The following is a 68083-nucleotide window of genomic DNA, read 5'->3' as shown; positions in this document are numbered from 1 at the left end:
CTTTTGTTTATGTAAATGTAACCTTCTAGTCTTTTATGAATGTGTAAGAAAGAAGTTTTAAAAACAAAAATGGAATTGTACTGCCAAATGTGTATGTTTTAAATAACTATTTGCTCTCAGAGTGTCTTCCAAAGCAAAATGTGATTATATTTCCAAAGACCTACTGGAGGATAGGCCCCACTAAAAGAAGGCAGTCAGACAGGAAAGGGTACACAAGATACAGCCTAAGGAGAGCCAATGTGGGGGAGGGGGACGAGAACCCTTGAGATTGTGCTGAAGGCAGATCCAGGATGATCACTGTACATCAGGACGAGAGGGCAAGCTGTTCCAACTGGGGCAGGTTAAAAAATTTGTGACCAAGGAAGAGCAGGGCTCCCTATTCGAACCAACTCACCCTGTCCCCCAGAGGGAACAGGTGGGCATAATGAAAGCCAATAGCCCCATCACTTTAGCTCCCCAAGGATGAAGAGAACGGCCAGGACTGAATGTTTAGATAATAAAGAAGTGTCTTCCCAACAAGAGTGATTACTCTAACACCTGGTACCTCCCTTTTAACCAATATTATGGCAAGAGCCTTCTGATTCCAGTTGACTACAGTGTAAAGAAGACACAAATCTGCTTGAATAAGAGGAACTCCTTATCTACATATAAAGCAAAGAATATCTCTGGACGTTCTCTTTTAGTGATTCCCACTGTCTACAGGGTAGAGCTCTGACCTCTCAGTCCAGCATGAAGTCCCCTCAACCCGAATCTAACCCACCTTCCTAACCTGAGCTCCAGGTACTGCCACGCTTGGAATCTCTACGACAGCCAGATTAGTATAATTGTAATCACTGGACATATCTTGCCCCTTTCCTCCCTCTACATAACCAATCTCTAGACTCCCCAGCTCTGTCCATTTCCTCCAGCTACTTAGAGTCTACCCACCCATCAAGTTCCTATTCACACTCCATCTCTTTCATGAGGGCCTAACCACCTAACCACATGGCACAAGCATTTCTTTCCCTGAGTAAGGAAGGCTTTATATCCGTCGTGGAGCCTGCTACTCAGGAAGCCTATGGCTTGTTTTACGACCCCCTTCACCATCACCTCCCCTCTCCCCACCACCACTTATATAGAAAGTATTTCATAGGCACTTAATTTTTTCATTCAACATATATTATTTGTTTCTATGTGCTTGGTGCATGGCAATCTTAAGATATGAAAAACACTATCTCTATTGTCAAGGAGATAAAAATCTATCAGGAGGTGATAGACAACTATGATATAAGTGCAATAATAGAATTGTGTCCAGAGAAAAATAAGAAGGAAGTGATCACTTCCATGGGAAAGACAGAGGGGGTTAGGAACCAGAAACGTTGAGGCAATAAATACAGGCACGAATCACCACACATCAGCCCTCTATTTGGCAGCACCAACAATAGTCTCCCAGAGAGCACAGGACAGGTCAGACTGCAGTGTTCTTAATAGCACCCATGCCTTGTAGCAAAGGGCTCCTATAGTGATGCTATTTTATGAGTCATTCATTCAAAAAATACTGTCTGACACACCACTTGTCAGGCCATGCTGTGGCGGCATCCCACATAAAGTGGAGGAAGATGGGCACAGGTGTTAGCCCAGGGCCAGTCTTCCTCAGCAAAAAGAGGAGGATTGGCATGGATGTTAGCTCAGGGCTGATCCTCCTCACAAAAAATAAAAATAAAAAAAAATACTGTCTGAGAACCTACCAAATGCCAGGGGCTGCTCCACTGTTCAGCTGGGGATATAGCAAAGTAACATTAACAAACATGTAAATAAATAAATAAATAAATAAATAAATAAATAAATAAATGTAAGAATTCTGTATAGTGATAAGGGCTGGAAAGAAAATAAAACAGGATAATGGGATAGAGTCATGGAGAAAAGTCTTTGATCTCTATCCATTATTCTGCCAATGACAGGCAAGATACCCCACATACAATCCAATGGGCCAAGACTGCTTTTAGTCAATAAGTATCACAAAATGGCACCAAAAGGAAGATTCTAATAATAGACCATGCTATCTCAAGTGGACCCCCAGTCTCCAGCTTTGAGCCAAAAATGATACTCAGAATGGAGCTGTAGAAGAGCATAGCTATTCCACTCAGGTCTTAGTTATTGTCACTCATTTGCAACACATCTTAGACTGCCAGTTTGTTTTGCAATCACTTTATTTCACCTTTGGATAATGTTCTCATTTCCCAGGTTAGAAAACTTATGCACTGGGGAAGAGTGAGTATCTTTTTGAGATGCCCTGCAAATAAGAGTAGATTCAGCAGTTAAATTTCCAGTCCTCAGGGCTTTCAATTAGTGGTTGGGCCTGAAAAGGACATCAAATTTCTCCTCCACCTCTCTAAATGTTTGTATTTCTCTCTTCTCCCATTAATGGCTAAGAAAACCTATAACTGAACAGAATAGCTTGAAATCAACCTCAAATCACTAATTCCAATTTTCAATGCCAATTGTTTATAACCCTTCTTCCCCACTACATGTTGCTCCCCCTCATCCAAAATCAGCTTCAACCGAAACTGATTGGGGGATATTATGTGACGGTAAGGGCCATTTCCTTTACTTTTTTGGTATCCCCTATAGTGCTTAACATAAGGCTGGCACATAGTTCACCTTCAATCTTCCTTTAGTTCGGTTCTGTTTAGCTTTATTGTCTTGAATTTCTTACTTTGTAGGTTGTTTCATCTGGAAAATGCATCACTGTAACTTGTGGAGGGGAGGGAGTATGGAAAAGATGTTTAGGCAAGGAAGAACTTCTTTTGTAATTCAGAGTCCTTCCCAGTCTTTCTCGGAAAAACAGCAGCATCAAAATAATCTCATTATCCTTTCTCTCTTTTGTCTGTGGGACAACCCTTCCCGGCTTGTCCAAGTTACTGAAGTGAACATTGCAGGAGAGCTCCTTGAGGAACGTGGTCATTTCATATTTATCTTTATACTTCCAGCCTCTGGTTCAAGGTAAATCACAGATCACAAATGTTTATTAAATGAACGACAAAAAATTTTAAAGGAGGGACTCAATCAGCACTCAAAACGTCTGTTGAGGTAATTTCCTGTGTGCCCAAGAAGAAACAATCCTCAAGAACCGGCAGCAAAGAACATCCACGAAGATCTTAGTTCCAAGAGGCTGCCACTGTCTCCAAATGAAGTGCCTACGACCACGCTGGTCTTTGCTGACACTGCCTTGGAGCTCTAGCAATCCGCTGAACCCACTTAACTCTACCTTCAAGCACTTCTTCCCACCTTTTCTTCCAACTCATAGCCTCTTGCCCAAAGCCCCAAGCAAGTTTATGAAATAAGGCTTCTAAGCAATGCTCCGATACTCCGTGAAGCAGATAAGGTAGAAACAGAAGTCGGCAAAAAATATGCCAATGCCTTTTTCTTTTTTTCTCAGCCCTTTCTTAAAAAGGGGGATCTGGGCAGCACCAAGCCCTCACTCTGCCTCTCGGTGAAGGTGATCCCTACCCCTTGGCTCCACTGGGGTCTTATTCAGCCTGGAAGCCTTAAAACAACCTGGGCCTCTTCAAAAAATGCCATTGGTGGTGTGGGAAAGCAGGAAGCACTTTCGCATCACTACACTGAGCGGGTCACCCACCCCAGCATCAACCGAGCTGCCACTCGGCGGAGAGCGGCTGGCCAAGCCGAAGACGGAGCGGAGCCGTGCGTCCGCTGCTCCCTGGGCCACCGCCCAAGTGCAGACAGCGGAAGAGGCGGCGGGCGAGCGGGCGAGCCCTTCCCTGCAAGACTGGCTCATCTGCGGGAACTCCGCCCGTAGCGCCCGCCTCGCCGGAGCGCAGATCAGGGATCTACGGGAGGGGAGTGGGCGGCCCCAGGGCCCTTCCAGGCCTACCTTCCCCGACTCCCTGGGCTCCATGGCCCCGCTTTCGGTGGCCCGTGCCGACCCCGCCACTGCCTCCAGGCCCCTCCCCCCGCGGCCTGGCCAGAGGATGCCGCCGCCGCGACCACCTTAGGGATCGGGTGCCCTGGCGGGGAGGTCGCCCCGGCCGGGAAAGAGCGTGGCCAGGAACTAGATCTCCCACGTCGGGGGACGGTAGCGCTCGCGGAGCCGGGAGAGGCGCACAGCTGGGACTAGCGTCGTGCCGAGCGAGACGCTTTACGACAGCCGCCTAGCCCGAGGTGAAGGGGCATCACGGGAAGCGTAGTCTGGCCTCGGTAGGCGGCTCTCAAAGCTGCTATTGGCTCCCCGAATGCTGGGTCCTGATTGGACGCCGAGCGGCTCGATCCTTGCCTTTCCTTTCTCCCTCCCGGGTGATGGTTACTGGGTAACGTCCCCTCAACGCTCTCCCAGACCCTGCAGTAGGGCAAAGCGCTCTAATTAGGCTATGAGATTCCCTGTTCTTGCGTCAGTTGCCTCGCAATTTTAGGGCCAATGTTCACCTTGAAGGTTCCAGACTTTATTGAATCAAGGAGAGCAATACTTTTCTTACTTTCATTCAAAAAGCATCATTGGTTGCCTACCATGTGCCAGGCACTGTGCAAGGTTTGGGAATGTAACAAAATTGAATGTAACAAAACCCTTGCCTTCAAGGAATTCATGGTCTATTGGGGAAACAGATGAGAAACAGATAATTACAAAATGAAGAGACAAAGTGCAATGAAAGAGGTAAGCAGAAGACCCTAATAAAGCATGCTGTCACCTTAGAGTGCGGTGATGGGAAGATATGGTGGTTAGTCAAGGATTTCCTGAGGAAGTGGTGCCTGAGCTGAATTAAAACAAGAGGTAGGAGTTAGCCAAGTAAAGGAGGTGCTACGGACAGAATTGTACCCCTCCCCCCAATTCATATGTTGAAGCCCTAACCCCAGTGTGATGGTATTTAGACATGAGGCCTTTGGGAAGTAGTTAGGTTTAGAGGAGGATAGCAGAGTGGAGCTCTCATGATGGGATTATAAGAAGAAACACCAGAGAGCTTGCCCTCTCCGTCCTGTGAGGAAATAGTGAGAAGGCAGCTGTCTGTAAGCCAGGAAGAGAGTCCTCACCAGAACCCCACTGTGCTGGCACCTTGATCTCAAATTTTCAGCCTCCGGAACTGTGAGAAAATAAATCTTTGTTGTTTAAGCCACCTGGTCTATTTTGCTATGGCAGCCCAAGCTGACTCAGACAGACAATTGGGCATAAGAAAGAGCATGAGCAAAGCTAGAGAGATAAGCAAATGGTATGTGCACGGACAGTGTGTAAGACAGGAATTTATGGAAAACGACGCTGGAGAGATACACGGGGGCTGGATGTGGAAGACATTGTATGCTACCTTAAGGAGTTTGAAATGCGTTTTAAGCTGGTGAATGGTGTAGGCAAATTTGCACTTTAGTTGGATCAGTCCTATTGCAGAGTAGAGGGTGAATTTAAGGGGGAAAAGACTAGAAGAGAGAAGACCAAATGCTATAAATATATACTTTCTCTCCTCTCTTATCTCATCTTCTTTAAAAGATATAAAATTATATAAAGTAATGATTATAACAATGTATTGTTTAGTTTGTAATATATACGGATGTAATGTGTATAATAATAATAATACAAATAATACTCAATGTATTTTTACATGTGTACCATGTAGCCCCCACCCAGATGAGATATAGAAAATTTCCAGCACTCCAGAAAGCTCCTTGTGGCCCTCCCAGTATGTATGCATAGAGGTAGAACTACAGAAAGTAAAGAACTGAAATTAACTTTAGGAGAGAGGGAGGCAGGTGTGGTTGGGAAGGGACACTGGGAGGTTTCTGGGGTGAGAACAGTGTTCTATTTCTAGACCTGAGTGGTGGTCACCCAGATGTTTGTTTTACAATTATTCATTAAATTGTGCATTTGTGTATTATGCACTTTTATGTATCTGTGTTCTGTCACAAATCAAAATTTTAAATAAAAAATAAAGCATATATAGTTTATATTTTAAAATTTTATTAAGACATTGCCATTCTGGTTGTTAAATATTTTGGTTATCATCCCTGGGTAGGTCCCAAATAACCATTTTCTATTATACGACCCTGCTCTCCTGGCCCTGGTTGAATAGAGCTAAACTCAGCAGGGTCGATAAGAAAACCTTCTTTAGGAATGTGAGAAAGATTCAATCCTTCTTCCTATATGACCTTGTATTAGGCGGCTCAGGTTCCCATAACAACATACCATAGACCATGTGGGTTAAACAAGAGACATTCACTTTCTTACAGTTTTGGAGGCCAAAAGTCCAAGATCAGGGTGCCCGTACGGTTGGTTTCTGGTGAGATCTCTCTTCCTGGCTTATAGGCAGCTGCCAACTCACTGTGTGCTCTTGGGGTGTGGGCAAAGAGAGCAAGCTCTCTAGTGTCTCTTCTTACAAGGACACTAACCCCATCAGGGCCCACCCTTATGACCTCATTTAACCTTAATTACCTCTTTATAGGCCCTATTTCCAAATACAGTGACGCTGGGGTTTAAGGCCTCCACATATGAATTTAGGGGGATACAATTCAGTCCACAGCCTTGTGCGCTTTGAGCAGCCCCCTTCTGCCAGGTCCACTCACTGGCAGGGGAGTCTGCATTTCTGAGAAAGAAGAATGAAACAGACACACATGAAATGAGGAGAAGATGGAGAGAGGACTCCAGATGGCCTTCCAATTCCTAGCTCCCAGGCATAGCCATATCACTATCTTGGAGAGCTATATTTCTGCCCAGGAGTTATCTCTGCATTCTTATAACAAATTCTCCTTTTTGGGTAAAAAAGTTGGAGGAGAAGTAGTTGAGATAACTAAGACAGATATTCTTTTTGATAAGTTTATCCATGAAAAGGCCCAGAAAAATGGGCAATATCTAGAAGAAAATGTGTGGTCAGGCAGGGGGCTAAGATGTGAGACACAAGGTCATGTTTCTGTGTTGATAGGAAGGGAACTGATGATTCTGCAAAGATGGGATGAAGCAAGGGCCCAAGTCCTTGACAAGGGAAGATGACGTAGGATTGGAGTACAAAGGACCCTTTCCAGGTGTGTGGACACTTCTAGATGATACCAGGAGGGAAGGAGGAGAAGATGGAGTAGATGTAAGTTTGTTAGTAGATTTACTGAGAGAATTCCCATCTGATGATGTCTCTATGAGACAAGGTCATCTCATGAAAATGAAGTGGGGGGAAGAGGAGAAGGTGTGTGTAGCCGTCTCAGAGAATGGTAAATAGGGCTTATGGGGAAACATAGTAAGTAGGATGGCCAACTTGAATTAAAGGCCAATTTGAGGTTTGTGATCACACACTTAAGGTAAAAACAGCCCATCTGCAAAATTCTGTCCAGAAGCAGAAACTTGGGCAGATATTTGGGTTGGAGTATGGGTATGGGTATGAAAATGGGTATGAAGGAGGGGACAGAGAAGCAGGCGAGTTAATGGTGTTTGCACTGGAGAATTATACTGATAGAAGGTGACTCTCAATTCTAGCTAGCTGCGCATTAGGAATACCCATGGAGATTTCAAAGAGCCTGATTTCGTGGTCCAGGATGGAGCCCGGGCATTGGTTTTAGATGATTCTAACGTGCAGTTGGTGTTGAGAATCACCAAGAGGACCATGAATCTCAGCTGAATCCTGAGGGGAGATAGCAAGGGGCTAACGAAAAGTATGAACCTGGTGGGCTCAATGAATTTGACATCACAAAAACAGCAATAAATGATAGCAGTGGGGTCTAGGGCAAGTAAGCTGGAATGATAGGAAGTCATGATTGGTAAGTAAATAATAGAAAGTGTTTGAAAATGGTCGAGTTGTGGGAGTGGATTCTCAAGGTGGAAATGAAGGAGAAGGTCATTGTCGGTGAAGGGATGAGAATATAAGACCAGAATCTTGAATTGACTCTCCACATGGACACTGGAAACACTGAAAGTTCATGGAAAGGAGTATGACCCATGAGCTGAAGTCTTCTCTGGATGATGGGAAGAGACCAAGGTGGCAGTTAGGAGCAGAGAGGGTGGTATAGCTGGGTGGCACAAGCTACACAGGAAGAGATCTCTTTGCGGGAGAAAGAGGGAGAACTGGCCAGCAGAAACCATGAACATGAGCATCACAGAAGCCAAGGATCTCTCTTCCTGGCCCTGAGGTGGGATGACGGAGAAATACCAGCTTCCAGGTGAATGGGGACTTCAGGGAATAGATAACCTAGTTTCAGAATTACATGGTGGTGGGAGAAACATTTGGAAGTGTCGACAATAGAGCTGAGTCTACTGATGACACAGCAGGAGTTTCAGAGGGCACGGTGGGGGACTGGAAGGAGAGGAGGTGTGGGGGACTGGGTCAGAGCAGGGGATTTACAAGCAGGATGGGAATGAGATGTGATGTTGAGAGACCATTCTGAACACCAATGAAGTAAACAGAGTGTGGAACGTGAGGAGCTAGTCTCTTGAAATACAGTGGGCCTCTCCTTTCAGTTGTTGTCCCAAATACTTAGCTTGGCAATGTGGCTTCTGGCCGGCTGTTTTCCCTGGCTCCACAGAGTGGGATAGACTTTGGAGGTGGATAAAACAGAGATTATATAAGTAGAGCAACTGGAAGGAGGAGTAGAGTTATGGGAAGAGGATGAGTGGAGCACAGTTCGTAACACGATGATTTTAAGAATCTAAGTGACATCCAGGTTGATATTCTAGTTGGCAGTTGAATACACAAGTGCATAGCAAGTGTAACCTGTCTGGAAGGACAGAAATCATGTGGATAATCAAATTATCTGCTTTACTATAAGGAATGTCAATCCTTTTACACACTTTCCTTCCCAAATATTCCTGACAGTCCTTCCCCATAGAGGGATAAATGTGATCAAGAATCAGTACTTATCACTGGTTGCCTGTTGCCACCTAGTAGGAGAGTAGGGACACCTGCCTGGCATTTGAAGCCAAACTGAGAACACTGACTAACCGTGCAGGCCTACGGTGGAATGAAGGATTTCTAAAGTGTTCACCCCTGCCCGCCAAAGATATCCACCCTAATTCCCAGGCCCTGTGGATATGATAAGATGTCATTCCCATGATTGCGTTACATTATATGGCACAATAGACCTTAAAATAAGGAGATTATCCTGTATTATCCACATTAAGTGGGCCTAATGTAGTCCATGAGCTCTTTAAAAAGCAGAGAGTTTTCTCTGTCTTTGGGCAGAAAGGAAGTAAAAAAGATTTGAGGCATGAGGGGGAATTGATGTGCTGTTGCTGGCTTGAAAATGGAGGGGGATGAACACAGCCTTAAAGAGCAGAGAAAGGGGCCAGCCTGGTGGCGCAAGCAGTTAAGTGTGCACGCTCCGCTGCGGCGGCCCAGCGTTCGCCGGTTTGGATCCTGGGTGCGGACCAACGCACCACTTGGCAAGCCATGCTGTGGAGGCATCCCATATAAAGTAGAGGAAGATGGTCATGGATGTTAGCCTAGGGCCAGTCTTCCTCAGCAAAAAGAGGAGGATTGGCAGATGTTAGCTCAGGGCCAATCTTCCTCACAAAAAGAAAAAAGAGAGCAGAGGGAGCTGACAGCCAGCAAGGTGGCAAGGACCTTAGTCCTACAACTGCAAGGAACCGAATTCAGCCAACAATTTTGATGACTTGGGAAATGGATTCTTGCTTAGAGCCTGCAAATAAGAGCCTCATCTGGCCAAAACCTTGATTTTGGCCTTGTGAGACCCTAAGCAGAAAACTGTGAGATAACAAAGAGGAGTTGCTTTAAGTTCTTTGTTGAGTTTAAATAATTTGTTACACAGCAATAGCTAACTGAAACAACCACAGAGGTGCTGCTTTGATTGGGCTGCCCTTGCACAGTGGTCTCTATTGTCTCCTGTTTGGGATCTGTCACCATTTCTGCCACAGTTGATCACTGGTGCACCCAGATACCTGCCAGGCTCATCACTGGCATTGCCACTGGCCTACTGGGGGATATACCATTGAATTCCCTGGGGGCGATGCTCTTTCAACATATTACCTTCAAGTGTAGGAGAGAGAAAATACATTTCAGTATTGACCTAGGGCTTAGATTTTCTAGAGGATGGGAGAAGGATATAGGGTATGAAGGAATTGAAGATGCTCATCTACACTAGTCAAGGAAGAAAGAGGAGCTAGGCAGGAGCTGATAGATTTAGAAAACAGAAGGACCCAGATCCTGGAGGAGGAGGAGGAGGAAGCACAGGAGTGGTGTGGGAGAACCTGTGAGAGCTGGAAGGGCAAGAAAATGAAGTCAAAGAGTGAAACAGAAAGGCTTTGCAGGAAGGAACACTTTCTAAGAAACACATAATAATTGAATATGCTCACTGGCAGCCCCTTTCAGGAATCCCACTGATTTGGCACAATAGAGTCCTCATTTAGGACCTCACCTCAAACAATTCAAGTTCTCATTGCTCACGCAAGAGCCCCCCTTCCTGTGTCCCATTTTATTAACTAAAGATCCTTCTTCCTTTTCCTCTCTCCCTCAGGCCCTCTCCCCTTTGCTGATAACTCTAGCTGGATGGGACTCTCATTTGTGGGGACAATCTGAGGAATTTGAAGGAGCAGAGGGTAACACATAGAATCATTGGGCACTGGAGCAGAAGCATCCAGCCTGATTCCTTCCCTCTCTACTCCATCCTGGAAGCAGAGCCAGAGACAAAGACTTGGTCCTGGAAAGTGATTCCAGAGAGAAGGCCTGGGACTTGGGAGAGTGAAGCAGGGAAGAGGAAAAACTGATAGAAGGGTACCTTTTAGAGATCACTGCTGTGGACATCAGGGGCTTCATTCCACTTCTGAGAATTACACAGAATGCCCCCGAACAATGGGGTGGAGCATCCATCGGCAGCTCCATCCCCAGCAGTTGAGGGCTGCCACCAGACGCATTAACTACATCCCATCCTCACTCGTGCACTTCTAGCTGTGCTTGTACAAAGGCCAAGTGGACTCTCTGTGTGTCAGAAAAGCCCCGGGCAGAAAGCAAAAGAAGCTTGAAAAGAAGATACTCGATGGCAAATCAGCATATGAAAATAAAATGCTCACATCATTAGTCATGAGGGAAATGAAAATCAAAACTGCAATGAGATACCACTTCCCATCCACTGAATGGCTGTCAAAAAATCAAAAAGACAGACAATAACAAGTGTTGACAAAGATGTGGAGAAACTGGAACCCTCGTACGTTGCCTGTGGGAACGTGAAATGGGCCAGCCACTTTGGAAACCAGTGTGGAAGTTTCTTAAAAAGTCAAACATAAACTTACCATATGACCTAGCAATTCCACTCCTAGGTATACACCCACCAGAAGTAAAAACATGCCCAGGGACTTGTATACGAATGTTCATAGCAGCTTTATTCATAATAGACAAAACAATGAAACTACTCAAATGTCATCAACTGGTGGATGGGTAGACAAAATGTCATATATCCACACTCAGATTACTATGCAGCAACCAAAGGAACAGCTGCTGATACATGCTGTAATATAGATGAACATCAAAATCATCATGCTAATCAAAAGAAACCAGACGTTTATATGAAATGTCTGGAAAGGGAAATCTATTGAGGCAGAAAGCTGTTTAGTGGTTGCCTGGGGCTGCTTGTGGGAAGGATTGATTGCAAATAGGCATGAAATGGTGGAAATGTTCTAAAACTGGATGGTTGTGATGTTTGTGCAACTTTGTGTATTTCTATGAAAGTCACTGAAGTTTAGACTTAAAACAGGCGAATTTCACAGTATGTGAATCATGCCTCAATAAAACTTTGAAGAGGGGGGAGAAGAGCGGATGGCAGCACGAGCCGAGCTGGAGCTTGCGTGGAAAGGCCACGGCGCTGCAGCTGAAATCACATGGGTGCAGGGCGTGACCTGGGGCACCAGTGATGTCTAACACCAGAGACCTTCAGACGTCATATTCAACTCGCTACAGATGGAGAAACCAAGGCTCAGGCATGGGAAGTGACTTGCCCAAGTTCACCAGCCATGGCCGATTCACAGAGGTCCCCAGGAGACAGTCCTTGCACAGGTCCAGGCCAGGGGTCAGACCCACCCTTCCTCCCTTTCCCCTCTGGGCCCGAGACGCAGACTCTGCACACAGCTTGCTGCCAATGTCACTTTATTTGGGATATGCTAGTGCCAGGGCAGGGAGTGGATGCGTGAGCATGGGAGGAGGGGTCAGTGCTGCTGCGGCCAGTGATCACATGCGTGGCAGCGGCGGCATCTCCTGCAGAGCCCTCAGCGCTTTGAGAAATCACCTCCTGGAGAACAAATGAGGGGGAGATGTGCTAGCAAAAAAGGCAGAGTGGTCGGGCCAGGCAGGGATGGGGCTGAGAGAGGGCAGCGGGAGCAAACTGGCAGAAGAAGGAGGAAGAGCAGTCAGGAAGAAGCCCAGAGCAAAGGCGAGCTCCTGCCCTGCGCTCCACCCGGGCGGTGTTGACGCCCTTCCACCTGATTTTCTCTCACCTGCCCACTGCGTGGCCTCTGGTTATCACACACTAGGTACTTAACAAGAAACAGGCAGCTGCCGGGCACTTCACACCAGGCACACTGCCAGGCTTGCTCTCACCAAGTCCTCCCAACAAGCCTGTGCAGACTGTCAGCCCGGTTGTGAAGATGAGGTCGTGGGGCTCAGCAAGGAAGGAGAGAGAGGAGCTGGGATCTGAACTAGGTATGGCGGACTCCAAACCCCCAAGTTGACATGCGATTGGAGAAGAAATGAACAAGAATGCTCGGAAGGGGAACGGAGGGGCTCAGAAGGGTTCAAGGAAGAAGAATCCGGCGAGGGGCAGTGTGGTGGGTAACAGGGCCTGGTTCGGAACAATCGCCCCACCCCCATCGGAGACCTGGCCCCGCCCCCACTGGAGACCCGGCCCCGCCCCCGCCAGAAGCCCCGCCCAGACCCACCCTGGCAGGCGCTGCACTGACAGCTGTGGATGACCGGCAGGACGACCGGCTCTGTGTGGCCGCCTGGACAGCGCAGGTTCAGGATCCGCACGGGGGTCTCGGGGTCCAGGCGGTAGCTACAGCAGTCGCACTGGCTCTGCAGGTACGGCTCCTGGGGAAGAGGGGTGACCAAGTTGGGCAGGGGCCAAACTTCCTTCCCTCTCTTGGCCTTTCCCATCCAAGACGGCTGGGGCCAAAGGAGGGCCGGATCCCAGATCTCCTCGCGGAGCTGGGCAGCGAGGCAGGGGAGGGATGTCACCACCAAGAAGCCCACCTCCTTCGCTCCAGCCCCCACCCGTCTGAGCGTCCACATTGTGCAGGTTACAGGAATGCTTTCACCGTGCCCATCACTGCGTCCTGGCAGCAGGGGGAAAGACATAGCCTAACCCAAGGGGCTTACAGGCTAATGGGAGAGACAGACTAGTAATTTCTGAAACTGCAAGTAATGAGGCCCTAAATCGCACAGTTCTGACCCTAAGTGCAAAGTGAGTTCTTGCTCCACAGCAGACGCCTCCTGCTCTACGATTATATAGTAACTCTGTAAGTCCCACTGAACGTTTGATTTAGTTTTATGCATAATTCTATTCTAACTTTATTTTGAAATAGGTAATACATTCACACAATACCAAGTTTAACTAAAAAAGATTCAGTAAAAAAAATCTCCGTCTGATTTATAACCCACGATCACTCATTTTTCCTCCCCAGAAAAAAATCTCTTAACTACTCTCCTTTCCTCACTGTATATTTTAAAAAATCCAAAAGTGATGGGGAAGGTACTCCCAGGAGGTGCCAGGAGCCCCCTGGGGAGCAGGAGAGTGGACAGGGTGGAGGACCAGCTAGGATATCACCTTTGTCTTCCAGGAACAGATGACCCAGGTGGGCCAGGGCAGAAGAGAATGGCCTTGCCACAGGTGACCTGAGGCAGCGCTGGGGGCTGAGGCTGCATCCTGGCTAGACCCTGGCAGGATGGAGCTGGAGCCACAGCTCTCCAGGCTCAGGGCTTGGGGAGTCAGGGTAGGTGCAGAGCCCCTAGAGGGTCTGCAAAGAAGCAGAGCTGGGCCTTCTGGGTCCCAGAGGAGCAAGCGCAGTGCGGAGCTCCGGCAGCATCTAGGCCGTGCTCATAGGACTTGCCAGGAAATGTCGGGGACAATGCTGTGTGTAGAAGGTCCATCCCTAAGAGCCTCCACTCACTGTACAATGGGCCTAACCTAGCTCCTCCTGCCGTTCTCTGTGGGTGTCCTGGCTTGCTTGCCTTGAGGGGCACAGTGGGCCGAGGGGCATGCGCGGGAGCTGTGTGGGGCCTCAGCAGGGAGAAGACCACCCTGGGAGGAGCGGAGGCACCCAGCAGGCTCTGGAGCCCAAGCCCTGCTGAGGATCACCGGGCCAGCCAGCAGGTATGGGCCACCACCTTGGCGAAGACTTGCCCTGGCTCTGATCAGCTGCATCCCCGTGAAATGACCGTGTCCCTCGTCCTGGGCTTTGCCTGGGTTCTAGGTTTGTGGCGGCAGGCCCTCGGGGGCCACTGGCTGACCTGACTCCCCTGGGCTTGCTCACCTCAGGCATGACATTGGTGCTGGATGGGCAGTGCCCACTGCAGTAGCTCACTTCCACCTGGTCCAGGTGGCAGGGGCCCTTGGTGAGGTTGCGAAGCTCGGTGAGGTGCCGGCAGGAGGCTGACTGCTCCTCTGTGGAGAGGGGCAGGTGAGTGGCGGGAGGTGGGGGCAGGGCAGAGAGAGAAGGCGTGATGAGGGGACTCTGTGTGGGGGGGACAGGGGGACAGAGCGTGGAGCTGAGGGGAGCATGTCGGGGCTGGGGTGTCCAGGCGCTGTGATCAGCACTGGAGGTCTTCACTCTGCTAATCCCCACGGTGGGCAGGATTGGGGACGGCGGGCCTTCCATGGCAGGTGTGGGGGTGGTTTGGGAAAAGGGCCCAGAGTAGGCAGAGGCGCGGCAGGAGGTGCCCCAGGTCCCTTGCTTACCCAGAGTCTCCCGGCGGCAAGTGGGACAGCAGCTCCCTGGCTCCTGCACGGGTACCTCGCCCTGCAGAGGGAGTAGTCCCCGGTCCCCTCAGGAGGGTGGCTCCAATGCCCCTGCACTGCCTGCCTGAGGCCCGAAGACCAGCCTCTGGGGAGGGACCCAGGAAGGACCCAAGGGAGCCACTCTGAGAAGGCAGCAGGCTACAGGCGGGTACCTGGGCACAGGTGAGGAGGGGGCAGTGCTGAGTGCAGATACTCTTCCCACGGAGGCAGCGGCAGCTCTCACAGTCCTCCTGCCATTCGGATCCAGGCTGGGGAGAGTAGGGGAGAGACTCCTCTCCATCTATCCACATGCAGACTTTTCTATAATACTACCCCGTCCCTGAGCCCGGCCTGCGGCCAGCCCAGGGCAGTGGCCTGAGACTGGAGTTGGCAACAAGAGTTTCAGGAGGCAGGTGGACCGTTGGGGCCCAGAGACTGTCCCAGTGTGATGGCTGATGGTGGGGCTGCCCACTGCTGCGGGCCCTGGAGCAGGGAGGAGCCAGGAGACAGCCTGTGTCCATAAGGGCTGGGAGGCACGGGGGGCTGCGGTGTCTCACCGGGTGTGGATGCCCGCGGTGCCAGCACTCGCAGCGGTCTGCGGGCACGCAGGGGCCTGCCCAGCTGCGGAAGTGCCCGGGCCGGCACACGCAGCCTGGCACCTGCCCTGCACTGCAGTTGCTCTGAGACTCCGTGGTGTTCGGTTCCCGGCACGTCAGCTCACAGGGCCCCGGCTCCCCAGGGTCCACCAGCTGCCACATTTCCCTGGGGGGGCACTCTGCCAGGGAAGACCACCCACCCCACCACATGGGTCAGCCATGGGTCCAGCTTCAATTCTCCCCCCTCGCACACTGGGCACCCCCGTGTCCCTCCTCCCTCCCCATGCACTGCCCACTCGGCTCCAGCAACCTCTGCACTTCTAGGTCTCCAAACACACCTCCCTGCTCTTATCCACCCTCCCAACACTAGTGGGGCCCAGCTCGGTTCTCGCCTCCTTCAGGAAGCCTCCCCTGACCAGTCCTGTCCACCCCGACCTCTCCATTCCCAGCACTGATTTCACATTCTGTGGGTGCAGCTTGCTTGTCAGTGAGCTAGAGACTGTCTCCTATTTCTACCCGTTCTGGTGGGTGAGGGTGGGGGGTGCCTGGGGCTCTCCAGGCCACTGTGTCTCTGAATCCATACAGGGCCCAGTATGGCAGAGCTGGGCTCGTGTGGGCCCTTAGCAAAGGCCTGTCAACCTTGACCAGATGGGGGGGGACAGCACAGGGCAGACACCAGCGGCCTGGGGACTGCCAGGCAAGGGTCCTGTTTCAGCTCACCCTCTAACCTCAGTTTCCTCATCTGCGGGGAAAGCTCCCCCTGCTCTCTGCCTCACTCACGGCCCTGGCTCAGCACACACAGTGCCCCCTGACAAATGCCCCCAACCACCCAGGGGAGACCATGCTGTGTCCAGGGAGCCCCCGGCAGATAGCCTGGTGGGGCAGTGTGGACAGAGGGAGAAGGGGCTTCCTGAAGGAGGCAGCCTTGCCTAGAGTGGGCAGGGCCCTCTCCCCTCATCCGGGTCAGCCCAGCGTTGGCTTTGGAGGGACCAGCAGGGGCCTGAACAGCCCACATCTCACCCTGACAGTCAGCGAGGGAGCAGCTGAAGGCTCCACTTTGGCAGACACTGAGAAGATAGAAGCATGCGTTCAGATGCCTCCCGTGTCCTCCTCCCCACCCCCATTCTCAGCGGCCCCTGCCTCCACCCCCCTCCCCACCCCGCCCCCGGGGCCTCACCAGCGGGTGCAGTTCCATGTGAGCACAGTTCCTGGGGGCAGCTCCCGGACCTGCTCTTCAAGGGTCAGGGTGAGGCCCCAGGGCAGAGAGATCTGGGTGCAGGGGCACGCGGCAGGGGGCACACACGAGCCATTGTGCAGCAGCTGGGACAGCGCAGGCTCCAGTTACACTGGGACCACCGCCTCTTACCCCCACACCTGCCTGCTCCCCCATGTGAGAGTCAGGGCCCAGCGACCGCACCCACCTGCCCTCCAGGGCAGCCACAGCCAAGTTGGCAGGGCTCCTGCACACAGAGGTCACCAGGCTGCAGATGTGAGCAGAGGCGCGGGCACGAGGTGGCACAGTTGCTGAGCACCTGGCCAGGTGGGCACTCTGAGGGGAGCACACAGATACTGAGGTGGAGTCCTGGGGGGGCTGCCTCAAGACCCGCCACCTGCCCCGGCGAGTGCCAGCTGGGGTGGGGGCCTAGGCACGGCAGCACCGAGGGCAGGGCAGGCACCCACCGCTGGGCACTCACCGGGGCAGGGCTGCGGGTTACACTCCTGCCGTTGCTCTGTGTCCTGGGCCTGGCATGGTGTCCCCCAGGGACCCTCCTCGCAGCTCCGACGGCGCTCGGTGGTGCCCCCACCACAGGGAGCTGAGCAGCTGCTCCAGGCTGACCAAGGCCCAAGGACTGGGCACTCATGGCGTGGACACACCAGGGACCCGTTGACACAGGTGCTGTGGACGGGGTGTGCAGAAAGGGCTCCAGCCCCGAGTCAAGGTGAACAGAGTTTTGCTCCCAGCAATGCCCATAACCCTGACCTTCCCCAGGCCTCCCATCCGAAGCTCCCATCCTCCCGCCTGGCCCCCGGCAGGCAGCCATACCAGGTTCTGCAGTCCAGCTGCACCACCTCGGCCGGGGCCAGCACCCATGAGGCATTGGGGCTGGGGAGGCCACAACGGCAAGAGGAGATGGGCACACAGTGCCCGTCCTGTACCAGTTGGCCAGGGGGACAGCGGCAGCCTGGAGTGGGGGTGTGAAGGACAATCAAGATTCGGTGCTGAGGCAGGCACACACGATGGGTTCCTCTGGCATAGATGAAGTCCAAGGCCTCAGGCTGGCACTAGAGCACCCCTTCCTCCTGCCCCCTGCCATGTAACCTGTCTCCACAATATCTCCCACCCCCAAGCTCACGAAGGGGCCTCTCTAGGCCGCCCTGTGTGTGGAACCCACCCCAGGAACCCTTGAGGCCACCTGAGAGCATCCTCACAGACACAGCCCATCTAGACCGAGGCTCACTCTCTGTGGGACCCCCAGCCAGTGGCTGAAAGTGACCCCAGGATCCACTCTGCTGCCCTATAGCTCACGATCCAGCAGTCTGCCCCTGCCCCCAGGCCACATGCTCTCTGGGAGCAGGAGGATGGAGGAGGCCCGGGCATCCCCAGGATTCCCGGGCCGGGCTGTGGGCATGGCCTGGCCACCTGGGCGGCACGGTCCCTGCAGACACTGCACACGGTCCCAGAGGTCAGCACAGCTTCTAGGGCACCGGTTGGCACAGTCAGGGGTGGGCACGGTGTCCCGGGACTCGCAGCTCTCCCCTGAGGACCAGAAGGTAGGAGTCTGTGTTGGGGATGTTCTCAGGCCCCCAAGACGGCACCTGCCCTCCACTGCACGCCTCCAGGGTCAGAGGCAGCAGCCCCCACAGGCCCCATCTCCAACGTTACTGTCCCTGGCCCTCCTCTGGATGCCAGGCTGGGGGTTACCTGGACAAGGCGCCACGCTGCAGCTCTCGGTCTGAGCCCATGGCCCCCGGCAGCCTCCTCCAGAGGGGACCCCTGCCTCTCTCCAGCGTAGCCGGAACCCCCCACTGCAGGGCACCTGGCAGGGGCTCCAGGGCCCCCAAAGACTCCACTGGCATAAGTCTGGGGAGGTAAAATGGAAGTCAGTGCCCAGGGCCCACCTCCCCCGCCTCCTGCTTCCACCCCCGGCCTAGGGCTCCAGCCCTGCAGACACCAGCACACCCTGCCCTCCACTCGCCCTCCCGGGCTCCCTTCCTCCTCGCCCAGCAGCTCTTCCACCCACCCTCAAATCCAGCAGGCCCCAGAGGCAAGCAGGACTGCTAGCTAACTACCTGGCCACTGAAGTGAACTACACGGCCCAGGCCTTCCCGCCAGGCCCCCCTCCACCCTCATTCCAGGCCCCTCTCCCTGTTGGCCTAGGACCCTCCCCATTACCATGGCAGGCTTGAGGGTCCGGGCAGAGGCGTTGCTGGCTGAGTGGCGCGGTGCAGAGGTCTGGGTCCCCGGCCCACGGCCTCCCTGTCTCAGGGTCCAAACAGAGGCGATGGCGGTGCTGCTCTGAAGCCAGCGTGGGGGCCAAGGTCGGGGAGAGGCTGGCTGGGTCCCAGGGCCAGCGCTCCTCTAGGGTAGCCCTGGAGGCAGGGGCCAGGACACCGGCGGGCAGGCAGGGCCCACAGGGCGACCACTCAGACCAGCCGCTGAGAGGCAGAAGACCTAGGAAGGGCAGCGTGTGGGCACCCCACCCAGTGACCCTCCCCACACTCAAGAGACCGCAGCGGGTAGGGAAGGAGGAGCTCGGAGGTGTGACCAGGAAGGCTGAGGGAGGTCTGGGGGGCCAGGGTAGGGTGACCAACCATCCTGGTTTGTCTGGGACTGTCCCAGTCCTAGCAGTGAAAGCTCCAGTCCCCAGCAAACGGGACAGTTGGTCTCCCTGACCAGTTACCTTGACAGCCCCGGCTGGTGCACTGCAGCTCCCCGTACCAGCATTCACTGTGGGAGGGGGTGTCACGGTGGGCTCTGGGAGGCAGGACCTAGCCCAGAGCAGTGGGCGTGGGGCTCACGTAGGGGTAACCTGAGCTCTGGGCTCATCTGGAGCAGGATGAGGCTGAGGCTGGGCTTCTCTGCGGGGTCAGGCTGTCCTGGGGACCCCACACCCTCCCCGCTCCACTCCCTGGCTCCAGCCCTCAGGCGCTGCCTCCTCCTCCCCCATTACTCACCACTCTTTGCAGCCCAGCTGCAGGCGGTCCCCAGGGGCCAGGGTCACCCCGGCTCCTTCTCCTGAGATGTGCAGGCAGCCACACTCCTCTGGGGGAATGCAGCCCCCAGCCTGCTCTAGCAGCCCCTGGGCAGGAGGGGACACAGGCACACGGATGTGGGGCAATCATCTCTGCGTGCTAACACCAGCAGTGTGCCTGACCCACAGCAAGCACACAGGTGTGTTGCTGAGCGAACAGATGGGTGAACGGCCATGAGGCCAAATGTGAAGAGCTGAGGCACCGTGAAAAGGCACCAACAGGAGGGCGTCACCGTGGGCATCGTGGAGGAGGGAGGTGTGGAGTGTGGACAGAGGCCCCCCCCTTCTCCTGGGGTGTCTCCCCTAGCTCCACCCCTCACCTCAGGGCAGTAGCAGCCAGGCTGGCAGGGCGGCAGGTCCTGGCAGAGCCCACGGCTCAGGTGTGTGGCACAGAGCCTGGCGCATGGGGAGCCGCAGGCCTGGAACTCAAAGGGAGGGGTGCAGCTGTCCTCTGAAGGGGAGGCAGGCAGACTGGTCGGGGGCAGCCCAGAGACACCCTCCACACCCCAAGCCCAGAGCACATGGTGCATGGTCCCATTGAGGCCCCTTGGGGTCACCTGGTAAGAGTGTAAGACTGCCCCCCTGCTGCCTGGAAGGACAGCCCAGTGTCGCCCGTCCAGTACCCACTCTAGCCCTGTAGGTGCCTCCAGGAAAGGGGCAGGAGGGTTTGGGCCTTGGAGAGACAGGAATCTGCACAGAAGATGGGGGCTGCGGGGACTTAGGGGCCAGCAGGTGCTCCAGGGTTTGGCGGATGGGAGACAGAGGGGCAGAGATGGAGGGCAGCTACAACAGGAGGTGGGCAAGACCCACTGTGCCTGGGGGCAGCTACAAGTGGCCAAAGCCTCCGTTGGGCCTGCAGCTGCAAAGTGGGAAAATTATGGTGAAGGCGGGAGGGTGGGGAGGAGCAGCTGTGCCAAGAGAGTAGCTGAGGGTGGGGCAGGGAAGTAGCTGGGCTGCCGGGGGCAGGGGTCAGTGCAGGCAAGGGCAACTAACTGCTCAGAGGTCCTGGGGGCACTGAGGTTTGCTCCGAGAGGAGCTGGGAGTCCCAGTGGGAACCCTGGGAGGCCCCTGCCAAGGCTCAGCTCCCTGGCTTCTTGCTCCTGGGGCCTCACCAGAGCAGTTGCTGATGAGACAAGGCCGGAAGTGGCCGTCCAGCCGTGTGCAGGGGGGGCCCTCCTGCGCCCTTTCTGGAGCTGGTCCCTGGTGTCGGTAGCGCTGCTGGACCGGCACCTGGCATGAGCACGGCGTCCAGCTGCTCCAGCTGCTCCACACGCACTCCTCTAGGGACCGAGGTGGGGGATGTCAGCTAGGCGCCTCTGGGCTCCCCCAACCCCTCTCCTACCTGCCCTCCCCTCTTATCCAGCCCTCGCCAACACCCGGCACAGGGAAAGGGCAAAAGGAAGCCAAGAATTCAGAAAGGTCCCAGCTGGCTGGGTTCCCCGTCACCTGGCAGTAAGGGTCTCATCTCAAAGGAAGTGATGGTGGGAACAGGACAGGAACAAGACAAATATGGAGAAGGGATAGATGTAGATATATTTTGGGGAAATAATCTGGGGGTTGGGAAAACACATATTATTCCCTGAATTTTCCCCAGGTAGGAAAACAGAGGAGGGGTTCACTTCCCATGCACACTCACCCAGACAGGGCCCTGGGTAGCAGGCTTTGGTGTCCAGGTGGAGAAAGGTACCATTGCAGGTGGGGTCGGCCTCGGCCAGCAGGCAGGGGCAGGACCCAGAGCGGGAGGCCAGGCCCGGGCCGCAGCTGCTGGAACAGGGCCCCCACGGGCCCCAGGAGCAGGCCTCTGGCAGACCTGGGCAAGGCTGCTGGCCACAGTGCTGGGTCTGGGTGTCGGGCCCCAGGCAGCGGGGGGCCTGGAGGCGAGAAGCCAAAGCCACGCAGACCCGGGTGCGGACCTGGTTTCCACCTCCACAGGAGACAGGGCAGTCGGACCAGGAGGACCACAGCGTCCAGGCCTCGGGCTCTGGACAGGGGACAGGTTAGGTTAGAGGAGTCGGAGGGAGCGAAAGCCCAGAGGGCTGGTCGGGACCTAGTAGCACGGGGGGTGGCAGTTGGAAATACAGGCAGGAGGGAAACACAGGGCACAGAGCAAGACGGATGGTGAGGCTGGTAGGGTGGGGTGAGGCTGGGATCAGGGTGAAACCGCAGACCTGCACACTCGGTGTCCTCACAGATGACGCCCTCCGGGGTGCAGGAGCTGAGAGGAGGAACCCAGACTCAGGGACGCTGCTGTCCAGCAGGATGGTACAGGTCACCCTGCCCCTGCTCCTGGGCTTACCACTGCTGGCACTCGCCCTGCTGCCAGCTGTCCCCCAGGGTTCGGGTGTGGGCACCGTGCAGGCACAGGGGTGGGCACGGGGGCTGAGGGCAGGGCTGACTCTGGGACTGCTCTTCTCGACACTCCGGGGCCCAGGAGCCGGAAGTGGAGGACCTAGGCAGGGCCGGGGACAGAGAAGGTGAGAGATGGCCCCGTGCGCTTCATCATTCCTCCGCCTCCTGTGGGAAAACCCAGGGTGGGCGTGGAGATGGCTAAGGAAAGGCAAGGATGACCAGGGACAAAAGCTGGGCCAGGGCATGGACTGGGCGCAGAGTCACTGGTGCGGGCCAGGATCCAGGAACTCGGTATCAGAGAGAGAACCTGCCTCCAGGCAGCAGGAGACCCTAGCCTGACCCAGCCCCATACCGGAAGCGGCTCTGCTGCCCCTGGGGCCCACACGAGCGGCTGCAGGGACTCCAGGCTGACCAGCGGCTCCAGGCGCAGTGGGCGGGCGGCGGGCAGGGCTGAGCCGTGCAGGACAGCTGCCCGGCCTGGCAGGAGCAGTTGTTACAGGCCTCCTGGTGCTGGCTCCCCGGGGCCCAGCTGTGGCCTTGGGCATCTGTGCACTCGCAGTGCCCAATCGGCACGCAGCCGCCGTCCTGCTCCAGGGAGCCTGTGAGGAGGCGGCCCTCCAGAGCTGTGCTGGCACTCCAGGCCCCACCCGCCTTCCCGCTGAGCAGGCCCCACCCGCCATCCCGCTGAGCCGCCCTGGCAGGTGAAGGCCGGGGCAGCACCTACCCTCGGAGCAGCGGCAGCCCCGCTGGCAGGCCTGGCCGTCCTGACACACGATCCCCTCCTGGAGGTCTGAGCAGCGGCGGGGGCAGCGGTTGGCACAGCTGACCACCTCCATGCCTGCTGGGCAGCCCTCCTCTGAACAGATTGGGAGGACCAGGGTCAAGAGGCCCCTGAGCCCCAGGGCTCAGACACCCCCGCTGCCGCCTGATCGGGGACCACCCTACCTCCATGAAGCTACACACCCCATCCTTCCCCCTAGGTTGGTGCCTACGGGAACATGGGGCCTTGACGAGACCCCGGGACGGGGACACTCTGAGTGACAGAGCATTCCTCTGTCTCGACCTGTGAGTTCCCAGCACCCAGCCTGGCACTCAACAGATGCTTGTCGAGCTGGACTGAATTTGAGCATCTAAAAGCCAACATTCTCACCTATACGGCTCCACGGTGTTCATCCGCAGGGGGATAGAAGGGAATGTGGGGGGGGGGGAGGATGTCCTAATAGAGGGGGTGGGTCCTAGAGTAACCCAGGTCCATGAGGTCAGTAAGCTCAGAAGAACCAATAACAGAAAAAGCTGAAGCTGCATGGGGCATGGTGGGGGGCAGGGGATCACAACTGTCTGGCTCAATCCACATCCCAGCTACCAGGTCCCCTCATGACTGTCACCCTCAGATTCTCTGAGAATCTTGACAGGGCGGGGCAGTTCTTCAGGCACTGGAGGGCGGGGCAAAGCTGAGAGAGTGAGTGGGGTGGGGATGGGCAGTGGGGTGGGCTCCAGCAGCTCATTCCTGGGCCACAGGAAGGCCTTACCCCATGCCCAGATCCCGCCATCTACCCCTGTGGGTCTCAGTTTCCTTAACTGGCCAATGAGGTAACAGCCTGTCCCCCATCTATGTTGCAAGGTGATGTGGGGATGACATTAGAGGTGGGGGTGGGGACAGCTGTGCAGAGTGCACAGGCCACCAGGGATGTGCTGTCCCCACTGCCATACCACAGGGCATGGGATTGCAGAGCCGAGCATGGTGCCTCTCCCCAACACAGGGGGCACCCCCGTTCTTGGGTGGGGGGCTGGAGCAGTGGCGGCTCCTCAGGGATCGGCCCCCACCACAGCTCCGGTCACACCAGGACCAGGGGCTCCAGCGAGACCAGCCTCCCGGCACTGCGTGGGAGAGAGAAGAGCCACATGAGGGGTCTGGCTCAGGCAGAGGGCCCCCATGTTTCACAAGATGCACTAAGATGGAAGTGCTGCACTCAGGTGGCCAGGTGCCTGGGAGGGGCACAGATGCCAGGGAAGGGCACACCCTGGTCCTCACTGGCCCACCTCACCTGGGCAAGCACGCAGGTTGCAGAAGCGGCGCTCCTGGTAAGCCGTAAGGATATCAGGGCACCAGTGCCCACCAGGCCCTGGGGGACGGTATGCCCGCAGGCGGCGCTGCTGGCCCACCCCACAGCTTCGGGAGCAAGGTTCCCATGGGGCCCAGGCAGTCCAGGAACAGTTCCCGGCCACGCAGCCGGGGCCGGAGCACAGGGGCAGCTCTGTGGGATGGGATGAAGCTGAGCTGGAGCCAGCCCTGGCCACACGGAACCTGCCCCCGCTCCAGTGCAGACCTCCCTCTCCGCCGGGCCCCCGTGACCTCATCCAGACTTTTGGGTTCTCCTTCCAGATCTGACACTGACTGTTGTGTGGCTGTGGCCACTGGGCCTCCGTTTCCCTCCTTCCACAGAGGACAGTAGTCCCAGCCCCACAGGGCTGCTGAGGGATTTGGATGGGACCTTCGGGGAGGGGTTGGTACACACAGGAGTGAGGATTTGTTGGAAGTTGGCAGGGCTCCCCAACAGCCGTTGGCTTGGCAAAGAGGACCCAGGGTCCAGAGGAGGCACAGATTCAGATCAGATCGGTATTTGCTTGAGGGGCATTGGACGGTGGGGTTTCAGGGTCAGACACTGGCTGGGGGTTAGAATGAGTTGTTCAAGGGCAGATGTTGGGGTTACAGGTGATGGTCAGGGTTCAGACACAGGTCAGGGTCAGAGATCGAGACTGGAAGGCGCACCTGTGCAGGAGGGCAGGTTGCAAGGGCGCTCCTGCCAAGTGTCCCCCCCAGTGCAGTTCGCCAGGCAGAGGCGAGTGCGGCTGCGCCGAGCAGGGTGAGCGGGGTCTGTGCAGCTGCTGGAGCAGGGGGACCACAGGGACCACGGGCCCCAGCTGCCTGGGGGAGGGGAGGGAGGGGTGTCTCCTGATATTCCTGATACACCCAGGGGAGTCAGCCCCAGGCTCCTGGACTCCCAGGAAGCAGGGTTGTGGGGGGAAGAGGCCCTGGGCTTGCTTTTCCCAAAGGGAGGCCACATGGGAGGGGTGCGGGGGGCGGCCAGGATCCAAGGAGTCTGGGCTACCTGGAAGGCCCGTCACTGGCTCCACTGTGGACCCTCCAGCCCCTGTGCCAAAGGAAAGCCCTGCTCAGAAACGTTTCCCAGCCTGCAGTGCCCCAGGACCAAGCCCGAGGCTAGTGGCCAAGCTCCAATCCTGCTCCTATCTGGTTAGCCCTTCCCTCACCTTGGTCTCCCACACGTGCTCCAGGCACAGCACTTTCTCATGGCAGCAAGGCCTTTGCTCAAGCTGTTCCTGCCACCTGGCATTCCTTCCCTTCCAATGCTTGTCAAAGTCCTTTGCATCCCTCAAACCCCCTAAGATGCTGCCTCCTCCGGGAAGCCCTCCTAGGCTGTCCCTCTAGGAGAATTCTCAATCTCCCTGATCTTCCATAGCACATGTGCCCTCCTACAGGGCTCACCACATGCTGAAATGAGTTATCTGAGCCCCTGGATCCCAAGGTCAGGGTCCTCACTACCCCCTGCCCTCAGCACACACACAGCATTTGGCAAGAGCTCCAGAAATGTTGGTGGAATGTACTCGAATAGAAGAGAAAAACAGAGCTAGAAGATGAGAGGAAGAGAGACCCAGAGACAGCAACAAGGATGGACAGAGACAAGAAAGGATAAAGGGCCAGCTGAAGAGGATTCAGCCAGCCAGACTCTCCCTTCCCACTTCCCTCACCTGGGCAGTCTGGGCTCAGGCAGTACTCGAGGTCCTGGCGGGGCCCGAGGCAGCCCTGGCCGCCGGGAGTGGGCGTGGGGTGTGCACACTGGCGGCTGCGAGTGCGGGTGCCCAGCCCGCCACAGGAGCGGGAGCACAGGTCCCATGGACCCCAGGGACCGAAGCCACCACCAGCCTTGGAGCAGTCCTCCACAGAGCAAGACAGCTTCCCGTGCGCACAGGAGCTGGGGACAGGGCGTGAGGGTGAGGGGCTGGGCAGGACGCACCCTGGGAGAAGGGGCGGGACAAGAGTCTCAGCCCCAAAGGGCGAGGAGACGGAGCCGGGGTTAGTCCAGGCCAGGTGGGGGCAGAGGGCAGACCAATGCTCCCCCTCCTGTGACCTCAGATCTCCCCCACCCTCATAGTCCCCCTCACCAGTTGCTGCAGCCTACGCGGAGGGTCTGGCCCGAGCCCAACTCATCTCCAGGCCCAAGGGGCTGACCACCCTCTCCCAGGATGGGTGGGCGAGCCCCAGGGTCAGCGCTGGCGGCTCCCAGCTCCTGCAGCAGTGAGGCCGTCAGCACACAGGGGCACTCCTGGGGTGGGAGCAGAGGAGAAAGTGCAGTCGCACAGGCCAGGCCAGAGACACCGTCCCCCTGGTTGGGGAGGGATGGGGGGAAGGAGTTGTGAGGCCCCAGGAGAGCATTCCTGGGAGCAAGTGGGACTGTGCACCTGCATCAGGGGTATGAACGTGAGAGTGAGAGGTGTGTGGCCTATGGGCTTGACGGAGAGGGCCAGCCGGCTTTGCTGCATAGAGCGCTTAGCTAGGACACAGGTGGGGTCAACAGAGGCCCTGACAAGATGAGACTTGGAGGGAGCCCGGGAGGTGGAAAGGGCCTCAGCTGGGAGTTGGAACACCTGAGTTTGAGTTTGGCTCTGCCAATAACTGTCTGGTGACTTTGTGTGTCCCTTCCCCTCCCTGGGGCTCAATGTTTTCAGCTCTAAGTCAGGAGGTGGGACCAGGTGGCTGTTCAGGTTCCTGCCGGCCACGGCATTCTGGAACCCTGGCTGGGGGGAGCCCACTGGGATGCCAGCTTCAGGATTAAGGTCCGAAGGAATCCCCATGCGCCTGTAGGGCTAGAAAGAGCAAAGCTGGCACCTGCCTGCCGTCTGGACCCCACAGCGGGAGACAAGGAGTTTGGGGCCAGGCAGAGTGAGGGTGAGGGGACGCTTTCTCACAAGGGTGTGGAAGGGAAAACGGGGCCAGCGAGAGCCCGTGATTCCCACCGTGGCCTGAATGCTGTGATGAGCCACTGAGACCTGGCAGGAAACCGCCCTTTGCTGCCAGGAGCTGGGCATCGAGGAGCCAGAGGGGACACCTGGCCACACCCCGGTCAGGGGTGGTGCCAAGCTGGAGTGGGGAGCCAGGGAGAGGTGCTGGTGGGGAGCAGGGGCCCAGAAAATGTCCCCATATCCCCGGGAACCAGGGACGCCTCAGCCCGCGGCTCTGAGCGCTAGAACTCCGCCTGCCCCTCAACACAGGCAGCAAAGGCCTCAGACAGCCCCCAAGCCCGAAAGCTTGCCCAGGGTCCCACGAGGAAGGGGCGAGCTATCCTGAGGCCACACGGTCTGCAGAGGTGGCGAGCTGAGAGGTAGGGGGGGCCCTGGGCTCCTGGCTGGGTGAGTTCTGACCTGGACACAGGCCAAGCCGTGCTGGAAGGTGCCCTCAGGGCAGTGGCAGCCCTCCTCGCAGCCATCGGAGAAGCAGCCCACCTGCCGCGTGATGTGGGCACAGGAGAAGGGGCACCCCTCGCCGGGCTGGCACTCCCGGTACAGTCGCCCAGCCGGGCAGCCTGCCTCTGAGGCAACACCCGCGTCAGTGCCCAGCTCCGGCCCTCGCTGCCCTTGCTGCCTCCTTCTATGCCCACCTCACCACCTGCCTCTTACTCACCCCAGTGCCCGACCCCCATGTCCCCCAGTCATACCGACAACACCCTCCCTGGGCTGTGCCCCTCAGGGACAACGTCACGCCCACTCCCACTGGCTCCCTGACCCTTGGCACAGCCCAAGTCTGGCTACTTCCTCCTCTACTTGCCCATCACTGGCGTGGTCAAAAGGCACCTGTGAGTCAGGGTCAAAGGCCGACATGGGACTCAAGCCTAAGTCGGAGTGTCAAGGGCAGAGCCTGGCGGGGCTCACCTCTGCAGACCTGCGTGTGGCAGGTGCGGCTCTGGCGGGCAGGCCCCGGGCAGGGGGGCCGGGCGCAGCGATGGGAGCGCAGCTGCTCCCCTCCCCCGCATGAAACACTGCAGTCCTCCCAGGGGCCCCAGGGGCCCCACACCCCAGGGCCAGGGCAGCCGGGCACCTCTTGGCACTGCAGGATGCCCGCCACACAGGTGCTGGGGACAAGGAAGGGGGCTTCAGAAGACAGGCCCCCGCCCACCCACCCGAGGGCCCTATTGCCAGCCTGGCAGCCCATCCCCTCCCTGCTTCTCTTGGCTCACCAGTTGTCACACGGCCCTGTCACCATCTCTCCAGGTTCCAGGCTCTCCCAGGAGCTGAGCCCAGACCCTGCTGACCGGCTCTGGTTCTCAGGAATCCCTGAGGGCACAGGAGTTGGGGTGGGGACTCCAGATAGCTCAGTGCACTCCCCAATCCCTCCTCCTACCCCACTGCCTCTACCTCCCTCCCCACCAGACTCCACCCCACAGCGCCTGGGATCCTGGATGTGGGAGATGGAAGCCCCAACCCGGACCAGCTCAGGGATGCGGTGGGATGCAGGGGAGACTAAGGCCTGGAGTGTTGGGGAGGCCAGGGTGCCTATGCCTGTCCTGTGGTCCCAAGTTGGGCCCTGTGGTCAGAGGGGCAGGGGCCAGGCAGGCGGGCACTGCAATGCTCAGGGGACCTGCGGGCGAGGGCGAGGGGAGCACTGACCCATGGCTCCAGGCTGGTACTGGCAGCGGCAGTGGGTAGGGGACACACAAAGGCCATCCTGGGACAGCTGCCCGGGGGGGCACCCACAGCTGGGCTGGCAGCCCGGTGAGCCTGGCTGGCACTCGATTCCGGGCGACAGGTCCTGGCAGGAACGGGGGCAGGGCCGCCCACAGGGAAGAAGCCCCTGGCCACCCCCACAGTCTGCGGCAGGGGGGAAGCAGAGAGGGTGGGTGCTGAGTGGGGGCCCACCCTCAGGGATCCCAGCTCTCAGCTGACAAGCTGTCCTGCCACACCCACTGCCTGCACCGACCTTCCACTTGCCCCAGGGCCACGAGGTGAGTGACCCAAGGGCTGCCCCTCAAAGGCAGTGACATGTATGTGTATGGGGGCCTAACAGTCAGAGTCAGCATCTCCCCAGACCTACAAGGGACCCTCCCAGACCTCTGCGGAAGCCCTCACCTGTGCATTGCGTGGAATTGTCCTGGCAGGGGCGACTCTGCCTGTGGCCCCCAGGACAGGGCCTGCCTCCCTCAGTGGGGGGCCAGCTACACACCCGGCTTCGATGGGACTGCCCCAGGCACGCGTCACAGGGAGACCACGGTCCCCATGGGCTCCAGGCTCCGTCCACTGTGCCAGGAAGACAGAATCATCTGCCTTAGGAGGCCCAGCCTACTGGGATTGGAGCAGACTAGACTAGTGGGGGTACCTCACCTGGGCACGTGGTGGGGTCGGGGCAGGTCTCCCTCTGATGCTGGACCCCTGCCTCCCCGGCCTCCCCAGGGCACGGGGCCCCCTTGTGCTGAGGAGCGGGGCAGGTGCAGGCCCTGGAGCGGATCCTTGTCTGGCCCCTGCAGGGCTGGGTGCACGCTGTCCACTCCGACCACGGGCACCAGCTGCCAGGCACTGTGGGGGACAACGGAGGGCAACAGACGGAGTGTGGAGCTGTGCTTTCCCGAGTCCCAGCCCTCTGTGCTCCTGGGCCACTCCTCCTCACCTCCCTCTGAGCTGGGTACGTACCTGGGCAAGGCAGGTCTGTGCAGGTCAGCCTCCCCTCCGAGCAGGTGCTAGGCGGGGCATGCGGGCACAGGAGGGAGAGACATGCTCAATCCTGCCTGTGCCTGCCACATGCACCCCTCTTGGGCTGCCTCTTTCCTTCCCCTCACCCCTACGGCCCCCGTCTCCCTCCGAAGTCTCGGTCTGTGCCCCCTGCCTTTCTCTAGCGCCTCCAGACCCTGCTCCCTGTCCCACTGAGGGCCCTCTCGGTGTCCCGCGGACTGTGTGTCCTACTGGGGAATGATTAGAGGTTGTCTGCTGCCCACTGGGGCCAGACAGCGGGAGGAAACACTGTACCGGTCACACCTCCCCCTCAGAGCACATGCTCAGCCCTTGGTCTCCCAGAGCGCAGACCCATGGAGCTGGCCGCCTAAGTTCCCTCGCCTATCAGACAGGGGTTAGGGTGCCTGGCATATCTTCTCACGGATTGTGGGAGTCTAATGTGCATCGGCTGAGACCAGGAGAGCTCAGGTGCACCACGTATGAAATGGGCTAGCCCTGCCTTCACCCTGCACCTGAGTCCCTGCCCTCACCCTGCCCTCACCCCTCCACCTGCATCCTGCCCACACCCTGCCCTCACCCCTGCACCTGCATCCTGCCCTCACCCCTGCATCTCCATCCTGCCCAAGCCCTGCCCTCACCCTGCCCTCACCCCTGCACCTGCATCCTGCCCTCACCCCTGCATCTGCATCCTGCCCATGCCCCACCCTCACCCCTGCACCTGCATCCTGCTCTCATCCCTCCACCTGCATCCTGCCCTCACCCCTGCACCTGCATCCTGCTCTCATCCCTCCACCTGCATCCTGCCCTCACTCCTGCACCTGCATCCTGCTCTCATCCCTCCACCTGCATCCTGCCCTCACCCCTGCACCTGCATCCTGCCCATGCCCTGCCCTCACCCCTGCACCTGCATCCTGCCCGCGTCCCTGCCTCACCAGTAATTGCAGCCGTCCGGCCTCGCCAGCTGAGTGCCCGGACGGTGCCGCTCCCCGGTCAGCAGGTCCAAGCAGCTGCAGTGGCCAGGCTGCACGCAGATGGCCCCGTCAGCACTAAGCACCTGGCCCGGGGGGCAGTAACAGCCGGGCTGGCAGTGCCACACACAGTGCTGGGGACAGTAAGAGGGGGTTCTGGTCAGCAGAAAACAGGGCCTATGGGGGCGGGGAGAGGCTGCCTTGGGAGTCAGTGCAGTCACAGGAGGGAAGATGAAGAAGGAGGCTTGAAGGGCGGAAGGGAGAAAGTGCGACGCTCCAGTTCATGGTCATTATGTTCTAGACACAGTTTATGCCTCGAAGCTTTGTTAAGAAAGGCAGCGAAGGTAACAAGCCCTTCTTGGAGTTTCCATGGAGTTTCTGCCTTGGCCCCTCCCCAGGGGAGGAGAGGCAAGGGAGAGGAGAGCCTGTGAGGAGCTTCCCTGGTGGGAGTGTTCTCCAAATGTGAGCCCCACGGAGAGTTCAGTGGGGAACCTGGCTATCTCCCAGACCTCCCCAGAAGTTAGGCAGAGGGGACCAAATGGCTGGCGGGAGGCAAGGCCATTTGGGAAGGAGCTGGATCCTCTTGGGGAGACTGGGATCCAGGCACCACCCCTTCCTCCTCCCTCTCTCTGTGAGGAGCCTCCCCGACCTCCTTAGACAGGGCCCCACGAGGGCCCCACGCAGGACCCCACAGCACCATCCCTTCTCCACAGCTCTCAGCATCTTTGGTCAGGATCTGTTTCCCCATCACAATGCAGGCTCCACAGGACAGGGACAGAGTCTGTGTTTGCTTCTGTCCCTCTCCATGGTCCTGTGCAGGCACTCAGTAGAGGCTCACACACCCGAGCACAGACACACACAAACACACACGGGTACAGGCACACACGCACACACACGCACACACAGTCAAGGTCTGTACACCCAAGTGCTGGTGGTGTTTAAGATGAGATAATGGAATAATTCCCCCTTCCTATGTGTTTATGCTATTTTTGTCATAAAATGTTTAAATCGAGAAATCTTTGCTGCAATGAGACAAGGGCTGCTGGATGAGGCTCACTCCCTGGAACAAGGGGAGCTGGCCTGGTGGGCGATGACCCCACACCGCCCCACCAGTGCTGGGCTGCCCCAGGCCAGAAGGGCCCATGCCCCAAAGCCACACCTTGCCCTCCCACAAAGTGACCCTTGGGGCAGAGGTCAGGCGGGCATGCCGAGGGAGCCCGGACTCACCACTAGGTCGTCACAGGAGCGTGGACAGGGAGGGCCACAGTGGCTGTACTCGGCCCCCTGAATGGCAGTGCAGTTGGTCACTGGGGGAGGGGACAGGATGGGCTGAGTGTGTGGGTCGCCCACCCTGGCCCGTCGCCCTGTAACGCTTCCTCCAGCTTTCCCGCCTCTGCTCCTTGACTCCCACCCCCCATCACAGCAGGTACCTGGGCATGGCAGAGCCTGGCAGGCCTCCCCCTGGGCCCGAGGCCCCTCGCAGTAATCGCCCAGGCCCTGGGGTGGCGGCTGGTCACAGGCTCGGGTCCGGCTCCGCAGGCCTCCCCCACAACTCCGGCTACAGCTGGACCAGGGCCCCCAAAGACCCCAGCCTCCAGCTCCTGAGGGGACAGCAGAGGAAGAAGGGGGGGCTGGGCCGGGGCTGGGAGCAGCTGGTGCAAGGCAGCGGGTATCCACGGGGCACAGAGGGCCCCATCCAGGGCTCCGTGGGACTCACGGTCACATCCTGGCAGGAGGCAGGGCTCTTCCTCAGCTTCGGGGCCTGGGCAAAGAGGCGTGGCTGAGGCCGGTGGGGGCAGCAGCACCTCGCTGGATGGCACCACGCCAGGGGGCCTGGTGCAGAAGCGGTGCCGGTGGCGTCGGGCAGGGCCACAGGAGGCCGAGCACTCGCTCCAGGGGGTCCAGGGCGACCACGTGGGCTGACCTGAGTGTGCACAGGAGAGGGAGGTGGAGAGAGGACAGAGCAAGCGCAGGCTGGAGGGGCCAGCTGGCAGAGATGATGCACAAGGACGGGGTGCCCCTCCTCCCTGCCCCCACCTCTCCCGAGGGCTTTCCCCAGCCCCTGCACAGGCCCACTGCGGTGACAGGGAGTGTACAGGGGGCGTCTGGAGTAGCCCCTTCTCACCCTCCGCACAAGGCCAGGAGGTGCAGTTGGTGATCAGCCCAGAGACACAGGAGCTGGAAGGGGAGCCGCAGAGGTCAGCGAGCTGCTACAGGCTGAATCGTGTCCCCTCAAATTCTTATGTTGGAGTCTGAACATATGTGAACGTGACTGCAGAATGTGACCTTATTTGGAGAGAGGGTCTTCACAGAGGTGATCAAGTTAAAACAGGGTCATTAGGGTGACCCGAATCCAATATGACAAAGGGGAAACGTGGACACAGAGACAGACTTGCACGAGGAAGATGACGGGAAGACACAAGGAGAGGACGGCCACATGGATACAGACTGGAGGGATGCAGCGACAAGCCCAGCAGTGCCAAGGGTTGCCAACAACACCAGAAGGGTAGAGGGGCCTGGCACAGATTCTCCCTCACAGCCCTCGGGGGAACCAACCCTGCCGACACTTCATCTTGGATTACTAGTCTCCAGAACTGTGGGAAGATAAACTTCGTGTTCAAGCCACCCAGTCTGCAGTGTTGCTGCAGCAGCCCCCGCAGACTGAGACAGGTGGGAAGAGAGAAGATTGGTCGGGATGGCATGGGCAAGGGGGCAAGCAGGCTTGGCCTCAGAGAGCTGGCTGGCTGTGCCCATGGTGGAAGGGGCGTCTCCATGGCCCCCTAGAGGCCAACGTTCCTGCCTGCCGCGGAGGAGGAACAGCAGGGTCCTTAGGGGTCATGGGGCCACTGTGTTGGAAGTGGGGTCTCACCAGTTCTCACACGGACGAAGCACAGCGCTGCCTGGGGGGTGGAGGTGCCCCCCGTGGACACAGGGGCAGTCCTGGGTGGGCACACACACATTGTTCTGGAATCAAAAGCCTTCTGTCATCTTCGGGTTTCTGGCCTGGCCTGCTCCCCTGGTCAGAGCTCAGCACCCCCTTCTCAGGCTCACACCCTCAAACAGCAACTCCTCAACATCGGGAAACACACCCCATCAGCCGCAGGGACCATGTGGAGAGGGCACGGACCCCCCAATTTCTGAGAGAAAAAGACCATCTCCAATCACAGGACGTGAGACTGAACTGTGCAATGTCCCTGAAATCAACTAACAAAATAGGAAATGTGCAATTCACATGGCAATGATGTAAAAAAACCCCACATTTTCATCAACAAAATAAAACCAGACAAAACTATGTGCACAGGGAGTTTGGAAAGAAGTCGCTAGTGTCTCAAATTTTAATAAAACAGCCATCCAGCAGCATGATTCAAAGTCAAATGTACTGAGGTTTGCAGGCCAGGCCCTGGAAAACACTTTACCGTCTTACAGACTTACAGGCGCACCTTATGACCCCGATTTTATGACCCCGATTTTACAAACGAAGACACTGAGGCATAAGAGTCCTCAGCCTGAGGTCACAGAGCTACCAGTGGAAGGTCCTGGTTTGAACCCAGACCTGATGGGAGTCTGTCCCTTAACCACACCCATGGTCCAGCAGCACCTCTGTAAGCCCTCCCCACTACCCCACAAGCTTTTGTCCAAACTCCACCCAGCTGGCCTCATTTCCCAGCCTTGGTTCCCACCACCCCCCAAATGGAGTGGCCACCTCCCTGCTCTCCACGTCCTCCAGTCTCTGACAGTCAAGTCAGGTCCACATCCTCCAGGAAGCCCACCATGACTGACCCAGCCCCCGCCAGTCTGTACCACATGCTCCACAACGTGCAGAGCTCACTTCCTGTGCATCGGATAGTCCTGTCTTCATTCTAGAGGCTCTGGGTCTGGTCTCCCCAGACTGGAGGCTTCTTGAGAGCAGAGCCTGCTCTTTCCCTACAGTGTAGCCTAGCCCAAGACTGAGCATACAGTAGGTGCTCGATAAATAACTGGTGATAACACAAGAGGACAGAGTGCTCAAGCAGGCAGGAATCATAAAGACTTTCTAGACCTATCACCATTTCACAAACCAGACCACAGAGGCCTGAGGAGACACGAATGTGACTCACCCAGGGTCCCCTGCTGCTGCCAGCAGAGCTGAGCCTGACCCCCGAGGTCACTGCCCTGTCCTCGATTCTGCAGCGTCTCCCTGTCTCCAGCCCCGTACCTTTGGCTCTGCCTCTGCCCAGGCCCTGCTTGTCCCTTCCTTGCCACCAGGGTCCCCAGGCCCAGAAGAGGCCAGGCAGGGAGGACACTCACCAGCAGGAGCATTCTGGAAGGGCAGTAGCAGCCGGGGTGGCAGGTCTGGTTAGTCCCTTGAGGAGCGCTGAGCTCTGCACAGGAAGCAGGGCCCTGGGCACAGTCCAGCCACCGCTTGCCCCTGGGACACATGCCAGGCACGGGCCCTGGGGACAAAGAAATTGACAGCCCAGCCCAGGTGCACTCAATTCTCCTGGGGCTCCCAACCCTGGAGAGGCATCAGCTCCAGGAGTGGCTGGGTAGGTCGTGGGGCTGCACAGGAGCTCACAGAGGGGGTCCCCGGGGTGACAGGGAGGGGCTGACCAGCCCCTGGGTCAGGTGCAGATGAGAACTGAGAACAGGCGCGGTGGAGAAGGTAGGTCCCCAGGGCAGTCCTCACCTGCACAGGGCTGCAGGCCACAGGTGGAGAAGTCCATCGGGCTGTGCGGGCCACTACCTCGGGTGCGGTTCCGGTAGCCACCACCGCAGGGCACGGAGCATGGAGACCAGGGACTCCACTCCCCACCAGTACCTGGGGGTGGCACCCAGGTCACTGCAGCCCTGTCCCCCACACCCAGCACGTCTCCTCCTCCTCCTCCCACCCAGACACTCAGTCACTCCTCCCCCTGGACCACAGACAACGCAGCGTCACACCTCGGGAGAATTCACTGGAACAAGGCTGGCCTCCAGGGATGACCCCTCTTAGGGTGCTCTGGGGACCACATCTTCGTGGCAACTCTTAGGGAAAGCCCTTGGACCTCTCTCGGGGTCCCGGGGGAGGGACTTGGAGTGTTGGCTCCTTTCTGGAGGGTTCTGAGGACCTTGCTCTCACCTTGACATGGCCGCAAGCTACAGAATTTGGCCTCCATGTTGGGGCCCTGGCAGACAGCCCCCCCGAAGGCAGCCGGGGGTGCAGTGCCCGCCCGGAAGCGCCGCCGAATGCCCACGTTGCAGCTGCGGCTGCAGAAAGTCCACGGGGTCCAGGGGCTCCAGCCACAGGCCACTGCAGGGTGAGTGTCAGGGGAGAAGCACAGTATGTGTGAGACCAGGTCAAGTCACCCCTGACCCCAACTTCCCCGAGGCACCACCGACACCCCCAGGGTGGATCTCTGAAGGGGCCAGCAGCCCACACTGCCGATTTCCTGGGCACCAGCGGTACCTGGGCAGGGCTCCGAGGTGCACACCATCTCGCCAGAGATGCAGGTGCTACAGAGAGAGAGCCACAATCAGCCCCTGCCCCTTGGAGCACTGTCCCTAGGGGGAAGTGGCCAGGACCACCGCGTCCACCACACAGAAGAGAACCCTGAGGGTCTGGCAAGTAAGGCAAGTTGTCGCTTGTGCCACGCGAAGTTCATGTCGTGCCCCAGGATTCTCACCAGGTGAGAGCTCTACCCTCTGTGACCCCCAACGCCCAGGCACCCTGCTGCCCTTTGTCCCGCGGTTTTATCAAGGAGTCGCCGCTTCACACTTTTTATTCCATTTGTGTGCATTAAACACTGCACTGAAATGACTCTGAGCAACTCTTCAGGGCCAGGTCAGAGCGACTTAGGAAGAGCAGACCCCAGCTTGCGTCTCCTGGGAAGGAGGACGCTGCGCTTTCTTCCCTCTTTTCTCCAACAAGTGCTTTAAAACCCACTTGTCAAATACATGGAAGTTCCAGAAAAAGAATCCAAGAGAGAAAAAGCAAAAGAGAAGGAGGTGGGGGAAGAGGAAGAATGAAGCAGGGAATTGGAGGAGGCGCTGGGGATAGAAAAGAAAAAGATTGAGAAAATGAAATGAAAGAAACGGACAAAGAGGGAAAGGGGTTAGTGCGCCCCCTGCTGGCAGGGTCTGGTGTCAGCTTGAGTGTTGGGCGCTTTAAGGTTTCTGAGCAGAAATTAGCGGCTCCAGGTAGGGGGTTATATTCAGGAAAGAGAAACAGAGGTAACTGGAGGAGTGGTTCGAAGCCCCTCTCCAGGCGCTAGTTCCATCCCTCACCTCTCTCAGCCTCAGTCTTCCCATAAGTCAAATGTCAGTTCCTCACCAACGCCCAGCCCTCGAGGCCAGGCTTATCCCATTGCCTTCAGCACTCCCTCTGCCCATGCCTGGCACCATAATGAACTGCCACCACGCCCCCCACCGTGTATATGAGTCCATGCCTGCCCACCTCTGGAGCCACCAAGCCCCTCTCCCACCCTCCCCACCCTCACCCCCGTGCTGGGGGCCTACCAGTTGTTGCAGGAGTCCAACTGAGCCACTGCTCCTGGCGCGTAAAGCTGCCCGTGCAGCTGGCAGGGGCACTGACTGTGGGGCAGGCAGCTGGCGTTGTGCAGGAAGAGGCCAGGGGGGCAGGTGCAGCCGGGCGCACAGAAGGCCGTGCACTCCACCCCAGGGCCCTGTGCCAGGCACAGCCGAGGGCACGGGCCCCCCTCCTGGCGGCACTGCTCCGCTGAGCGGAACACCATGTCTCCTGGGCACTGAGCTGGACAGGAAAACAGCGGATCTCAGGGATAAGAGGGAAGGGCAGGGAGATGGAGGGACAGAAGGGAACTTGCATGCAGGTGGCTGGGTGGCAGCCTGTCAGCAGGACTGAGAAGCCAGAGGAAGCCCCCTCCCTCAGGCCACAGCCAGTGCCTGGTCCCCAGGGGGCGGGAGCTGAAGGAGACACAGGAAATCTGGCAAAATCCGTCTTAGTTCAAGGCATGGCCCCTCCTGGAGCCAGAGGTCAGTGATGTGTGGAGGTGGGGGCTGGGGGTCAAAATCCCCAGGGGCTGGCTGGACATGGTAGCTGGAGAATGGGAGTGGGGGTGGCACCTGTGCAGGGCTGCGTGTTGCAGTCCCTGGTCTGGCTGTGGGGTCCTTGGCACTCGGGGTCCCCAGGAGCCGAGCCAGAGCAGCTGCGCCCACGTGTCTGGATGCCTCCATCACAGGGGGCTGAGCAGGTGGACCAGGGGGCCCACAGACCCCACACACTTGGCACTGTCAGGAAGACCCGAGTCGACTGTCACGGACACGGCAAGGACACGGGCAGGGGATGGGGTGTGGGAGGGGTCAGAGCTGTGCGGCGTGCAGGGTCTTAACTGTAGCTTCAGCCCCCACCAACATCCACACCTCCTGGGCTGTCCCAAACACTCCTTCAGGCCAGGCCCACCCTGTTAGTCATGGGCTGGGCTTCCTGGGGGGATGGCTAGATGGGGAGAAGCTTGGGACAATAGCCAGGTTTGCCCCCTCCCTGCCCCAGTGTTGAGAACCTGCCTAACAGGACATTCTTATCCTGTGCTCCTCACCCACCCCAGTGCCCAGGCAACCCCAGGGAGAGGGGAGCATACCTGGGCACACAGCGGGGCTGCAGGGTTCCTCCTGGGTGGCCTCTCCTGGGCAGGACGTGTTCCTGGGGCTGGGGCAGAGCCGGGATCGACTGCGCCAGCCGGGGCCCCCTCCAGGGACGAGACAGCTCAGGGAGCAGGAGGACCAGGGTGCCCAGGGCGTCCAGCCCAGTGCCTCTGCAGGGGAAGGGCAGCCTACTGTAGGGGTCCTGGCAGGGTTGGGGAGGCCTGGGGCACCCGGGTCAGGTCTGAGAGGCTATGGGGGCCAGAGAAGGCCCCATGAGGATAGGGAGTGCCTCCCTGGGCTCGGGCGCAGCTTCTGCCCCTCTGGGACCCCCACTGTCGGGCCCAGGTCTCACTTTCAGAGCAGAGCCTCCCTGAGCCCAGCTCCAACTCGTCCCCACCTCCATCCGTGGGCGTACCTGCACCTCAACAGGTCCACTACCCATCCTCACATTTTCCCCCAGACCAAGTCTTTCAGAGCTTTCTAAACAACTGGCCTTCACTCAGCTTCAAAGCTGGAAACCCCAGAGACCCCTCGGACACCTATCAGTGCAGCAGCAGCCATGCATCACTGGTCCCTCCCTCCTTCTCCTGCTGCAAGAGCCTGGCCCAGACCCCTGGACCCACACCTGCACCCCGAACTCTCCTGTTCTCTCCTCCGCCCCATCCCCGCGCAGCGGAAAGAAGGAGCCAGTCTAGGCACCTTTGTCTGTCTAGGCGCTCCTGACCGCCTCCCCCAGCCCCACACGCACAGCCAGCGGCTTCAGCCTGCCCCCTCGCCCTGCTCTCAGATACCCTGCCCGCCCGGGCCAGGGCTCCTGGGCTGCCTCTGTGGGAGGAGGATGCCGCCTGGGCCCAGGCCTCCCCTCCGTCTGCTCCTCGTCAAAGCCCCGGGCATCAAGGCTTGGTCCAGGGCTGCCTCTTGGATGGGGAGGCTTCACTGACCACTCATGCAGAGTGACCATGGCCGAGCCCACCGTGTTCCTAGGGCAGGGATGGGGGGAGCAAGGCCGACCCTGGGAGGGGTAGCGGGCTCCTGCCTCCCAGCTCCTGGCCATACCTGTCCCGCACTCCGTGTGGCAGGCCTGCACCTCCTGCCTGTCGCCTTCACACGGGGCACCGCCAGAGGCGGCTGGAGGGTTGGAGGGAGACCTGGGGAGAGAGGCAGACTCGGCATCCACTCTCCTCTCTCTGCCCCTCACTCCTGCCCTCTTCTTCCTTCTGTCCTCAACCACCACCCTCTCCCGCGCAGGCTCCTTGCCTCCCACCAGCACCGGCCCAGCTCAGCTGGCTCTCTCCCTCCACCACACCCCTTCCCTTCCTTCTCCCATTTTCCTTTCCCTCCCTCGCTGGCTCTGTCCTGCACACCTGAACCTGGCCCTCACTCCAGAGCCACAGGAGCGGTCGCAGGGACCCCAGGAGGACCAGGCTGACCAGCCGCAGGGCACAGGGCAGCCCCCTGATTCACACAGCAGCACGCCCTTCTCACAGGTGCTGCAGAGGAGGGAGAGGCCGAGGAGGTCAGGCCTGGGGAGGGTGGGGTGGGAGGGGACCGTCCCCTGACTCAGGCCCTCCCCGTGGAAGCAGATGCCCTCACCACTGGCTGCAGTTGTCCAGGAGGAAGGGCACCCCTGGCTGCTTCAGCTCTTCGCCCACAAGGCAGGGGCACTGGGAGAGGGGCAGGCAGCGACTGTCGTGGAGGAGGAGCCCAGGGGGGCAGCGGCATCCTGGGGTGTGGGGGAGGAGGGCACTCAGTCCCAAGTGTAGGGGGCAGCAGGGAGGGGAGGCTGGAGACTGAGGACTGATGGGCACCCCACACTCCCCCCGAGGGCTCTGTCCACAGCAGCCCTGCTCTCTGGGTCTGCCTCACCCTCCAGACAGCGTCCACTGCAGCTTCTGTTGGCCTCGGGATCCAGGCAGGAGGGTGGGCATGGGGGCACCAGCCCCTTCTGGCACAACTCAGCACTAACGTGCACACGGCCCAGCCCACAGTCTGCAGGGAGATGGGCACCAGGCGGGGTGGGCACCGGGAGGCCCAGAAACTCTCTTCAACAGCCCCACCCCCACGGGGCTCCACCCTTGGATGCCCCTGCCCCGCCCAGCTTGGCTACCTGTGCCCCCTGTGCAGGGCTGCAAGCCGCAGGGTGCTCTCTCTTGGGAGGCCCCAGGACAGGGGGCGCCACCATTCTTGGGCGGGGGGTCCACACAGCTCCTCCGACGACTCCGATGGCCACCTCCACAGGAGACGCTGCAGCGCCCCCAGGCCCCCCACACAGCCCACGCCCCAGCCACTGCAGGGGGAGGAAGAACGGGTGTGGACCACGTGAGCCCCAGGAGATGTGGACCTTGCTAGAGACAGTGGGGCTGCAGAGCAGAGAGGAGCCTGGACAGCTGCTAGCACCCCGGAGACTCCACAGCTTCCTCTCCTGTCCCAGGAAACCTCCCCTAGGAAAGCTCTCTAGATGCCTCCCAGGATAAAGAATGGCTCTAGCGCCTGGAAAGGGGCTGGAACAGTGGGAATCCTGGAGCAGGGCGCCCCCTGGTGGCAGCAGACAGAAGCTGGGTTAGGAGGTCAGATGCAGGGGCTAGAGAGACCCCGGTGCGGGCAGCCCCTCTCTGGAAGGCAGAGGCAGGGTGGGGGCGACTCTCTTGGATCCATAGAACAAAAGGGCTACAAGGCCTTCTGCTCAGAGCCCAGGATAAGTGGCACAGCCCATTAACACCCTCATCTGAGGTGGGAGCGGCTGCTGCTCCAGTTTCCATGCTCCAGGAGGTTAGGGACCCATCCAGGGCCACTCAGGCAGGGAAAGGGAAGGACTGGGGAGCAGGCTTCCTGACGAGGCCTTTGGAGGTGCGAGGCTGTGACATCAGAGGGGGCTGTCCTCCTAGAGTCCCGGAGAGGAGCCTGGACACCAGGGTGCCAAAGGAGAGCAGGGGCTTCTCCCTGGTGTGGGTCTCAGATGGGAACCCACCCCAGGCGTCCCACCTGGGGCTGAGGAGGCCTGGGGGCCTGGGATGCTGGTTACCTGGGCAGGCCTGCATGAAGCAGGGCTGGCTGCGGAGCCGGTCAGGTGGGCAGCTGCCCCCAGGCAGGGGAGGCCACAGCAGCTCCCGGCGCTGGAAGGCGAGGCCCAGGCCACAGCTACGGCTGCAGCTGCTCCAGCCAGACCAGGGTGCCAGCCCACAGTCCACTGCAGGGGGACAGGTGGGCCGGGTTCAGAGGGGGCTCATGCAGGGGCAGGGCCCTCAGCGGTGCCCCCGGGCCTGGCACATACCACAGCCATCCTCATCCGAGCCATCATGGCAGTCGGGGTGCCGGTCGCAGCGCCGCTTGGCGGGCAGGCATTCCCCACTGCCACAGCTCAGCTGGCTAGGGGAGCAGAGAGCTGGTGAGGCCGGCAGCCCAGGCAGGGCCGTGGTGGTGGGCACCGTGAATGGCTCAGTGCCTGCTGCCCGTGGAGGGGGACAGAAAGGGAGCCACATAAGTGATTCCAGCTGGATGATAAATCGAGCCCCTTCAATCTCAGGCCAAGAGCAGGACAGAACTTGCTGACCAAGGCCCTGCCCTCGCCTTCCTGCAGATGCCTCCTGCGCCTAGAGCAGGCTTCCCTGTCCTATGTGTGTGTGAGATCGTGGGGTTTTTGGTCTACACAGGATCTCTCACAGTCCCTCTGCTTGTCAACAGCTCTTGGAGAGTCCAGAGAGGCCAGAGTGTCTAGAAGAACTGTTCACACCCTCGGGTACCGCCTTCCCGAATGGTGCTCCCTGGGGTGCCCCTTCCTGTGATTGGTTAACAGTTTATTTCTCCTCTTCTGATTGGAAAACTAGACTTTGAGCACAGTGATCTACTTTTGATGGATGGATGGATAGGTGAATAGAGAGACGGATGGATGGATGGGTGAATGGATGGATGGGTGAATGGATGGATGGGTGGACGGATGAGTGGATGGGTGGATGATGGATGGATGGGTGGGTGGATGGATGATGGATGGATGGGTGGACGGATGGGTGGATGGGTGGATGGATGGGCAGATGGGTGGATGATGGATGGATGGGTGGGTGGATGGATGATGGATGGGTGGATAGATGGGTGGATGAATGGATACATGGACGAACAGATGATGGATAATGGATGGATGGATGGATAATAGATGGATGGGTGAGTGGATGGATGATGGATGGATGGATGGATGGGTGGATGATGGATGGGTGGACGACGGATGGATGGGTGGGTGGATGGATGATGGATGGATGGATGGATGGATGGGAGGATGGATGGATATATGGATGAACACATGGATGGATTAATGGATAGTTAGATGAGTCTCCTAAAAGGTCAGACAGGTTTTATAAAGCAGGCTGGGGCCCAAGACCTATCCCATTCCCCCTCTTCACCATCCCCAAGACACACACATTCCTGGTTGTTTTACCCACTCAGTTTCTTTCCAATCCCTGCTGCCCCAAGCCTCTCCTGGGTCCTTCCCATATGAGCTATAAACAGGGAGCAGGGACTTCTCCAAACTGAAAGTCCTCTTGCCATCACCACCCACGTGACACCAGACCCTCCAGGGAGGCCTGTGGGGCCCCATGCTCACCGCAGTGCCTCTCATCAGAGCCGTCCAGACAGTCCTCCCTCCCGTCACACAGCTGCTCCTGGTCCACGCAGCCCAGCACCTCGCAGGGCACCTGGCCTGGGCCGCACTGCACTAGTGGGAAGGGCCCCGGGGCAACACTCTGGCCTGTGGGCACCACCGCAGCCAGCTGACCGGACACACAGCCTACCCTGTCCTCCCTCCCTCGGTCACCTCCAGCAGCCCCAGCCTCCCTCCTCCTGACTTCTGGTCTGCTCCCACTTCCTGCATCTCTTGGGATAACAGAAAAGTGAACTGTGTCAGGAAGCTTGGGTCCCAGGCCTGGTCTTACCAAAACCCTGACCTTGAGCTGTGTGACCTTGAGCAGAGCCGCCAACCTCCCCGGTCCTCTGTCCCCCGCAGGGAAGTTGCTGGGATGCAGAGGCTTTGCAGGCAGGAGGCTGTGGAATCTTACCAGCAGGGGCCACTGGAGTCATCGGGTGGGGGGAGAGCACTGTCATGGCTGCCATTTCCAGTTGCAGGGCCTCGGCCTTGGGCTGGGGTGTGAGGGGGGTGGTCACGGTCTGCACGGATTCCGCAGGACTCTGGCGAGGAGCCTCGGAGGCTGGGACGTAACTCACTGGCCCCTTCCCTGTGGGTGCAGAAGAGAGAGGGGTGAGGACCGCCAGCTCCCCCTCCCTGAGGTGAAGCCCACCCGGGCCCTAGAGAGGGTGTCCCAGGCTTCCGGGTGGTGCAGGGTGAGGACAGATACCACAGACTACAGCCCTCTTCCGAGGGGCTTCAGATCAACAAGGAAGTGGGACTCAGTGGTTCCAAGAAGCATAGAAGCTTTTAACCAAAAGCAAAGGAAAAGCTTGATTTCGAGCTGAGATTTATACTCTACTCCCAAGAAGACACACATGGCAGCTTCTGAGTCAAACTCACTGTAAAATAAGACACTGAGGGAGAAAAAGAACAGAGAATACTTAGTAGCAAAAGCAAACACTACTGGAGACTCAGGATCAGCGCATTGCTACAGCTGTTCAGAGAAACAGGTGGTGAGCTTCCTAGCAGCAACAGTGAAAAAGGGTTTGAGAGTCTCATTTTCTGACAAGATACTCAAGTTAAAAGACAGCCTTTTTTCTAGAACCAGACTTAGAGGGAGATTAGAATTCTTCATGTGGGTGCGTATTACGGACCTGCGTGACGGTACAAGTTACGTCACCTGCTTTTCACAAAAGACACGGAAACCCAGGCAGCCAGGCTCTTGAATAACTTTCATCAGAACTCATGGGATGGGACCATACAGGTCGTCTATAAGACCTCCTATTCTCTAGGATGGGGAAATTGAGGCCCAGGCAGGCAGTGGGCGAGCCCAACATCTGCTGCGGGAGAAGGTGAGAGCCAGGACACACCGGCTGCCCTGACAGCCCTCGCCTTCCCATCCTTGCTGGGAACTTCTCGCTGAAGACAGCTCTCCTCGGGCTAATGTGCAGTGAAAGATCAGGGGGAACGTGCTAACGGGGTGACCCCGTCCTCCCCAAGCCCGCTTAGAGACCTCTGCCGCCAGCAAACACCACGGAAAGGGGCGCGGGTCTGCAGGAGGCAGCCACGCTGCGGGGCACAGGCTCAGCTTGGGCGCCAACCTGGGGCCTCACACCGTGGAATCTGGGAGGGTGGGCAGGGCAGGATCTGGTCAAGGTGTCCACGGTGACCATGTCTCCCCCACCAAGCCAACCCTGCTCAGTCCAGGGACGGCAAGGGTCAGGAGACTGAACTCTGAGATGTAAAAGGCAGGCGAGCTGGGGGTCTGGTGGGGGGCTGGGGTTTGTACACATACCTGTGGGGGGCACGGGTGACCCCTGTCCGGGATGCCAGCGTTTAGGCTCTGCCAGACCCTGCGGAGTGAGAGGACTCAGCTGCCTGTGCAGCCGGGGCCCTGAGGGCAGCTCCGCCTGGTGTCCAGGCATCGGCCTCTCATTCCCATCAGGAGGCACCTCAGTCCTACAGCCCCTCCCCTGCCCCCACGGCACAGGGCAGAGTCGGGAGTGGACACTTCAGGGCTGGGCACCCCCAGACTCAGGCCCCGCCCCCAGGGAGCTCTGGGCTAGTCTCACTACCCCACTGAGGGATCTGCTTCAGCCCTTGCCCCCCAAAACCCCATCCCCCCCAAACCCTCGCGTGTGCCTGGACGCTGTGGTCACTCTCTCATCTGGGTTCCTGACCAGGCTGTTTCCCAGTGAGAGTGCCCGCCCCTTGTCTCCACATTACAACCCTCCCATCCTTAAAAGCCTCCAGGGACCCCGGGCTCAGGGCTCTTCAGCTCCAAGTGCCAACACCCCAGTGCCTGCCCTGTGGGCACAACCTCATGACCAGGGCGCAGGCCTCTCCCGTCTCCCCAGCTCCTGCAGGCGAGGGGCTGCCTGTGCTTCTCTGCACCCCCAGCCATCCCTCTGGCCCCCAGCCCCCAGCCTGACCCGGGCTGGCCCCCAAAAGGCTCACAGGCTGAAGGCTGACCAAGAGGGCAGCCCCGGGGACACGCATGGAGGTGATGCCACTGAAGGGTGAAGAGAGGCAGGGGGACCACGGGCACAGGGACAGGGCTATGAGGCCGCGAGGCTGGGGCTCCCCACGCCCTGCACCCCCCTGCTGGGCCCACAGCTCCCACTCACCTCTCTGGGCTGGGGGGGCAGCTGTCCGGGTGGGGTGGAGGAGAGGGCCAGGGTCCTGGCTGTGGACGGGACGCTGAGAAGAAAAGTAACCTGGGGGCTCCAGGGGCTCTCCCAGCTTCAGAGCCCCCACCCAGGCAAGGGGTCAGGGTTCCCTGGGGGGCCTGGGGCAGGGCTGGGGCGCTCGGGAAGGGCGCTGCCTGCTAAGACTAGACAAGATCCCACCGTGGTTCTCCTTAGAAGCCGCTGGAGGGCTGGCGAAACATAGACTGCTGACCACTCCACCCCCACCCCGAGTGCCTGCCTCAGCGGGTCTGGGCGGGGCTCGAGAATCTGCATTGCTACCAAGTTCCAGGCGATGCTGATGCTGCTGGCCCAGGGGCTGCACTGTGAGAACCACTAACCTCCAGACTCTAGGAAAATGGCACAGAATCCTAGAATCCCGCAGCGGGAAGGGGCCTCTGCAGGCCCCCAGCCGCAGCAACACAGCTCACAGGGCCCGTGGGCATCTCAGGGGTGAAGGCCATGCAGGGTGCCTCCCCCATGGCTGACCCCTCCCAGGCTACGCTGGGCAGCAGGGCATCCATACCTGCCAGTGCCTGCGGGCAGGGGTGCACAGCCCTCCTCATCAGAGCCGTCCTCGCAGTCTTCCACACCATCGCACGGGGCCCCCCTTGGGGCACACTCACCACTGGCACAGTGGTGCCCGACTCCTGGGCACAGGGGTGCCACCAGCGGGGACACTGGTTGGGGGGATGGCTGAGGGCGCCTGCCCCACCTTCCTTCTCGCTCCCACCCCTCCTCCCCCAGCCCAGCCTGTACCTGGCTCACAGCCCAGCAGCTCCACCCCCAGGGAGACGCCACGGTGGGCATCACTGCGGTGGGTGTCACTGTGGTGGATATCATGGGGCCACACCCGGACGTGCTGCGCCTGCACCATCCTACCGAAGGTCCGCACTGCAGGGGTCACGTCATCCCAGTTCCAAGAGACAAGCTGCAGGCACAGAGGCCCTGCTCACCAAGGCCAAGCCTGCCTTTTGCTCAGGCTGCCACCGTGATCCTGCCAAGTGCTGCCTATCCCGCCTATCCAAGTCCCCCAACTTTTGCGGCAGGACCCCGCCCCTCCCAGACTCATGCTCTCCTGGCATTCACCATCTGGATCCCTCCAGGCTGCAGGGGTTCTGGTCCTGGGGCCCTGAGGGCAGGGGCCATGTCGTGCCCACGGCTGCGCCCCCAGGGCCTGGCCAGTGCCCACACATAGCAGGTGCTCCTTAAGTATTTAAGAGTGAGCATGTGGTATGGACTGAATCCTCCTGCTTCCTGAGGCTTGTCTCCCCAGGGAGGATGCAAACTCCATGAGGGCAGGGCGATGCACGGGGTGGGAGGTGGGGGCGGTCACCCTCCTGGCTGCTCTTGACGTGGCCCCCCAAGGCCCTTGATGAACTTGACGTCACCCCACTCCCCTCCCTCCGCAGGCTGCTACAGAGCTTGGCACACCTGCCCCACATCTGGGCCACTTTGATTGTTTCCAACGCCCCTTTGATAGGGGGCCCCAAGCGCTCCGCTCCACAGAACACCGTCCCTGCTACTGACAGATGTTCAACAAGCCTCTACACAGGGAATGTCCCTCGGGGGAACCGGAAGGTCCTTGGGGACAAAGAACAGTCTTTGCCACAAAGGGGCATGGTGGGTCACTGGCCCAGGCGGCCCAGGGCCCAGGCGGGCAGTACCTTGGGTGGCGGCAGGACACCAGGCAGGATGTCACGGTAGCTGTGCCAGTGTAGACCATCACTGCTGAACTGGAGAAAGTCTGAGGACCCAGCCTCCTGCACTACGATGCCTGGGGCAGTAGCGGGGGCTGGGGTCAGAGCTAAAGGGGCAAGCGCCGCCTCCAGCCCACCATCACTGCCCCCTCTTCCAGCCCCCCCACACTCCACTGACCAGTGAGGTTCCGGGGCCGCAGCAGGTCCAGCTGCAGGTAGGGGGGCCGGGTGTACCTCTGAGAGTGAGCGTCCTCTACGGGGCTCCAGCTGTGACGGCTGGGCCCCTCGGTGGGAGCCCCTACGAGGGCAGCCCGGGTGGGGTGCTCCAGCTGCCGAGGCGACGCACGCAGGCTCCCCTTGGGGAGTCGGGCTAGGCCCAGGGGAGAATAGCAGGGGTCTGGGTGCAGAAGAGAGGGGGGCTGCAGTGGGGGGAGGCGGAGGGTGGCAGGAGCCTGCCAGGGCCATAGTCAGGAAGCCACAGGGAGCTGGGGGATTTGAGGAGCCCTCACAGTTGACCTGGGCAGGGGATGGAAGGTCTGGAAGGGTAGAGTTGGAGAAGCATCTTAAGCTGGGGTGACTTCCAGAGCCCTAGGATAACCATCCTCCCCGTGGAAGGCCAGGGGTCTATCCAGCTATCCTGTTTCACCTCCCAGCTGGGCAGACCCCGGGCACGTGCCCCCTCCACACTACAACAGCACATGGTCCTCACCTCCGGGTGGAGGCAGAACGTAGGTGATCAGAGGGGGTCCCATCTGGGGACTTGGGGCTGGAGTGGGGGTGGGTGTAGCCATGGGGTAGACCGTCTGGTTCTCTCCTGGGTGGGGAGACTCAGGGTCAGGAGGGACAGACCTCGGGATCGGCTCACATCAGCCCCCGGCCCAGCACCCAGGTCTCTCCCCACTTCTTGGTGTACTTTCTCTCCCATGACTTCCTGGGAGCTCCAGGAACAGGCCCCCTGCTGGGAAAGGCCCATCTTCCTTCCCTTGGTATGAGTTGGGGGTTTTTACTTCTGCTGAATATTTTGAGAACAGAATAAAACTGCCAGCCCTAAGCCACTTCAGGGCCAGGACAGAGCAGCTGCAGTTCCTAATCCAGGGCTGCTGTCGCTACTAGGGCATGTGGGCACTAGAAAATGGTGTCTCCAGATGGAAGCGGCCCTGTGGGCTGGAGTCAAACCCCCACTCGCCAACTAACTTGTGCAGTCAACAACTTGTACAACTGTGTATTCTGGCTCTCTCCTAACCTCAGCAGCCTGTGAGTCTACTTTTTGGATCTGGAATCTGGACCCATAAACACAACAATTTTTCAGCCTTTGTATTTTCCTGTTTCATTTATGACTCAGTTTTCAAGTAAAGATGCTCTTGAAAAAGTCCAACTTTGTCTTGGCTACTCTTCGGGGAACAAGGAAAGAACCAGATCTGGCTCAGCAGAACCAGAGAAAAGAAAGTGCCCTCGAGGATGGCCTCGTGGGGGAGGCAGAAAGTCCCAAAGAGGACAGAGGAGGTGGGCAGAGATTAAAGCCTGACTTTAGGAGGGCAGAGACAAACCCTCCCACCCACAGGCCTCTTCCTTTCCCAGCATCCAGGACCCAGGCTCCCACCAGTTTGAGGCTGGGGCATCCAGCACACCCTGACTTGGTGCTGCCACCTCTGGCCCCCTCTGAGTCCTCACCATCCTCTTCCCCTTGGGGCTCCTCTGCCATCCCCCAGACCACTCACCAGGTGGGGCGCAGTGGCAACACGACTCTCCCATTCCTTCCACCAGGACCCAGTCCTGCGGGCATAAGAGTCAGGCTGGACACGCTGAGCTGGCCACCTGCCTCCCTCTGACCCACTCCATCAGCCGTCCACAACCCTGGCCTCTACACACTGGCCCCCTACCCTGCATTGTCCCTCCCATCCCCCAGACCCCCTCACCTGGGGGCAGCTGCCCAGCGGGCAGTAGGGGGAGCAGCGTGCAGTGCTGTTGTGCAGACACTGGCAGACCGTGCAGGGGCCCCGGCGCCAGCGCTCCCCGACGTGGTGGACCCAGCCCTGCTGCTCACAGCCCTCGCAGGGCCTCGTCTGGCACCTGTCAAGGGAGAGCCGCCCCACACCTGGTGAGAGGGCTCACCTAGGTCACCAACCCATCCTGGTTTGCCTGGGGTGAGGGTTTCCCAGGACTTGCGACTTTCAGTAATAAACCCGGGAAAGTCCTGGGCCAATGGGGATGCTTGGTCACCCTATCACCCGAACCCCACCCCTGCACCTGAGAAACTGCAACTGGCCCAAGAGAGGGGCATGGAAGCAATTTGTGCCAGGACCCCTGGCCAGTGGAACCTGTGCCAGAGGGAGCTGGAAAAGCAGATACAGCTATACCCCCTACAAACCTCGCCCCAGGTACCTCCAGAGCACAGGGGAGTACACCAGAGGACCCATACCCACCCTTGGACTTACCAAGCTGCATTTGTGGGCTCCCTACATCCCCCTTTTGGACCTAGAGGGCATTAAACTGATGCATGAGAAGGCCAGGGGTCCCCAAAGATGCTGGGAGTCCTGAGGTTTAGGGTACAGGGGTATAGAATGGGCGTCCCCACTTGGGGTTCGTGGTGTAGGTGGAAGCACCTTGAGTGAGAAAGGCACACAGGCAGCTTCCTACCTGGTAGCTGGAGGTCAGGGGTCAAGTGCCCTGCAGGTCCCTGGGGTGGGGACAAGTACCTGCGGGCCTTGCGGTGGATGCCCCAGCACTGGCGACCTCGGCCGGAGAGGTGGGGGTTGTTGGGGCTCCGGAAGGCCCACTGAACGCTCTGGCTCCCACAGGGGCCCAGGCACTCAGCCCAGGGGGACCAGGATGACCAGCCACAGTTCACTGAAGGGGGGCCAAGAGTCAGGGCCGCGGGAGGGGTGGGTGCCCGGCTGGGTGGTCTGGGAGGGCACCAGGGACCCTTGGGAAGGGCCGAGGGTGGGGTCTCACCGGCACAGTCGGGGTCGGGCCAGCAGCGCCGGGGCCGCCCATCCTGGCAGACGCAGAGCCGGCAGTCGACCTTGATGCGCTGCCCAGGCCAGTAGCGGGAGCCATCCACCAGGCAGGGGCACTTCCGGGGCCACACACACCGCCCCTCAGCACCCAGCACCTGCCCTGCAGGGCACCAGCAGCCTAGGGAAGGCCAGGGTGAGAGGGCCCGCAGAGGGCTGGCCTCTGCAGACACGCCCGCCACGCCCCATGCCCAGGGCCCCCCTCACCTGGGCTGCTGCAGGGCTGGTCATTGGGGCACATGGCCTGCCCAGAGATGTCATCGCAGGTCAGAGGGCAGGGGGCACAGGGCCGGAACACCAGCTCCCCAGAGCAGGTGGCATTGGGGCAGCCGTCCTGGGGGCAGGGCCCTGGCGGAAAGCCGAAGCCGGAGGTCAGGAGGGTGGACCCCCTACAGGGACAAGCTGCCCACCAGCAGCCCCTCCACGCTCCCTCCACCGTGCCTTCCTCCCTTCCACTCACTGGTCTGGTGGGTGCTGGGAGGGCCCCCGGGCAGCATGGCACAGGTCCGGCCCCCGTTCTGGGGCGGGTGGCACTGCCGCTGCCGGCTCATAGTGCCCCTGCAGGGCTCAGAGCATGAGGACCAGGAAGACCAGGGGGTCCACTCACCATCCACTGTAGGAGGAGGGGCCAGGCATGGGGGAGCACCATGAGGTCGGGCTGGCGCCCAGGGGCCTCCCTCTCTCCTGCTCTCTGCAGGCTCTGCTGGCCCTCCCGGGCGCCCCAGGCCCTCACCTGGACAGGCAGCTGTGAAGCAGGCCTGCGTCTGGTGCTCGGGGCCAGGGCAGTGCTGCAGCACGGGGAGGCCGGGCGGGGAGCAGCGGCGGCTCCGGACCTGCACCCCAGAGCCACACGTCCGGCTGCAGGGGCCCCATGGGCCCCATGGGCCCCAGGCCCCACAGCCCCGTTCTTCGGGGGAGGGCCCTGCCCCCCCCGCCAATTCACAGTTAGGGTGCCCGTCACACACCTGCAGGGGGAACGTGGTCAGGGCTCCTTTCGCTTTGGGTGGGACAATGGCCCTGCCTCCTGCACCACCCACTCCCCACCCTCACCAGCTGGAAGCTGATGCAGAGGCCATCTGGACAGGAATATTCTGGGCAGGGCACCCCAGTCCCGTTGGGGCCTCCTGGGGCCGGCAGCCCCTCTGAGGGAAAGAGAAGAGAAAACACAGTTAGGTGGGGAATGAGTGCCACCTCCTGGGCCCCGGCCAGCCTGGCCTCCCTCAGGGGAACCAAGTGTCCACACCACAGCCCAGCTCATCCATGCCCTGGGGACAGTCGGGGATCCCATCGCAGAGCCACTCAGGGTTCAGGCACAGGCGGGAGCCAAACCACAGGGAAAGAGGCCGCCGCATGGGGGCAGCTGGGTGGAGACTGGACACCAGAGGAAGTGTCCTGCTATGCTCTCGGTCCTCCTGCCCCTCCTGCCCTGTCTCTGCAGAGGAGGGCAGGGCGGACCACACTGGGCTCAAAGACACCTTTGGGAGGGGGCCAGGAGGGGCAGGCCGGGCCCATAGTGGGATGGGGTGGTGGTAGCAGAGTAGGGGTAGGGGGAGTGGCCAGGACATGAAGGGCTCACTTACAGGGGCACAAATGGAACCCTCAGGTCTGATGGGGAGGAGCTGTGTGTGTGGGGGGGGGGGTTGTGGGGGTGGCCCTCCAAACAGGCCTGGTCCCCATGCCTGCACAGCCACTCACTGCTCACTCTCTTATCCCCTCTTGCCCAAATGTGGACAGACAAAAGCCCCTTTCTTCAGTCCCCTGGGTTGGGGCCAGAGGGCAAAAGTTTTCAAAGAGAGTTTCATGAAACAGATCTAAGGAGCACAAAACTCACTCAGACTCTGATGCTCCCAGACTAAGTCACTCTCTGGCAGGCGCGCCCACCCCGAGCCGCAGGGGGCGAAGGTCCACTCGGGGGGCGGGGCGGGTAGCGGGGTGGGGGGGTGTGGCGCCCAGCCGGCTGGGCCAGCAGGGCTGCGCGGCTGGCGGGCTCTCACCGCAGGCGTCGGGGCCCTCGTCCGAGCCGTCGGGGCATTGCGGCACGCCGTCGCACAGCCGCTCCAGGGCCACGCAGTGCGGGCCGCGGGCGCAGGGCGCGTGCTGGGGCGCGCAGGGCCAGCCGCAGCCACGCTCGTCGCTGCCGTCGGCGCAGTCCTCCTCCCCGTCGCAACGCCAGCCCCGCGGGGCGCACTCGCCGCTGCCGCACGGAAACTCGAAGGGGCCGCAGGGCGGCGCTGCGGCGGCCACCGCGCTAGACCCTGGCGGGCCAACGGGGCTCCCCCACCGCCGCCTGGCCTTTCCTTCCCCGCCGCCCCCGCCCCGCTCCAGGCCCTTCCTGCCCCTTACCTGAGCGCGTCCTCTCCCCACCTTCAGCCCCTCCCCAAGGCCAATCGCTCCCGCATTTTGCTGCCCTACTGGTTTCCCAAAAGCTCTCCCCTCCTCCAAGAATTTCCATTAGACTCTCCTTAGCTCAGAGGGGGCCTTGAACGTCAGGAAGTAAGGTGTGGAGTCTCAGGCCCCCTCAAACACCCTTCACATCGTTCATGCTGGTGTGTCCAGGAGGCTGGGTCTGTGCCCTGCTCCTTCCCACCCCTAGACCTGCCCCACACCCCTCCCTGTGAGATGCTCTCCCCTCCTCTCTCCCCCAGGCCTCAAGACTTCTCACCCCTTGCCCTCCAGGAGACTCACCGGGGCTGGTGCTGGCCAGGGCAGTTGGTGCAGTCTCCTGGGAGCCAGTAGAGGGGCCAGTCAGGGTGCCAGCTGGAGGAGTGGGCAGAGAGGGGAGGGGGCAGTGCCCAGGCCCCTCATCAGCTCCATCTGGGCAGTCCCAGATTCCGTCACACAGCTGGATGGCCCCCACGCAGGTGCCATCGACACAGGACACCTCCCCAGGGGTGCAGTTCACCTGCCCTGCAGCCAGAGGAAGGAGGAGCTGGTCCCAGGGCACTGCCCCTTATTCTCACTGTTTGGGGTGCCCCCACTCACACACCCACAGGTGCCAACTTCCCAGTGGGAACCTGGATTGGTGAAGGAGGGGAGGCAGGCAGAGGGGCCTTGCAGGAGGGGGTGCCTGGTGGACTGGAGTCCACGGCAGGGACCACCCACCCAGACAGGACTCCTCGTCAGCAGCGTCTGGACAGTCCGGGTGTCCATCACAGAGCAGAGCTGGGGGCAGGCAGCGCCCGTCAGCACAGGCCAGCGAGTCCTGGGGGCATGGGCAGCCCTGCTCGTCCATCCCGTCTCCACAGTCATCCTGCCCGTCACAGACCAGGGCCAGGGGCAGGCAGAGGCCGGAGCTGCAAGACATCTGCCCCTCCCCACAGCCTGGAGTGGCACAGCCTGGCGTGAGGGGAGCAGACAGGCTCAGGATGCCGGCAAAGGGTCCCAGAGAAGCCCCCAACCCCAGGAAGACCACAACACCCTGCCCACAGGTCAGAGCTGCTGGCAATGGGAGCAGCAGCTTAGGGAGCCACCCTAGAACACATACTTCAGGTACACATACGAGGACCAACCTGTCACTCAGCCACTGCCACACACAGGCGAGGACTCACCCTCCTCGTCTGAGCCGTCGCCACAGTCATCCTGGTTGTCACAAAGCCACTCGGGGGGCACACAGTGCCCGCTCTCCCGGCATGGGGCCTCTCCCTCCGCACAGCCAGGCAGCGGCTCCTCACAGCGCGTACCGTCACCTCCACAAAGCCACTGACTTTCCTGGCACGTGCTGAGCACGTGGTGTCCTGGGATCAGCCGCAGCGCTGGGCTCAGCAGCCCAGGGGGCACGGGGTTCCTCCCGAGGCTCCCCACTCACCAATTCCCACAGTCCTTCTGCAACACAGTCCCCGGCGGGAAGAAGCTGCCCCCCCACTCACAGGGGCAGGAGGTCGGCTCCAAGCAGACTCCTCCTGAGACAACAGAGGGCAGGGCTTGGAGCAAAAGGGGCATGGCAGCCCCTAGCACCAGCCCTGTTACCATGGCCTTGTGGCCCTTTCCCCATCCCAGTGCCCCATGCCCTCTGCCCATTCTAACCCTACATACCGTGCAGCAGAGTCCCCTCAGGGCAGAAACAGCCCTCCACGCAGGCAACAGCCTGGCAGTGCCACCCGGCCTCAGGACCATGGTCATGGCAGGTGGGGGGACATGTGGGGCCACAGGCCTCATACACCTGCCCCCCTTCACACTGCAGAGCTGGGTGGAGAGGAGAGAGACTTGGGTCACTGAGGCACAAGGGCACTAAGATGCAACAGCAGCAGGTGAGCCAGCCCAAGGTGACATCCACAGAGGGCCCTATGGTACATGCTGTAGACTCTTGCTGAGCCCCTCCCAAGGCTATTTGCAATACGCAAGTTCCACGGGGCAGCAATTTTGGCATGTTTGGTTCATCTAGAAAAGCATCTGGCACATAGTAAGTGTCCACACATATTCGCCCTTGAATGAATAAATGGCGGCTCGCGGGCCAGAAGCATCATCTTTGAAGGAGCTGAGCGTGTGGCAGGATTGGGCATCGAGGACTAAGGGCAGGGCACACTCACGGCAGAGCTCCTGGCTGCGCCAACGCACATGGATCCCGTGCCGGGCACACTCGTCTGCGTAGGTGGCGATGGCTGAGCAGAGACACTCACAGTCGCCCCCCGAATCGCAGCTGTGGGAGGGAGCGTTCAGCCCCAGCACCCCTCCCCACCCCACACACCCATCCCCAGCGGTCCCCAGGCCCCCGCCTCTCACCCGCAGGCGTCGTACACACACCACTCGTAGTGCTGCTGTGGGGGCACCTCCGCGTGGCACCGCGCAAAGAGCGGCTGCAGCATCACCCCGCAGTGGGCGCGAGCCCAGCTGGCCCGGTGGGCATTCACCTGCAGGCACAGCACTGTGGGCCAGCCAGACCTCCGCAGCACCCAGCCTCTGGGACTCCCCCGGGTTTCCGCAGCTGCCCCACCTCCCTTCCCCCTTCCCAGCCCGTGCTCACGATGCAGGGGTGCAGCAGGTCCTCTGGCTCGGGGCAGAGGGGACTGAGGCGCCAGGAGTGGGCGGCCAGCTCAGCAGTGGGCTCCAGGGCTCCCTGGCGGCTCCGAAGGTCATTACTGGCATCTCCATCGAAGTCTCCACACAGCCCAGTCACACGGCCACGGAACTGGGGGGACAGCTGCACCAGGACCCGGGTGCCTGAGCAGAAAGGGTGGCAGGGGCGGCATTGTAGAGAAGTGACCCCGCGGGCCTTCATCAGGGCCAGCAGGGAGAAGACCAAGGCGCCTATCATGTAGTCCTGTCTGACCATCTGCGCAGGTACCACCACCCAATAGGGGGTCCTGGTTCCCTCTTTTTCAGAGGGGGATAAAAGAAGAGATGTACATTTGGGGGGCTAGGGCAAGAAGGGGGAGCCTACTCTCCTAACTAAACCCAGGGGCAGGGGACAGGGAAAGTCTCCAGTGGGCCAGACTCGGGACGGAAACAGGCTCCAGGACCGACGGTGACGCCCCCAGCCCCAGAGGCCTTGGTGGCCGGAGGCTCAGAGGGCAGCCTGCTGCGCTGACCAGGTGACTCCTTCCCACACCGAGCTAGGGAATGTTATTTTTAAAATGCCAACAGCTTGGGTTTGGGTGGTGGGACGTTAGGAGATTTATTTTCATTTCATCTCTTTAAAACTTGGTATTTTCTAAATGTTTCTTTGGTGAGGAGGTATCGCTTTCACAATGAAGAAAAACATAATTATGAAAAACACAATTTGGAAATTCTAACCACATGTATGGAAGGGGGGAGGTTGGGGGGAGTTTCGGGGTGTGAGTCGGATGGCTAAGGGTGGGGCCTGACCTCCATCCCAGAGCAGGGTGAGGCCCAGGCGGGTGCTGAGCAGCAGGAAGAGGCCAGCCCGGTGCAGGCTCAGCCCGGGGCCCGTGTAGACCTTGGGGGGTGTCACGCTCACCCCATTTACCGTCACCGCCTGGCCTGTGGAGGAAGAGAGAGGTGTTCAGGGCAAAGGGGCTCCCAGATCCCCATGAGGCCCTCCCAGCCTCCCCTCCCACCTTCCTTTGCTTCTCTAGCTGCGTGACGTTGGGCAAGTCATTAGACTTCTCTGGGCCTTAATTTCCTGAAGCCTTCCAGAATTCTGATTCCCAACCAAGAGGAGAGGCACTAGCCCCACCGCACTGATGGCAAGCCGTGGGGAGACACGGGGAACCCTGGGCCTCGGCCACCAGGGCAGAGCGGTGACTCCACCTGGGTGCCCCTCCCTGGCAATGTCACCCTTCACTGTCGCAGCCACCTCTGAGCATGTGCACAACAGTGTTCTGCAGCCGCACGGTCAGCGCCTTGGTGCAGGTGAGGCCGCTGGCCCCGCAGGGCAGGTTCTGGGCAGAGACAGCGAACCGGCCACTGGCCTCTCGCACCAGCAGATATTCGCAGGCCCCGGGGAAGGTGAGGGCCAGCCCATCGAACGTCACATAGTGCGGCGCACCCGATGCCTGGCACCATCCACCACACCGCTGGCCCGTGCAGTGCCACTGCCGGCCCTGACACACACTGTGGGCAAGGAGGGGAAACAGAGTCACTAGGACAGGGACCAGGAGCTGTATCCAGGGGAGGCAGCTGGTCCAGGTTCCAAGCAACTCCAGACAGACCCTCAGCTTGGAAGGATCCTGAGGGGTCCCACTGTCCAGGCCAGTTTGGATATCCCACCCCACCCATCACCCCAGCCCCAAGCCAGGGGTCACTAGGTCACAGGGTTACAGGTCATGGGGCTGGGCATACCAAATGTTGCAGTCCTCCTGGATGGTGGCGTTGGGTGGATACCACTGCCCGCCATGACGGCAGGGACAGAGCTCGGGAGGCACACAGCGCTCATCCTGGGCAGAGGCCGGGACAAAGGGGCACCTTGGAGGGCCGCCCGATGCCCCGCCCACTGTTTTGGACAGCCAGGGCTCAGGGTAGTGCCCTGGTTAGGGCAGGCCCCACGGTGCCCCATGCAGCCCCCGGGACTTACCAGCAGCACGGTGCCTGGGGGACAGACACAGCCCCCCATGCTGCCCCGGAGGCAGGACTGGTTGGCACTGGGGCTGTCACAGGTGAGGAGGCAGGCACCAGGAACATAGACAAGCTCACGGGGGCAGAATGCCCGCTGTGGGGCACAGTGGCGAGCAGTGCAGTTCCAGAGGCCCCGCTCCTGGCAGACACTACCGGAGGTTGGGAGGGAGGTGAGAGCCAGGCCAAACCTGCACTCACCTCCAGGCCCCTGCCTGACCTGGGAGAGCCTCAGAGACCCAGAGGTCTGGAAAACCCAGGCCTGACTCTGGAGACCTGACCTCTCACCCACAACACCCCATTGTTATAGGAAGTGGGGCTATTCCCAGCACTGGCCATACCTAGGGTAGACACAGTCACCCTTCCTGCCCCAGCTCCAATGGGGCCATTCTCTGGGCTCTGGGGAGGGGCAAAGACATTGAACAACCCCACTCCCAGCCCGGCCAGGAGAGGGAGTTCACTGAAGTCTCACCCTCTCTCACCAAGCCCGGGACCCTGGCCCCGCCTCCACAGGTCCCTAACTTGCCTTTACTTCTCCCTAACCCTTGGAAGAGCCTCTGGACCACACTCAACTGGAATTCAGAGATCTGGGTTCTAGTCCTTCATCATTAACAAGCTGTGTGACTCTGCAGGCCGGTTAGCTTATTTGAGCCTCAGTTTCCTAATCTGCAGAATGGGAACAATTCTTCTACCTCCTACTTTACTAGGTTATTGTTAGAAGTAAGTAAGATTAAATAAGATAATGTACGTGAAAGTGCTTTACAGGCCCGAAAGTGCTCCACACCTGAGCACTCTGTCATCCCAGCCGTGCCCTCCAGGGTGTAACCCCCGGGCTACAAGCCCAGTTCCTTTTCTCTAAGCTCCACCTCTTCACCCCCAAGCTCTCTGCCTCCCTCCAAAGATCACCGCCCTCACCAGTGGTTGCAGTCCCTCATGGTGGCACTGCCAGGGGCATATCGATGCGCTCCAAGCTGGCAGGGGCACAAGCTGGGGGGCACACACTGGCCCTCAGGGTCCCACAGCAGCCCCAAGGGGCAGTTACAACCGGCCACACAGCCGCCCAGCTCCCCACAGTCTTCTGGCTCCCCGCAGTTTCGACCACACGCTGGGGCACACTCTTGGTACTGCTGGCCACCAGGACACAGGACAGCTGGGCACAGAGACACATGCAGGTCAGGGGCAGAGCCACTGCTTCTCTGCCCACCCCTCCGGACCCCACACCCTCTACGCCTCCAAAAGAAGGCAAACCCAGCAATCTGCCAAGGCCAGAAGCTCTCCTGGGGACCCGCTCCTGCTGCAAAGCTCTTGGATCCCTCTAAGCGACTCCTAGAAGGGGCTGGGAGAAGGAGCCTGGGGGTGGGGCTGGCCAGCTGAGCGGTCTCACGGCAGAGGGTCTCGTTCCTCCAGGGAGGCAAGGCACCCTCCTGGGCACAGCGGCGAGCATAGGCAGCGAGCACAGGACACAGGCAGTCCCTGCCGGGGGCACAGCCACACACGGCTGCCAAGCAGCGCAGGTGGAACGGCTCCCTGTCCACCAGCCTGTGGCACTCCTTGGGGGGAGATGATGGGTCAGCTCCTCCCCCACGGATTCCCCCGCCCCCTCGGCCCCCACTGCCACCTCCCTGTGCTCAGCAGCCCTGCCACTGCAGGCAGCAGCGTCTCCTGATAGCCCAGGAGGAGGGCAGGGCAGGTGCTGACCCCATCTTACAGGTGTGAACAGGAGGAGCACCCTCGACCTGGCTACCTGGAAGGCCGGGCCACGCAGGAAGGCACAGGCTGCCTCGGCGAAAACATGGAGCTGAGCGTGGGTGCTGCAGGGGGAAAGCAGGACTCTGTCCTCCGAGGGGCACTTTCCCTCGCCTGCCACCTGGAACTTGCTAGCAAAGGCGGCAACGCTGGTCTCCACATCGCCGGCAGGTGTCAGAAAGTCATCTTGCTGGTTCCTGGTGAAGGTGCCGCACAGACCCTGCACCTGGGCCGCAGAAGTGGGCATGGAACAGTCAAATCCGGTTCCACCCTGGCCTCACCCAGTCACTCACTCGCCCCCAGGCACACCTGGTGGGCATGGCGGGGATCCAAGGTGATGTAAGCTGCAGGGTCGGACACTCCCCAGAGCACCTGGGCCCCAGGCCAGCGCAGCAGCAGGAAGGTGGAGGAGGCTCGGGAGAGGCTGAGGCCCTCCGGGCCTTTCCAGGGCAGGCCCACATCCTGCCCATCAACCAGCACAGCTCCTGGAAGAGGGGGCTTGTGAGGGGGTGGCCCCCTCAGGGCAGGGCTGGCCTGAGGAAGATGGAGGGAGACCACATCACAGGATGGAGTTTTGAGAAGGGGAAGGACTTTGGATGGGAGATGGGAGGGCCTATGTCATGGTGGGCTGCCCACAGAGAGCAAGGGGAACTGGAGCGAGCCCTGGGAGGTCACCTGTCTCAACTGAGCACCCCCCCATGTGGCCCAAAGACCACCCTCAGCACCCACTTTGCCTTTGGAGTCAGTGCACAAGAGGAGCTGGGCAGAGAGAGCCAGGAGCAGACACAGGAAGGAGAGGTGGACAGACTGCAGGCACTGGCTCTCCAGAGCTGGGAAGGGCCTGTCCAGCCTGGTTCTGCCCTGAGGCCTCTCGGACCTCTCAGAACTGTATGACTTGTATTTACCCTGGAGGATGGGGCAGAAGATGCCTTGGAAACTTTCCACAGGACTGTGTATCTGCTTCAGAGATGAGGGGCTAGGGGGAAGTTGAGGCAGCGAATTTGGTTGGAGTCTGGGGGCAGACTTCGGGCTCAGAACCACAGGGCAGCGTGGACAGAAGGTGCTGGACAGAGCCCGAGTCCGCAGGGAGAGGAGAGTGGCAGGAAGCTGCCAGGGCCTGAGCCACACTCCCAAGGGCTGCGGGGGGCAGAAGGCCTGGAAGGGAGGTACCTGAAAGCTGAGGCTACCTGAGTCCCTGAGCTGGACGTGGGTGTCCCCCAAGGAGACAGCGATGGCACGGAGGCAGCTCCCAGAGTCGCAGGCCCCGTGCTCCAGCACAATCAGCAGCTGCCCCTTGGCGAAGTCCTGGGCCAGATGGTGAGGAATGCGGTAGGGGGAGTGGGGCACACCCTGAGACCAGGGTCTGTTCTGCGCCTTCTCCTGTCTTACAGGAGACCCGCAGCACACACCTGGACAAGCTCCCACCCAACATGTGTGCTGACCCACCTTCCAGCCAGCCAGACTCTCTGTGAGGCCAGGGCTTAACCTCTCAAGCACTGGCACGTGTGCATGCGGAGGTGTGTGTGCACGCATGTGTGTATGTATGTATATGTCTGTGTGCTGGGGAGAGATGGCTCCCCTCCTTCCTTCCCGGGGGTATGTATGCTCATCTCTAAGTGTGTCTGTGCGTACATGCATGCTAAATCTATGTGCACACAGAATATGTGTCATGTGTACAAGCCTGTGTGTCCAGTGTTAAGAATGTGGCCTGTGCCGGAACTTGGGAAGTCACTTAATTTTATGGGGGATGGCTGGGTAGGAAAGAGGACCCTTATTTCCCCTGGGCTTGCTTTGCCTGAAGTAGCCTGTGACAAGCCCAGCCTGTCCTGCTATAAGAAAGCAGTGTGAGGAAGTTTTGTTTTGTGCCCCTGGGCTGGGGTGGCGACGAGAGAACTTTCACGGGAACCTAAGGAGGAGGTAACCCAAAGGGGAGGATGGGGTGGGTGGTCTGCGGCAGCCATCCTCCCTCCAGAATCGGTTTTCTCAGCGTTTCCCTGCACGACTGTGTGTTTTGTTTCTTTGTTTGGTGGCTTCCTTACTGTCACCTCTCCCCCGCAGCACCCCTACGAGGGCCCCTGCTCTGGCAAGCCCCACTCCCCCCGCAGCTAGTCCTCTGCCCACCTGCACCAGGCTGGAGCGGCAACCAGGGCTGCCGCGGTAGGAGAAGCTCCGTCCATCAAAGGTGAGGTAATGCCCGTCCCCGCCCACCGCGCACTCGGCGGCGCACGGCGCCTGCGCGCAGAGCCAGCGGCCGTCCTGGCACACGCTGCGGGCACATGGGGGCAGGGAGTGCGCTTCGGATCGGCCTCTCGGGGGAGGGAGGGGGACGGAGAGGGGCTGAGCTGGAGACGACCTCCCGACCCCCAACGCCCTGGTTCCTCCCTCCCCCCCCCACCCCCCGGCACACTCTCCTCCCCTTTTAGGATTAGAGGTCAGCTAGTGGAGGTCACTGGCTAGGTCTTTAAGCAGGGCCATCACTTTTGCCATGAGAGGTCACAGGAGGGAGGCCCCGGAAGGGGAGGCAGGTTGAGGAGATAGCAGAAGGGAAGGATCAGAGGGGACCAGGCGGCCTCCAAGGCCAGCGAAAGGATCAGCGAGGCCCGCAGACCCACCATGGGTTGCACAGCTGGCGCACGGTGTCACCAGGGGAGTAGCGCCGGTGGCGGTGGTAGCAGGGGCAGCGGGCAGCAGGCACACAGAGGACGCCGTCCCAGAAAAGGCCGGGCGCGCACTCGCAGCCGCTCACGCACTCCTCCCCGCAGGACCCCTCCCCTCCCGCGCCCACGGCAGAGCAGCTGGGCGGGCAGGCCGAGGCGCATTCCGAGTACAGCTGGCCTCCCGGGCACAGGCGCTCTGCGGGCACACGAGTGGGCGGTGAGGCCCGAGGACTCCGCTCCTCCCGCCAGACCCCGCTGCCTCTGAAGAGCCGGGAAGGCTCGGCAGCCGTCAGGGAGGGCCCTTGATCAGTTCCCAATTCCGCAGGGTGAGGAGGCCCGGCGGTGCAGAGAGGGGCAGGTAGGAGGCCTACCGCAGAAGCCGGGCTTCCTCCAGCGCACGTGGATGCGCCGCCTGGCACAGTCCTGGGCGTAGTTGGCCAAGGTGGCGCACACAGCCGCCCGCCGCCCTTCTTGCCCACTGCCCACTGGGGCCCCAGCACAGTAGGCAAAGAGGCAGGCCTCATGGTACTCAGCAGGGGGGACCTGCCCAGAAAGGACAGCCCCTCAGCCAACCAGCCTTCTCTCCCAACACTCACTAGCACCTCCCTCCCCTTGCTTCTATGTCACCCTGGTTTATCATCAAACAGAGGAGCACTGGAGGGGACCTCAGAGATCATACACATGAGCCATCTTATTTCCCAGTGATAACATTGGGGACAGAGAGGGGTGGCATGACTGATGGTCCAAAGCAATCTAGTGGCAGGACCAGACTCCCCATTTGGCATCTCTCTAGCACCCACCCCTCCAGTGGCAGACACTACCTCCACCTCTACCCCTACCTGGGCGTGGCATTCCCTGAATGGACCTTCCAGCAGTTGGTGGCACACATCCTGGGCTTCAGCTCGCAGTTGGCCAGCCTCCATGTCTGCCTCTGTGCCCCTCAGGGGGTCGTCACAGCCTGGGGCCACCTCCACTGCATCCAGGCACCCAGGCTGGGGACAATTGGAGTCAGGCCAGGGGGACAGAATGAGGCACATTAACCAGGACACCAGGAAAATGGCCACTGCCCTCATAGCTGCTTCAAGGCCCTGGGGCAGTGGCGGGCAGCAAAGTGGCAAGGCCAGATGGAGGGCCGGGGAGCCGCGGTCACCGTCAACCCACTGGCAGCAAGTTCAGTAACGAGCTAGTTAACCACAGCTGCTCAGTGACCAGGTTGGTGAGTGCGTCCCCTGGGTGGTCAGTTCACGCAGCAGCTGGGGCTACGGGCAGCACCTGACACTGTGCTCCTGCTGGACCCTGAGCCTGCCTTCCCTCCCCCTGAGGATCTGGAGAGGGCCAGGCCCTGTCCCAGGGAAGAGGCCAGCGAGGGAGACAGAGAACAAAGGCTAGGAGGTGTCAGAGAAGCCAGGAGTGGGCGGCAGGCAGGAGCAGGGGGCCCAGGGCTGCATCTCACCTCTGACTCGGGGAGCCTCCAGGAATTCCCAAAGGTGGCAGCAAACACAGCCAGCCCCCCACCCGGCTCCAAGAAGTCATCTGGGGAAGAGGGAGGCAGAGGTGCTGTGTCTGGGGTCTCCTGTCTCCTCCTCTCTCCTACAGCAGCAACCAAGCCATGCTCCACTTACCCTCAGGCCGGCCATTGTAGACACCACAGAGGCCTTGAGTCTGTCCCTGGAGCTCGTGGTCCACAGAAACGGAGACCGAACTGGACCTGTCCAGCCGCACAACGACCCCCAGGCCCCCTGACAGCACCAGCCAGTCCCCTTGCCACTGCAGGCTCAGCCCTGGACGGGGGAGCGGGGGTCACACTTCTCCCCCCATCACACCAGGGCTCAGACTGCCCAGGGAAGGAGAGGAGAAGGAAAAGAATTCTCTGCATTTCACACCCTTTAAGGCAGAAGTGATTGGTTTCCTATCTCAGCCCTCTGAGAAGTTCATGAACGCTGTGGACGCTCTCTTGAGAGTAAACCACGAAATGTGCCCCCACCTCACTCCATGGACCCCAACCAGGACAAAAGTTCCATCTGGTGGCACACAAGCCCTTCCTCACAGCAGTCCAGGAGGCAGGTGGGGAAACTGAGGCTCAGAGAGGCTGAGTAGAGGGACTTGCCCCAGGGCACACTGTGAGGGGTTGGTGGGGCAGGTCGTAGGGGCGGGGGAGCAGTCCACACCTCCTGGCTCCTCATTTCCAGATGCCTCCCACAGAACTGGGAGTGGCGGAGGCTGCGGAGGCTGCTGGCTCCCACCCAGCTGCCCCTTCTGACCCCCGCGCTGGGGGATGGGCAGCCTGTCCCAGAGGAGCAGACGGGGCCCTGGGCCATCTCCTGCTCCCCCCAGATCCCTTACCGGGGAGCAGCCGAGACTCCCCGTCAGGAATCAGCTGCCCGTTCACAGAGACATTTCCACCCCGGATCAGCACCTCCTCAGGTCCCATCATCACCCGGGCCTTGGGGGAGACACGTAGCGGAAGAGGTGGTCAGTGGCTCTCCTCCTCCCATGTCCAGCTCCCTCCCTGTGTCTGTCCCCATCTCCCTCCCTCACCAGCTGACAGTGCCCCAGCTGCGGACAATGCCCCCTGGGCACAAGGTGGACAGCCCAGGTGGAATCAGCAGCGCCCGCAAGCAGGTAGGTGCAGCGGCCCAGGAAGTGGTAGTGGCGCCCATCAAAGGTTCGGTAGTGGAAGCCTGACCAGGTAGCGCAGGTGGCTGAGGGACGCTGGCGCTGGCTCCAGAGCTGGGCCACCGCCCCTGCCAGGGGCTGCAGGAGGGCCGGAGAGGGGGTGTTGCCTGAGGGAGATACGCCAACTGTGAGCCTCTGAGTGTGCAGGCAGGAGGGCAGAGGGTGAGGACATGGGATCCTCACAGAGCAGGACGCAGGCAGACAGCTCATGGTCACTCTTGTGGGCAGGGCATGTGAGGTGACTCATCTGAGAGTACAAGGGAGCAGGCATGAGCCCTGCGGGAAGGCCCAGAGCTCAAGAACTATATGGGAGTGCCTGTCGGGGGAGCAGGTGATGGCGACGTGCTCATTGGCAGGCTGGGGTCTGTGGACCCACCTGGGAGTTGTAGGTGGGAGCAGCTGAGGCAGACTTGGGAGCTGCCGTCCTGCCAGCTGTGTCCCCAAGGCCGGGCACAGCACTCCTGCAGGCTTCCTGCAGAAGCATTAGCTAGGCCTGCCTGCGGCTGGCACTGCCACGTGGCGAAGCAGTGGCCCTCAGGACTGGCTTCTGCAAGGGCTGTGGGGGTAGAGGGAGAGAATGGGACAGACCCAGACAGTTAGCCCAGACCCACCTCCCTCCCCAGGCAGCCTGCTACCTCCAGGAAACCACAGATCTGGCTAATCTCAGGCGCTTACCCAGGGTGCAGTGGGTGCCCCCCCAGCCTGGGCAGCAAGCCCTCACCGTCCGGTTCCATGCAGCAGGCCGGGTTTCTGGGGGCCTGGGTCCACCAAGCAGGCAGAAGAGAGAAGGTATTAGTGTTCAGCCCTGCCCCGTCCCTGGGAATGGCCTGTGCCAGTCTACCTGGTCACCTACTCTCTGAGTGGCTTTATTGTGAAATTTCCCCTTCTTGGTCTTAATTTCTCCACATGCGAAGCGAGAATCATCTTGGGGAGGCAGACTGGAGGGTGGGCACAGGGGGCGGGCCTCGGGCCTCTCCCTGCACTGCCCACAGTAGTGCCCACTCGACCACCCCCACCAATCCCACACTCTCTGCCCATCGTGAGCCCACCCAGACCTACTTACCAAATGCCTGCTTCTCCAGGTCACCACCCAGGCCTCCCCCACTCTTAGGACACTGCCCCATCGCTCTCTCCTCCTCCGCAGCCAGCCCAGGCCCTGACCCTCACTCACTTGTAGACAGGACAGAGCCCTGCACGCCCACGCCGGGACAGGTCCAGCCGCCAGCCCAGGCGCTGGTAACGGTAGAGGCTGCTGCAGGGCACCAGCTCCTCCTGACGGGGGGTCACCTCCTCCTCCCCCAGGATGGTCTCCGTCTGCTCACACCACCGCCTGCCCACAATGAGGAACAACAACTGCTACCACTGTCCCCTCTATCACCAAAAAGCCCTGTCCTGGGACTCTGCTCCCCAAAGAGCCGACTCCCAGGGAAGAGTTGTGTGCTGATGAGGAGGCTGAGGCTGGGAGAGAGAAGCTGTGGGGAGGGGAGTCTGGCTGCCCCAGAGGGTCCTGGTCATGAGGCAGGAGGAGAAGGATCTTAGTTGGAGGAGCCTGGGGTGGCCTACTTACCCGTTAGCCAGTGCCCATGCCATCCCAAAGAGGAGGGCAGGGAACAGCATGGCACGTCCTCCACAGGTCACCTTTAGGGGACTGTGAGCTTGGGCTCTGGCGAGGCAAAGCGGTGGCAGGTGAGCAGAGAGGCCAGTGGGGGCCTCCCTGGCCCCCAGCTGTCGTCTACTGCAGCCCGAGACAGTGTGACCCAGGCAGCCCGAGAGCCTGAGGCCCAAGGGGCTGGGGAGGCTTTATCGCAGCCCCATGCCCTAGGGCACCAGCTGCCTGGAACTGGATTGGACCTGCCTGCACATCCCACAGTCCCCTCAGGCCAGCTCTCCCTGGAAACAGTTCCCTTCCCGCCCCGTCAACTGTGTGTGTGTGTGTGTGTGTGTGTGTGTGTGTGTGTGTGTGTGTAATGGGGGGGAGGGGGCTGCACGTGTCCCCAGCCACAGCCAGACACTCTGAGCATCTGATATTTCCACAATCTCAGGCCCTCCCACAAATTAATGTGGACTCTGGGCAAGCCACCCTCCCTTTCTGGGCCTCAATTTCCTTACCAGTAAAACCTCCAGGGGCCTGCCAGGGATGCACCAGTGGGATTCAGGAGCTCCATGAATACTTTGAAATTGTGTGCACACAGGTTTCTGAGAACAGTTCCATAACTTTTATTTGACTCTCGAAGGGGGCCATGATCCCACAAAATGGTTAAGAGTTATGGGGCCAAATGACTGATTTGGTCTTGAGGCCCTAAAATTCTGACTTTATGATTCTCTCACCTGTTCCCTTTCCTGCCTCCTCCTGCCCCCTCTCCCACGAGGCACTCTGGAAGTGAGCATCAGTGAGCAGAAGGTTGCTGGGTTTCCAGAGTGATTGGAGTTGTAGAGACAAGGGGACCATGTGTGCCCTTTCCTCTGTGATCTGACTTCTTACTGGGGGTGATTATGTGTGGCTGGCTGGGTCCACCCTGGTCTTCTCCTGAGAGTGTCTCCTAGGGTCCATGGGGTCCAGAACCAGGAAGCAGAACCAGCTGCCCCAGCCCTGGGGGCAAGGCAGCCGGATGGGATAATCCAAGCGTCCGGGTGGGAGGGGGCAGCAGCAGGTGCCCCAGGGAAATCCTGGTTACATCCTGGTTACCAGCTCCGAGGACACCCAGGCTGGAATGTGGCCTGGGCCTCAGATTCATAAACCCTCCATCCCCTAAACCTGATGTCTGGCTGAGCATCACTCCTGAGCACCAAGAGGCTGCCGGGAACCAGAGCTGCACTAGGCATTTCTTCTCCCGGTCCCACCATTGGTCCTGGGGTCCAAAGAGGGTGCAGTGAGCTCAGGGAGCTCACGGACAGGGTCCTCAGAAAGGGCCAGGGTCAGGCCAGGACACACTGCCATTCCCAGGCTCTCACACACGCACACCCAGACACCCTGGCCCTCACATCTCAGACGCTCACACTCCCGCTGCAGGTCTCACAAGGACAGACACCGGTGCTCGTGCCCCACCCCAGCACACAGTGACACACTGCACTGTGCTCCCAGGGCCCTGAGCAGGCTGGGCACTGACTCGCTGAAGCAGCACATCTGGGAGGTAGAAAAGCCTTCGTAGCTGATTTCGAGGAACCTGGAGCTCTTCCAGGTACCACCTGCTCCTGTGCCTCTCGTTCTAAACATCAACGAATACTGATGGCGCCCCTGCTGTATGTTGTGCCTCTCGGTCACCTGGCAGCCCCTCCTTGTGATGGGGTGTGGGAGCCAGAGGAGCTTGCTCTGCGCTCCAAGGGCCATTCCCCCCACCCCCAGGACTCACTCCCAGCTCTGGATTCCAACCACTGCTGATAAGGCAGCACTTGGATGGGGGAGAAACGCTAGTCACAATCGCCTTTTCCCCTAAAGGGGCAAGAGAAGGGAAGCTGGAACCCAGGGGAGATTGGAGAAAGAGATTAGGGCCAGGGGGCCTGGAATAACCAGCCCACCTTTTAGCTCGAGGAGGACAGAATATGGGGACCTTTCAGGAGTCGAGATGCACAGACGGCAAGGCCCAAGAGAAACATCATTACCGGGGCA

At 59.7% G+C, this 68083-nt stretch overlaps 2 protein-coding genes across 2 annotated transcripts in view; both read right to left on the bottom strand.

The window, feature by feature from the left end:
• Nucleotides 1-4062, bottom strand: part of LOC131422619 (zinc finger protein 862-like) — an 11546-nt gene extending 7484 nt beyond the window's left edge. Inside the window, exon 1 of the mRNA XM_058569993.1 lies at nucleotides 3875-4062. Within this exon, the coding sequence (XP_058425976.1) occupies nucleotides 3875-3898 (24 nt within the window). The 5' untranslated portion in view covers nucleotides 3899-4062. The remainder of the gene's footprint in view (nucleotides 1-3874) is intronic.
• Nucleotides 4063-12042: 7980 nt separating this feature from the next.
• On the bottom strand, nucleotides 12043-66136 carry LOC131398817 (SCO-spondin-like). Its single transcript, XM_058532623.1, has 104 exons — nucleotides 66044-66136; nucleotides 65648-65806; nucleotides 65152-65234; nucleotides 64853-65032; nucleotides 64339-64583; nucleotides 64144-64243; nucleotides 63423-63581; nucleotides 63254-63333; nucleotides 62640-62792; nucleotides 62172-62343; nucleotides 61756-61996; nucleotides 61265-61409; nucleotides 60331-60448; nucleotides 59453-59628; nucleotides 59142-59369; nucleotides 58782-58947; nucleotides 58313-58547; nucleotides 57360-57549; nucleotides 57128-57222; nucleotides 56643-56899; nucleotides 56192-56326; nucleotides 55350-55546; nucleotides 55109-55236; nucleotides 54916-55025; nucleotides 54422-54571; nucleotides 54195-54288; nucleotides 53938-54107; nucleotides 53492-53725; nucleotides 53075-53296; nucleotides 52384-52620; nucleotides 51440-51531; nucleotides 51123-51354; nucleotides 50850-51002; nucleotides 50597-50737; nucleotides 50328-50510; nucleotides 50072-50222; nucleotides 49292-49445; nucleotides 49094-49148; nucleotides 48085-48189; nucleotides 47554-47772; nucleotides 47343-47452; nucleotides 46435-46606; nucleotides 46202-46355; nucleotides 45616-45688; nucleotides 44784-44841; nucleotides 43419-43595; nucleotides 42968-43111; nucleotides 42056-42057; nucleotides 41648-41867; nucleotides 41399-41563; nucleotides 40484-40663; nucleotides 40243-40365; nucleotides 39970-40099; nucleotides 39741-39866; nucleotides 39433-39524; nucleotides 38373-38546; nucleotides 37858-38022; nucleotides 37273-37525; nucleotides 36224-36270; nucleotides 35897-36067; nucleotides 35465-35596; nucleotides 35086-35231; nucleotides 33668-33762; nucleotides 32924-32976; nucleotides 32516-32722; nucleotides 32229-32399; nucleotides 32026-32105; nucleotides 30763-30932; nucleotides 29792-29838; nucleotides 29486-29677; nucleotides 29234-29401; nucleotides 28775-28975; nucleotides 28345-28441; nucleotides 28040-28239; nucleotides 27533-27699; nucleotides 26276-26436; nucleotides 25862-26085; nucleotides 25204-25245; nucleotides 24864-25019; nucleotides 24139-24348; nucleotides 23804-23971; nucleotides 22818-22949; nucleotides 22446-22692; nucleotides 22041-22193; nucleotides 21913-21959; nucleotides 21381-21725; nucleotides 20857-21024; nucleotides 20065-20195; nucleotides 19668-19792; nucleotides 19394-19440; nucleotides 18886-19164; nucleotides 18415-18573; nucleotides 18133-18249; nucleotides 17536-17674; nucleotides 17186-17388; nucleotides 16913-17040; nucleotides 16669-16811; nucleotides 16512-16558; nucleotides 15453-15670; nucleotides 15069-15164; nucleotides 14857-14917; nucleotides 14432-14562; nucleotides 12839-12989; nucleotides 12043-12192 (listed from the first exon to the last, which is right to left on the bottom strand). Exons 1-104 carry the CDS (start codon nucleotides 66091-66093, stop codon nucleotides 12170-12172), a joined length of 15507 nt encoding a protein of 5168 aa, XP_058388606.1. The 5' UTR covers nucleotides 66094-66136; the 3' UTR covers nucleotides 12043-12169.
• Between the last annotated feature and the right edge of the window lie 1947 nt (nucleotides 66137-68083).

Source organism: Diceros bicornis, chromosome 3 (assembly GCF_020826845.1).
Source record: "Diceros bicornis minor isolate mBicDic1 chromosome 3, mDicBic1.mat.cur, whole genome shotgun sequence".
Taxonomy (NCBI): Eukaryota; Metazoa; Chordata; class Mammalia; order Perissodactyla; family Rhinocerotidae; genus Diceros; species Diceros bicornis.
The sequence above is the reverse complement of the archived record's forward strand: the minus strand, read 5'-3'. Positions and strand labels throughout refer to the sequence as shown.

Bases quoted from the DNA above. Each gene is read 5' to 3' on its own strand.
- LOC131398817 (XM_058532623.1), bottom strand. From the start codon at position 66,093: ATGCTGTTCCCTGCCCTCCTCTTTGGGATGGCATGGGCACTGGCTAAC. The intron at 20,196-20,856 runs GTGAGGCCCCAG...CCTCCCCTTCAG, and splicing joins TCTCATCAGCAACTGCTCTG to AGGACAGCTGCACCCCTCCC. The intron at 12,990-14,431 runs GTGAGCAAGCCC...CCTCTTCCCCAG, and splicing joins GCACCAATGTCATGCCTGAG to GAGCCGTACCTGCAGAGCCA.